The sequence below is a fragment of the Homarus americanus genome, unplaced genomic scaffold, assembly GCF_018991925.1.
Source record: "Homarus americanus isolate GMGI-L3 unplaced genomic scaffold, GMGI_Hamer_2.0 scaffold37032, whole genome shotgun sequence".
NCBI lineage: Eukaryota > Metazoa > Arthropoda > Malacostraca > Decapoda > Nephropidae > Homarus > Homarus americanus.
Window position 1 is genome coordinate 2,313,608 of NW_024731852.1, and position 72,089 is coordinate 2,385,696.

Sequence of the window (72,089 nt, forward strand, 5' to 3'; positions counted from 1 at the left end):
GAAGTGAGTCATCTCCCGAATAATTTCTTTGGTGGCCGCACACTTGGGTGGTTCAAATAAGTTAGCGGGCGACCACTTGACAATTTCCGAGTAGGTTTCTTTGACCCATACGCCTGCATTTTCCATCGACATGCCTTTCCACTGAGGCGGCAGTCTCTCATTCTCCTCCTGGACACCTACTACTGAGGGAGCAGCATTTATTAGTACTACATTTTCGGGTTGAGTAGACTCACTGCTATCATTTGGGATATCATCGGGTGGTTGGGTCCCGGCGATATCCACTGTGGCCGCCTGTGTCGGCTCCCTGCCACGTGGGTTCCGACACTGGTCCAGCTTCCTGCAATCGACACATGATCGATTGTTTCTCGCACAAAGACAATTTGTGCAGTTTTGGTTCGGGCTAGCACAGACGCAGCACAGACTGTTGCCAGGCATAGTGCCCAGCAACTCGGGCGACAGATATTTCCGCCTCCGACCTCTGCTATTGGGCCCATACGGACGAAGGAACTAGACCTTATGCGTATGAGGCACAGGGGTGACAGCCTGGCCTTCGATGTCCGGGTAGTAAGGGCTTACGCGCGCGTGTGGTTGTGTCGGGCACCCCCCATGTGGGCGATAATCCACCCATGAGAAATAATCCACTGGGAGCAAGAATTGTCACACCTAACACTTGATTATGTCACTTTGGTAGAGATAGCCACCGTTTCTATGGTCTCGCTGATGTAACATTAGTTATATATACTCACTGGGTCAGCCGACATTACATGGAATGGCCGTTAATTGAGGCACTTGGCCCCATAGGGGCGAGAGTCGCGATGCCACCCTTGCTAGGGTAGGCCTATCGACACTGACACTGGCACTGACATTTGGCAACTCCAGCCACCCACCATTCAAACACTCACCGGCTTACTTGAAGATCGCCGGTGAACACGAGCAATATTTGCGTTTAAAGTCGTAAGGAATGAGACGAGCCGTCGGCGATGATGCTCAAGGTGACATCCAACGTTCATCGACACACTGTGAAATTCTCGCTCCCATAAACTGAGTATATCCCCACCAATAACACTTTAAATCTGGGAAGGCACCCCAACACACCCACGCCGCCCGGGCCTACTACTACTACTACTACTACTACTACTACTACTACTACTACTACTACTACTACTAATAATAATAATAATAATAATAATAATAATAATAACAATAAATCAATGGCATATCACCTAGCAGAAAGTGGAGCTGTTTTCAACCTTAATGTGTCTAAAACATTATCCACCACACGACCGCTACAGCTTTAACATAACCTCACCAAGCATTATTAACACATCCACGATTCTATTTTAGGGAATCACGTTGTTCTGCTCCGAATTCCTTAGGAAATACGGCTCACAGGAGGCGTCAGAATCGAAATATGTGTCAGAGTAAGCAGACAACATACACACACCGCTAGCAAGGGGTTCTGGATGATCCTGGACCATATTTTACAGGATTATTTATGCCCGTCAACTGGATGCCAATATAGCTGAAGGCAGGGATCGCTGATAGGGTCGCCTTGTCGATAAATTCAAATGGATAGTCTACTGTACAATGATACGCTCGGGAAGGATAGCGGGAGTAGGTGATGGAATTTGTGGAATGAATTATGTGTGGTGTGTGTGTGTGTGTGTGTGTGTGTGTGTGTGTGTGTGTGTGTGTGTGTGTGTGTGTGTGTGTAATAAAAGTGAGTTGCATTAATATATGTACGATTGTTGCTTGTAAATTAGTTTGTGTCGGTGAGCATATCTCTGTGGGTTGGAGCATCTCTGGTATTATTATTATTATTTTTCTTCCTTCTCTAGCTTCCCCCCTCAACTCTTTCTCTCAGAGCAGCAGGTTCTTTGACTACACGCAGGCTTTAGAGAAGGCCTTTGACTTAGCTGTCCGTCAGAATTCTCGGCTGTAAAAAAAAAAAAAAGTTTTCTTATGTACCTGAACAATATTCTCTTTCTCGGAATATTGTTCAGCTTGTCTTCCTTTACTGTTCCAAATCACAATGAAAGTATAAATATGGTGTAGAAGTCATTATATAGACAGGTGATAGTTGTCCAGGTAATACACCAGTTATAAAACAGATAATATTTACAGATAGTCTTAATTATTTTCAGCGACATAACCTGAAGTAAATGCCTCAATGCTCGGGGAACTTAAGAAATATTAATATTATCATTAATAATACTAATCTAGCTACATCTAGGCCGCTCAGCGATAATCTAAATACTAAAATGCTGACAGTAGTGTGTGTGTCAGGGTCATGTTAATTAAACTTTCTACGTAAGAAATTGAAAAAAAAAATAAAACTTTTACATCAGTGAAATACGATGAAACACGTTTAAATGTCAAGTGAGAGGAAGTAATCATTGCTCAGTCTTTATGATGGTATTTACACCAAACTAAACATATTTCTTAACGCGAAAGAGGCAAGTAAGAACGTAAAATAAAGATTACTAAAAATTAGATTCCTGAATGATAAGGTAAAGAAAAGGTATTATTTTACTGATTAGAAAATTTACAACCTACAGAAATTATGCTTTTAAAATTGCTATACTCACTGTAGTCTCAAAACAGAAGATCATACAAGCATTTTGGGAAAGTCACCTTCTAATTCACATTGATACAGGCTGATGATATACTGTATATACTTATTTATAATCATATACATCATGTCACTAAAACAATAATCTGGATTTGTTTTTTTCATAGAGTTTTTAATTATCAAAGACAGACAGTCGTCCCTGGGGTGATGACCTGAGTTGAATTATTACTCCCAGGATCAAGTATGAAGGAAGCCCTGCATGCATACTGTACACGGCTGTATTACCAATGCATAATAACCATCCGACAGCATAGAAAAGTGATGGACAAGGGAAGAGTTCTCGCTAAGGGGGAGCAAAATATAATACAGTGGAAACTCTCAGATTCACTTTTTTTCCCGCCACAAAATATACAAAAAGTAAAAACCTTTCCTCAAAAATGAATATCTGAACAATAAAAACTTTTAAAAAAACTCAAAATAAAAACCAGCTACATTTTATTTTTCAGAATGTTTAATCGATTCGTTGTTTCAGTCCTTATATCCTTTGTATTTCATTGTGTGTGTGTGTGTGTGTGTGTGTGTGTGTGTGTGTGTGTGTGAAATTCTGTATATTTAAAGCCAGAGTATGGTCTAGTGTGTGTCTGTGTCTTTGTAAACATATTGTATAACTGTGTCCTACTGCCGTGTGTCAATGTTGCTCTACGTACGAACCCTAACAATACCCAGGCTCAAACCTCCAAGCCTTAACCTAACCTAACCTAATTTCCGCAAAGGGATCGGCAATTTCAGAGTCCAGGATTTAGGGTTAGCGGTTCAAGATTTGGGATTCGGGGTTCGGAGTTCATAGTTGATGGGTTCGGGTTTCGGAGTTTATGGGTTCGGGGTTCGGTTATAGTAGATTCGTTATCAAGTGATATAATGCGTGTGGGTAGACTTGCGTGAAGATGTGCGTGTTCCCACAGCTTAATCTCCCTGATCATTAACTTCGTAACACAATCTATAAATAATCTAGGACTCGCTAATCCCCACACACACATACAGACACGGACCTGGGACCCAATCTTTACTTAACCCTGTCTAATTTAGCCTAGTTTAAGCCAACTTAACCTAATCAAACATAACCTAACTCATCCTAAGTTATCCAAACCTAATCTTAACCAAAATTAACCTTAATTAACCTAGCCAAATTTAACCTAACCTTACTTAAACCAACCTGACTAAAACTAATCCACCTCTTTTTTCCCTCATTCCTTTTCGCATTTTCAGCAACATCCACCACCTGGTTCTCGCCTACGGTGTGTGTGTGTCTTGTCAATCTAATAATTCACTACCTTAAGATGATGATGTTGGCCCCACTCGTGAACTCTCTTGGTTATGTCTCCAGACAGTGTAGGTTTACCATCAAATTCTTCATACTGTTCGTGAAAAATTGAATCAAGGTCGATTTTTTAACTCTTTTTGGGAATTTTCTTTTTATCTTTAAGGTTTTTGGGGGATATGTTGTTTTGTTTTTCTTGTTGTATCATTTTATTGTCTTAAATATGTCGATTTTTTTTTGGGTGGGGGGGAGGTTGGGGGAGGTGGGTTGGGGGAGGTTGGTTGGGGGGAGGTTGGTTGGGGGAGGAGGTTGGGGAGGAGGTGGGGGTTGGGGAGGTTGGGAGGGGAGGGGGGAGGTTGGGTTGGGGGGAGGTTGAGGTTGGGGAGGTTGGGTGGGGAGGTTGGGTTGGGGTTGCTCTGCTCCATTTGTCAGTTGTTCAAGCCGTTCCTGCCATATTAGCCACCACAGTAGGGATATACCGAGGTATTGAGCTCTTTCACTAATCTTATTTCTTTAAATCTTAAGGTAGACGCTAGTAGGAGCCTCGAGAAGATGAATGTCTAAATAGGAATGGCAAACACTCGCGGGTGGGTACAGTATATAGCGCACTACATTAGAACAATCGGAATACTCACTCCAGCGTGTGTATTGTGCACTAAATTGTAACAGCTGCAATGGTCATAGGCATGGCGGCATGTACATCATGCACTAAATTACAACAATAGGAATGGTTATATGCATGGCGGCGTGTACCTAGTGCAATGCTAACTTATTTACACACCGATGGCAGCTGGCGTTCTCCGGGTCGTGTTGTGCTAAACGCTCACCAGGTGTCACCCTGGCAGTAATTATTATTTTTTACTGTTGTTTCGGAGAGTTTTTGGTTGTTGGAGTTTTACTTTCGAAAAAAAAAATAAAAAATGGTAAGACAGCCCACCGTGCATATAACTGAACATACAGGTATAACACCTCTGGCTTTCGAAAGAGAATATTATCTCAGTCAGATTTTGTAATGGATCTTAACACAGGTCATCACTCGGTCACGTTTGTTTTACTCTGTAAGACTTCAATTGGTAAAATATAACAGGTACTGTACGTCATCCCCGATTCTATTTTGCTCTGATCCTCACACGGCGAGGAGATACAAAGTTAATCTTGAGTCTTACACACGTCCGCTCCACAAAATTTTTTTTTTACATGGACAGCTGAGCCGTCTGTTGCTAATGGATATATATATATATATATATATATCATGTAGATCCACAATGAAAACGTGGATAAGATAAATCTTGATAAAATCACAACTCTGAAGATGTCTTGAATAAAGACGAAAGCTAAGGTGCTCCGTTGTTTCCCTTTTCCCGTGTGATTTTATCAATATATATATATATATATATATATATATATATATATATATATATATATATATATATATATATATATATATATATATATATATATATTACTAATTAAATAATGTATAAAGAAAAAAATATTCCTAAAGAGCACAACGGTCGTTTATAGAGAACACACTGCCTGGATGGTGTCCTTTAGCGCCCTCACGGTTAAGAGATCTTTCATAACTCTTAATTAATAGCGTCATAATAGGAGATAATAGGCAGTTAGGTGTAATACAGCGGGCAAGTGGTTCTCACTACACTCCCTGCTTACGCTAACAGCTGTCGCTAAGTGGCCACTCACGCCGCTGACAATTATTAATATTACTGAGGGACGCGGGTGTTGGTCGAGCTGCACCGAGGCCGACTATTATGCTCTGGAAGACATTACTGTAAATATCAATATTACTCGACGCTGAAACATTTTTTGTGCAGGGGACAAATTCCTAGCACACTGATATTGCGGTGTGAGGCAAAATTAGAAATAATGTTATTACGTCGAAATACATTGTTTAAAAATAATAAGATTGTTAAATACAGGAAATACTGACTATAATTTACCTTATATGAGTTGACTGCTGTGGAGACTATGAGAGTGAAATATGTTTAATCACCCCGGGCAGTTGGGACAGACTATGGCCGGTGGGAGACATTAAAACAAAGTGTATATAAATCATAAAATTATATTATCGGCTACTCGGTAAGCTACTTCGGACTGTGTGGAAGAACTATAATTATTGATGCTAAGACCCACAGCCTGTAAAAATAGCGAAATTATACGAAAATAAAAGAATAACTAATGTGTATGTTGGAGCGTCCTGGCCTTGTTGTTCTTTCCTCAGTCACTCACACACTATTTGCTCTTCTGTCCTGACCCCAACTCAAGCCTGGCATTCCAGATTCCTATTTTTTTCTATTTATTGATCGAGTATTGGTTCTTCCTCCTACCTAATACATACGTTTCTCCTGCTCCTACTCTCCCCGTGTGTGTGTGTTGACTGAAGCAACTCTCATCCTTTTTGGCCACTTTCATATTATGGCAGCAGGACGTGGTGACGACCTCACACGTGAGTCAACCAAGGTGAACCAACACAGCTTCCTCAGGAAAAATATCCAATGATGCTATTTGGGTTCCAACACCTGTAGGTGGGAGTTGTTTGTGTTTCAACACCTGAGCGTGGCGACATGTTTATGTTTCAATCATGGGAACCAACCAGGCACACCCAACCAAAACAGACTGAGATTGAGCGAGTTCTCCCTCCTCCCCTCCTCCGCTTACCTTCCACCAAAGAAGTATTGATTCTTGGATATTCAGAACTTGACATAACGGTAAGTTTGCGTGTAGGAGTGATGGATTTATTCCCATAAAAGATGAAAATTTAAGTACACTCCACGCCACATAAAAACTATGCAGACTGATAGCCTCGAAATTCCTAACCGGCAACTTGGCCAAGGTGTAAAGTCAACGCTTACCCCCGAAAACGTTAGATTAGGTTAGGTTAGGTTAGGTTTTAGAAACATAAAAAATACACCTTTAAAGTTATTTTCAGTTCTTCTCTTAAATTTTCAGTGCCATTCCCCTCCATTACCATTGTCCCTCCTTCATTACCACTGTCCCTCCTTCATTACCACTGCCCCTCCTTCATTACCACTGCCCCTCCTTCATTACCACTGCCCTTCCTTCATTACCACTGTCCCTCCTTCATTACCACTGCCCCTCCTTCATTACCACTGTCCCTCCTTCATTACCACTGCCCTTCCTTCATCACCACTGTCCCTCCTTCATTACCACTGGCCCTCCTTCATTACCACTGCCCCTCCTTCATTACCACTGCCCCTCCTTCATTACCACTGCCCCTCCTTCATTACCACTGTCCCTCCTTCATTACCACTGCCCCTCCTTCATTACCACTGCCCCTCCTTCATTACCACTGCCCCTCCTTCATTACCACTGCCCCTCCTTCATTACCACTGCCCCTCCTTCATTACCACTGCCCCTCCTCCATTACCACCCCTGCCCCTCCTCCATTACCACTGCTCCTCCATTACCCTCCCTCATTACCACTGCCCCTCCTTCATTACCACTGCCCTTCCTTCATTACCTGCCCCTCCTTCATTACCACTGCCCCTCCTTCATTACCACTGCCCCTCCTTCATTACCACTGTCCCTCCTTCATTACCACTGGCCCTCCTTCATTACCACTGCCCCTCCTTCATTACCACTGCCCCTCCTTCATTACCACTGCCCCTCCTTCATTACCACTGCCCCTCCTTCATTACCACTGCCCCTCCTTCATTACCACTGTCCCTCCTTCATTACCACTGCCCCTCCTTCATTACCACTGCCCCTCCTTCATTACCACTGTTACCACTGCCCCTCCCTTCATTACCACTGTGCCCTCCTTCATTACCCTGTCCCTCCTTTACCACTGGCCTCCTTCATTACCTGTCCCTCCTTCATTACGGCCTCCTTCCTTACCACTGCCCCTCCTCCATTACCACTGCCCCTCCTTCATGCCCACTGCCCCTCCTTCATTACCACTGTCCCTCCTTCATTACCACTGGCCCTCCTTCATTACCACTGCCCCTCCTTCATTACCACTGCCCCTCCTTCATTGCCAGTGGCCCCTACATCATCAGTTCGTCCCCAGACTTTTTCAGTGTTTCTCCTCCATTGAGAGAGTACATAAGAACATAAGAATGGAGGAAACTGCAGCGGGCCTATTGGTCCATACTGGGCAGTCCCATTTAAACCCAACCCCTATTGCTCATATAAACATCCAACCTATGTTTGAAGCTATCCAGCGTATTCGAGTTAATGATGATATTTGGTAACTTGTTCCATTCATGCACTACTCTGTTTCCAAACCAGTGTTTACCTATTTCGCGCCTAAATCTAAATCTGTCTAATTTAAAACCATTGTTACGAGTTCCCTCCTGGTTGGATAATTTAAGTACCTTTGTAATGTCCCCTTTGCTTAGCCCTGACTTCCATTTATACACCTCTGTCATGTCGCCCCTCGCTCTACGTCTCTCGAGGGAGTGCAAATTGAGATGCTTTAACCTGTCTCTGTACTCAAGGTTCCTAATGCCCGGGATTAGTCTTGCCATTCTCCTCTGAATTCTTTCCAAGGATTCTATATCCATTCTGTAATACGGTGACCAGAACTGAACTGCGTAATCCAGGTGAGGTCCCATAAGCGCAAGATATAATCTTAAGATGACTTCGCTAGTCTTGTAACTAACACTCCTTTGTATGAACCCAAGTACTTTATGAACCTTATTACGAGCAAAAACACGATATTTACTTGGTTTAAGATTCCTACTTATCATTACTCCTAAATCTCTCTCGCAGTCGGATTTCACAATGGCATCGTTGTTCATCGGGTAACTGGTTTCCCTGTTTACATCTCCAATAATGAGTACTTTACATTTGTCCACATTGAATTTCATCTGCCATTTTTCAGACCATTCGAAAAATTTGATTAGATCTTCCTGTAGTTTTGCGGAGTCCTCGTCAGATTTAATTACACGTCCTATTTTAGTGTCATCAGCAAATTTACTTATGTTGCTGTCTATGCCGATATCTATGTCGTTTATGTATATAATAAATAATAATGGTCCAAGTACCGAGCCTTGGGGAACTCCACTAGTGACGTTGCTCCAATGGAATTTAGTGCCATTAATGCTCACTCGCTGTTTCCTGTCCTGTAACCACGCCCTAATCCATTTTAGAATATTACCTTTAATGCCATGTGCTTCTACCTTTCTTATTAGTCTTTCGTGGGGGACTCTGTCGAAGGTTTTGCTAAAGTCGAGATATACCACATCATAATTGTGCCCCTCGTCCACCGATTCGAAAACTGATGAAAAGAATGTTAATAGATTAGTTAGACATGAACGCCCGCTTGTGAAGCCATGCTGGGAATCCTTGATCAATTTGTGCTTCTCCAGGTGGTTTCGAATAGAGTTTGAAATGATTGCTTCCAGTAATTTGCCTACAATTGATGTTAGACTGATTGGATGGTAGTTAGAGGATAGTGATCTATCCCCCTTCGTGAAAATCTGTATTACATTCGCTATCCTCCAGGATTCTGGTACTACATCTGTTTTTAAGGACATTTTAAACAACTTTGCTAAGGGCATACTAAGCTCTTCCTTACATTCCTTTAATACTCTGGCAAATATCTCATCGGGACCAGGTGACTTATTAGGCTTTAGTTTGTCTATTTGCTTACTAACATCGTTACTAGTCACTACTATCTCGCTTAATTTGTTTTCTTCACTATCTCTGAATAGAGTCGGTGCCCCGGTTATCATGTTTAAATTATCGGTGGTGAAAACTGTTGAAAAATATTTATTCAGATTATTGCTCATTTCTCCATCGTTATCAGTTAGCTCGCCGGTATCTGACTGTATTGGCCAACTCTTTTCTCGTGTTTTAGTTTGATACATTTGATAGAATCCCTTGGGGTTTGTCTTCGCCTCCTTTGCTATCCTCAGCTCATTATTCCTCTTTGCTTTCCTTATCTTGGTCTTAACCCTACCGGCCAATATCTTGTAATAATCCCGGAGGTAAATTTCGCCACGATTTATCCTCCTACCTATAGCCTTCCTTTGATCAATAATGTTCTTTAAGTAATTATTTATCCATTTAGCGTCATCGTTGTTTGATGTGAGTCTTTTGTATGGTATGTTCTGCCTTTGTACACTGTCCCTCTTTCATTACCACTGTCCCTCTTTCATTACCACTGTCCCTCCTCCATTACCACTGCCCTTCCTTCATTACCACTGGCCCCTACATCATCAGTTCGTCCCCAGACTTTTTCAGTGTTTCTCCTCCAGTGAGAGAGTAGAAACTATGCAAAATATTTGTTTATTTTCACACTATCTTGAGCTCTCCATTCCCTATGATTTCCCCAAGGAGGCGATACCCTTCTCTTGTAAGGGGGTGGACAGACCTGATTTAAATACCTGAGAATCCTTGAGGAAAGAAAGGTTTGTGTTTTAACAGTTGAGGTGCTGTGAGGTGCTGTGAGGTGCTGTGAGGTGAGTGTTTGTTTATATCTGTGGTGATAGATACCTTGAGTATGAGGAACTGAGGATACATCATCTTGATCTCAATGAAGGAACACACACACACACACACACACACACACACACACACACACACACACACACACACACACACACACACACACACACACACACACACACACACACACACACACACACACACACACACACACACACACACACACACACACACACACACACACACACACACACACACACACACACACACACACACACACACACACACACACACACACACACACACACACACACACACACACACACACACACACACACACACACACACACACACACACACACACACACACACACACACACACACACACACACACACACACACACACACACACACACACACACACACACACACACACACACACACACACACACACACACACACACACACACACACACACACACGCGCGCGCGCGAGACCAATGTAGTATACCTAACGTAGACAACAAACATAGCGCAGCGTCCTAACTTCACCAACTCTCTCCTTTCACACAATAACACGGAGACCCCTGAATGGCAACCTGCCATCTGCCACACGTTGCCACCGACACTTGGAGGGAGGGAAGGTTGAATGGATGGACCCGCATACTCCTGGTGAGAGAGAGAGAGAGAGAGAGAGAGAGCAGTTGGGTGGGTGAACTATACCAGTCACGTAACAAGCAGTAGTTTCGGTAAAAACGATGTTTGTACTTCCATTGTATACTCGTATATTTTTACACGTATATGTTGTGTATTATGTATGATGTCTGCTGTCTATTATGTATGATGCATGTTATGTATGGTGTATGATGTGTATGTTGTGTATGGTGTGTGATGTGTATAGTGTATGATGAGTATGGTGTACAGTATGTTGTGTATGAGGCTTGTTAATAATGACAGAATTTTTTCATAAGTCTGAACTGTATCTATTGTTTCTCGGTCACCTTGTGGGGTGTGTGTGCAGTGTGCTGTATCTGCACCGCCTGAACAAAGGGGCTCACTTAATCCAGGAGATATATTTCACCAGTTATAAATATTTCTTCGTGATTCACTATTATAATAGTCTTCAAAGCACAAACAGTTTAGAGATTGTGTCATGATTTGAAATATTTTGTTTACCCCGTCAACATAAAGTGACGCTTTTAAGTCGCGTTGAGAAGGTGGCTGGAGGCGCTCAGTGTTCAGAGGTGGAAGAGTCAGAGGCACAGTGTTGACAGCGCGGTGCAGGGGGTGAGTGACCGCCTCCAAAGCAATATATGTATAATATTTTCACGAGGATATTCACGCGTCAGAACACTCTCTTGGGGGGTACAAACGCCCTTGTTGACACGGCTGCCAATATCATACAATAAATTCCAGAAAATATTTGAAAATCCATTGAACAAATAAATTGCCGATTTCATTTTATATGTAAAAGACACAAACCTATTTATTACTGTTCGTATGAAAGCTTTTCCCTGACTGATTGACTGATCCTTTGAAGCCAATTTCCCTCCTCTCCTCTCCTCACCTACACGGTGCCACCAGACGTACGATCACACGCGATAAACACAACCGCGAACACCTCTACTGTACCTCTTGGTTGATCCTATATTAAATGTTTAAATATACCATCTCAACTCAACACCTCCAGGCATAAACTTCACACAGTTCCTTGCTATAGTTCCCAGCTAAGTTCAACACAAAAGAGGTGAACATCCCAAGAGAAATCTCCCTTTGAATTTAGTAGTCAATGTGGATATAAAAGCAGCAACACTTACTCCGTATGATACATAACCCGATAAGAAAGGTAAGAAAATAACAGTATGCGGCCATTGCCAACACCATATATCAAGTAGATTTATTTCCTTACTCAAACACAGACACAATTCTGGGTCATCAATATCAGTTAGATTTACTAAGATGTGTGTTTACACCTCCGGGTTGTTTATGGGTCACTCGGCCACCCCCATATATCTTCTCTCTCGAATTTGTTATTGAAATATTGGTCTTCACGCATATTAACTCAAGTAATACGTATTCTCGCCTGCGACTCCTCACGTGTTTTTATTATCCTTAGTGTAGATGTGTGCAGTTGGTAAATACTCGTTGATAGATATAATTAGTTTCTTTTAGATGAAATAAGATAGGGTCGCCGGATGATATAAATAAGAGTACCTGGATGACTTAAAGGTTAGGTAACTGGATGACATAGTTGCTGGATGACACATAAATTATCTTTCTAGGTCCGTTGATAGATGACTGGCTGTAACTCCTCACCAATGGGAAAAAAGGAAGCCTGTGATTGGGTGGTACCTATATACCACTCGTCCAATAGTCATGAAGAAGACCTCATTAATTACCAATTGAATGTTATTATCTAAAATATAATCTATTATGAAACTTCGTCGTCTATGGAGGTTTCAAACACTAATTAATGAAGTGCTATAAATAAAACAGGGTGACAGGTACATTAATATTCAGGTGACTCACTTAAATGATCAATTTTAATTCATCAGTAGAGGGAAATTTAATTATATATATAGGATGTAATGACGAATACTAATATAATTTCTCTACCTGTATACCTGTACCTGAATTTATACCTGTAGCTGTACCTGTAGCAGTATTAAGGTAACACTAAATGACTTAGATAAAAAGGCAGGTTTTTTCCAGAACTGTGAAAATCCAGATGCTCATCAATTTATTAATCAATTTTTACATCACAACATTTTACCTTTTATTATGACCATCATCAACAGCTTAATATACTTATCATAGATGTTTGTTTGTTTTGGTAAATGGTTGTAGTTGACAATGAAATGACTAAAATACGAGTATATGTTTGTGAAAATTATATGACATTATTTACTTGATTTTATTTGAAATAGGGTGAAATAATTAATGTAATGTATGCCTATTATTACACACACACACACACACACACACACACACACACACAAACGTATATGCTTTTCCCATGGATTCGTGAATTTATATATGCCTTATATATACTGGTATGGATTGAAATAGGGCAAACAATTAACAATATACCAATTAATAGACACATAACTACGAAAAAAATTATCTATGCGTGTAATAAATTGGATCCTTCTATTTATTTCCCCATTTTAATTCAAATAAGACTACCCATTAAACGGAGTATGTATCACTCAATGTTAACACGTAAAGAATATAGGCGTTATGTTATTTTTGTGGGTATTATTTTTGTCCTTGATATGACGCCTTTAGAACTGAGGTAGATTCAATATAAACTACTCATGACAGGAGAGAGAGAGAGAGAGAGAGAGAGAGAGAGAGAGAGAGAGAGAGAGAGAGAGAGAGAGAGAGAGAGACCTGCCATAGCATACTTATCTTAATATCAATCTACCATCTACCTAAAATAACACCTTTTTCACCCTCCCTCCCTTAATTATATTCTTCATAAGTCGTGGATTAATACTCCTGTCATGGCGTGTATTCCTCGCCGTGATTCGAGTAATAATTACAAGGTAATGAACCGTACCTTATAACATCCAGGTGTAATACATATTGTAATGTTATGGTGACACGCGTCTGGGCGGCTCATGACTGTACTCTCCTCACCTGACATAACCTGAATAATTATACCTTCATGGTTCACACATTATAAAGGTATGTACTGTTCGTTCCTTTCCTGGGGTCAGTACAACTTGGAACGGCACCTAACCTTTTGTGTCACCTAACCTAAACTAAACTAAACTAAACTAACCTAACCTAACCTAACCTAGCCTAGCCTAGCCTAGCCTAACCTAACCTAGCCTAGCCTAACCTAACCTAGCCTAACCTAACCTAGCCTAACCTAACCTAGCCTAACCTAACTTAGACCTAACATAAACTAACCTAAACTAACCAAAGATACAAATAATATCTAAGTAAATTTTGTTCATCTTTTCCTTGTAAATATGTTAATGCTAACCGCTATTCTCATCAAGTTAGATATGTTTATTCTCATTGTTTCGCTGTTGAGAAATTGTTGGCAAATTCTTAAAAAAAAATCAATTTTACCAACAATTTTCATATTTTTTTTGCACCAAATAATCACACGGGGCTGTCTTTTGCAATACTTCCTTCGTGGTTGCCTTCTGCAATACTTCCTTCGGGGTTGCCTTCTGCAATACTTCCTTCGGGGCTGCCTTCTGCAATACTTCCTTCGGGGCTGCCTTCTGCAATACTTCCTTTGGAGCTGTCTTTGCAATACTTCCTTCGTGGTTGCCTTCTGCAATACTTCCTTCGGAGCTGTCTTTGCAATACTTCCTTCGGAGCTGTCTTTGCAATACTTCCTTCGTGGTTGCCTTCTGCAATACTTCCTTCGGGGTTGCCTTCTGCAATACTTCCTTCGGGGTTGCCTTTTGCAATACTTCCTTCGGGGCTGCCTTCTGCAATACTTCCTTCGGGGCTGCCTTCTTCAATACTTCCTTCGGGGCTGCCTTCTGCAATACTTCCTTCGGGGCTGCCTTCTGCAATATTTCCTTCGGGGCTGCCTTCTGCAATACTTCCTTCGGGGCTGCCTTCTGCAATACTTCCTTCGGGGTTGCCTTCTGCAATACTTCCTTCGGGGCTGCCTTATGCAATACTTCCTTCGGGGTTGCCTTCTGCAATACTTCCTTCCTTCACTACCATTTAGAGACACGAAGGAGCCAGCGATACTGCTTTACTCGGAAGCTTTATAAACGGGGAAGAAATACCACACCACGCTATAAGATACTGTTGAAACCTTGTACAACATCAAAGGAATGTTAATGTGGTTATCCTCCCTTCTTCCATGCCTGCTCTCTCCTTTCTCTTCCTTCCTGTTTCTTCCTATCCACTCCTCCTCACCCTCCTCCCTCCTGTTCCTTCTCGCTGCTTCTTCTTTCTCTCCCCTGCTTCCTCCTCCTCCTCATCCCTGTTTCCTCTTCCTCAATCTTTCTTTCTCCTCCTGTTTCCTCTTCCTTCTCGCTTCTTCCTATTTCACCTCCCTACTTCCTCTTCCTCCTCGTCCTTGCCTCCTCCTCCTCCTCCCTGCAGCTTACTCTTAACCCTCGCTGCTTCCTCTTCCTCCTCCTCTTCACCTCCTCCTCTTCCTCCCTGCTTCTTCCTATCCACTCCTTCTCCTCCCTTTTGCTTCCTCCTCCTCCCTTCGGGTTTTCCTCTACTGCCACACTCAATACTTTATCATTGAAAATCCAACAAAATATTGGATTAACCGCGGGATTTATTACGTGCGAGGCCACCAGGATTATCTAAGTGATCAGTGACTGTTTCCGTCTCTAACTCACCTAATAATATTTGTTTCTATGTCTGTCTGGGCGGGTGTGTGGTGGTGGTGGTGGTGGGCGGGTGTGTGGTGGTGGGCGGATGTGTGGTGGTGGGGCGGATGTGTGGTGGTGGGCGGATGTGTGGTGGTGGGCGGGTGTGTGGTGGTGGTGGTAGGCAGGGTGTGTGGTGGTGGTAGGCAGGTGGTGTGGTGGTGGGCAGGTGTGTGGTGGTGTTGGTAGGCGGGTGTGGTGGTGGATGGTGCGGTGGTGGTGTGGTGGGTGTGTGTGTGGTGGTGGGCAGGTGTGTAGTGGTGGTGGTGGACGGGGTGTGGTGGTGGTGGTGGTGGTGTGTGGTGGTGTGGTGTGTGGTGGTAGGTGGTGTGTGTGGTAGGTGGTGGTGGTGGTGGGCGGGTGTGTGGTGGTGGTGGTAGGCGGGTGTGTGGTGGTGGTAGGCAGGTGTGTGGTGGTGGTAGGCGGGTGTGTGGTAGGTGGGTGGTGTGTGTGGTGGTGTGGTGGTGTGTGGTGGGTGGTGGGTGTGTGGGTGTGGTGTGGTGGGTGTGTGGTGGGTGTGGTGGTGGTGTGTGGTGGTGTGTGGTGTGGTGGGTGTGTGGGTGGTGTGGTGGGTGTGTGTGGTGGTGGGTGTGGTGTGTGTGGTGGTGTGTGGTGGTGGTGGTGGTGGTGTGTGGGTGGTGGTGGTGGTGGTGTGTGGTGGTGGGGGTGTGGTGGTGGTGGTGGAAGGCGGGGTGTGTGGTGGTGGTGTGGTAGGCGTGGTGGTAGGGGGTGTGTGGTGGTAGGCGGGTGTGGTGGTGGTGGTGGGTGTGTGGTGGTGGTGTGGTAGTGGGTGTGTGGTGTGGTGGTGGTAGGCGGTGTGGTGTGGTGTGGTGGTAGGGTGGTGGTGGTGGTAGTGTGTGGTGTGTGTGGTGGTGGGGTGGGTGTGTGGTGGTGGTGATAGGTGGGTGTGTGTGGTGGTGGTAGGCAGTGTGGTGGTAGGCGGGTGTGGTGGTGGTGAGTGTGTGTGATGGTAGGTGGTGGTGGGGGGGTGTGTGGTGGTGGTGATGGTGTGGTGTGGTGGTGGTGATGGTGGTGGTGGTGTGGTGGTGGTGGGGTGGTGGGTGTGGTGGGGTGTGGTGGTGGTGGTGGTGTGTGGTGGTGGTGGTGGGCGGGTGTGTGGTGGTGGTGGTGGTGGTGGTGGTGTGTGGTGGTGGTGGTGATAGGCGGGTGTGTGGTGGTGGTGGTAGGCGGGTGTGTGGTGGTGGGTAGGTGTGTGTGTGGTGGTGGTGGTGTGTGTGGTGGTGGTAGGCGGGTGTGTGTGGTGGTGGTGGTGTGGTGGTGGTGTGTGGTGGTGGTAGGCGGGTGTGTGGTGGTGGTGGGGCAGGTGTGTGGTGGTGGTGGTGGGCAGGGGCGAGGTTCTATAACTCTGAAGGACATGCCTTCTTCCTGTAGTGAGACAACTATAGGAGCTGCCTCACCCCGCCACCATCACCAGCACCACCATCACCACATCCATTACTATCACTCTTCATTCACCACCACTACCACTACCAACAGCACCACCATCACCACAACCATCACTATCACTCTTCATTCACCACCACTACCACTACCACCACCATCACCATCACCACATCCATCACTATCACTCTTCATTCACCACCACTACCACTACCAACAGCACCACCATCACCACAACCATCACTATCACTCTTCACCACCACTACCACCTGCCACCACTTTATCACTATCACTCTTCATTCACTCACCACTACTAATTACCACCACCATCACCATATCACCACATCCATCACTATCACTTCATTCACCACCACTACCACTACCAACAGCATCACCATCACCACAACCATCACTATCACTCTTCATTCACCACCACTACCACTACCAACAGCATTCACCACATCACCACAACCATCATTATCACTCTTCATTCACCACCACTAACACTACCACACCACCACCATCACCATCACTATCACTCTTCATTCACCACCACTACCATCACCACCACCACCACCATCACCATCACTATCACTCTTCATTCACCACCACTACCACCACCATCACTATCACTCTTCATTTACCACCACTACCACTACCACCACCATCACCACAACCATCACTATCACTCTTCATTCACCACCACTACCACGACCATCACCATCACCACCACCACACCATCACCACACCACACAATTTATTCGTCATCGATCAGTCATTTAAAAAAAAAATGTCCATCTTGTATAAAGTTTTCACAGTTAAATTATAACAGACTAAAGTCGTGATATGTATAACAAACACTACAAAGACAAGGGTACTAATAACTGCGTCAGGCGATGAAGCAACAGCAGGTGAGATAACGCAATATTGCTTCAGCAGGTGTGAGGCGTGACACTCTTATTACCTGTGTACTGTCCCTCCAGAAAGACAAAACAAATGACTTCGTTTAAGTTCCTTCGTTTTTTTTATATGTTACAATTTGAGTTTATAACGTAATTTGTATCGTAAGATTTCGCTACATAAATTCCTGGATGATGTAGAAGAGATGTAGCGTTCGTTATAATGTTGTCTTTCTGGTCGTTGGGGTGCGGTGGTAAAGCGGATATATCTCTCGTTTCTTGCCCTAATAGTTGCTGGTTCGCTACCTGAAGTCTACCCAGCCGTACAGTAAATAGGTGTCTAAGCAAGTGAAAGCGGTAGAGTGTAGGGCCGGTATTACTGTCTTCTTTTACACCAAGTTAGAGGGAAGTGACGCACATTAGAGCCTCATACAATGTTTAAGTTCAAAGTTGTGTCATTATGAAGTTTGTGTGTGTGTGTTTGTGTGTGTGTGTGTGTGTGTGTGTGTGTTTCGTGAGTGAGTGAACTTTTTGTTTTATAGTTTCTTTGTTAGTGTTGTAGATAGTGTTGTTGGACGCTATGTTTTATCAGCGACTCAGTAAAAGTTGCTGGTAATGTTTATGTTTATGTCTCAGCTATTATCAGACTCCTTTGTTTGAGTTTGTATTGTTGACCCGGAAGATGGTGTTGACCTAAGTGCTAATTACAACAAGACTGACTTTGTTTTTCTTACCAGTTTCCACCGACAAACTCATTACATGGAGACTTATTTATGCACTGTGGCGTAAACTTAAAGTTGCTTGACGAACAACACCAACATTCAGCGCTCCATCTCCTCCCACCTTCTACCCCCACGGCGAGGATGGTGTCTTGGACAACATGAACTTTCTTGAAGTAAGCACACACACACACTATGACAAAACATACAGCTATTCTCTCCAAATAGTTTTTTCTTCAGTTCTTGGAGTGATGTGAAATAGGGTGGTGGACGGCGACCTGATAAAACAGGATTTGTGTACGATCCCTTGAAGCGCTGATGGGTTTTGGGGCACAGGTGGATAAGGAATAAGGTGACAGTGAGGGGTGGTAGAGGTAGGAGAGGAGGGAGAGGGAGAGGGAGAAAAGAAGGTGGAGGAAGAAGAGAAAAAGGAGGAAGAGGAGGAGCAAGAGGAAGGATGTTATGTACCAAGATGGATAGAAATATGAAGATATATACACAGCAAGCGAATGAATCCGGAATATAAATGACCTATTCAAGAGTATCATTATAGGCTTAAGGGATTATTACGTACCTACGAGCTTTATGAATCTATTATGTACACATGAGGCTTCTGGGACTATTACGTTAGAGAAGATATATAACTTTCAAGCAATTACAGCGGTACATACATAGCTGCAGGGAGTAAACAAATTAGATAAACAATAATAGGCCTGTTGTCCTTGTTTGAAGTTAAGTGTTACTGGCTAGAGAGAGAGTTAGGACCAATCAGCCACTCTGTGATCACTTGGTAAATCCTGAATCATCTCTTTCACGTACAATAAATCGTACAATTAATCCACCTCTTCTTTTTTCATGGGATTTTTCGTAGGGGTGAGTTGAGTGTAGCAGAAGAGCTGAGTACCTGATGTTGTCTTGTCACCCAAAAGGTTTGAAAAGTGATAATCATTGTGTAGTTGGTTCTTACGTCTTTAAGTGGAAATCAGGTTCATGGTCGCTCAGGAACCAGTTATAGGAGAGAGAAGTGGCCACTCAGGAACCAGAAGGAGAATGGAGGTATGGCCACTCAGGTATCAGATGTAGGAGGGAGGTATGGCCACTCAGGTACCAGATGTAGGAGGGAGGTATGGCCACTAAGAGACCAGAAGGAGGAGGCAGATATGGCCACTCAGAGACTAGAAGGAGGAGGGAGATATGGCCACTGAGGAGCCAGGAGGGAGGTATGGCCACTCAGAGACCAGAAGGAGGAGGGAGATATGGCCACTGAGGAGCCAGGAGGGGGTATGGCAACTCAATTGACCAGGAAGAGGACTGGGCTGCCATATATCACCAAGTGCCATTGTATCTCGCATTCCACACACTCCTCCAGACTTATCATTTCCCTGCAGTTCTTAACCTCCTTCATCCACACTGTTCTCGGTCGTAGATTTTATGTCATTCTCTGTAATTTTCGCACAAAAAATCTTCGGCAGATGATCAACAGGAGGTCAAAACAGGAGTATTTTTAAAGTTGTTAAGCTGAAGTGAGAGGGAATTAGATCACCCTAGAGAGAGAGAGAGAGAGAGAGAGAGAGAGAGAGACCCCCTCGCCGGGAAAGGTAGAAACGAACAGTACATAACTTTATAATGTGTGAATCATGACGGTATAATTATTCAGGTTATGTCAGGTGAGGAGAGTACAGTCATGAGCCGGCCAGACGCGTGTCACCATAACATTACAATATGTATTACACCTGGATGTTATAAGGTACGGTTCATTACCTTGTTATTATTACTCGAGTCACGCCGAGGAATACACGCCATGACAGGAGTATTAATCCACGACTTATGAAGAATATAGAAACGAAAGATACGCCATATTCCGGGAATTTTCAGGATACTACATATGGAAATGTCAAAATCTGGCTCCATAATTCGAGAAGTTCCGTGAATTTTCGGGAAATATGATGATGAATGGTGTAGCTTGAGTTACCGAGGTGTGATCAGCGCTGACGAACGAAAGAAAATTAAGGGTAATCAATGCCACAGTGATATAGCAATCGCCACCGTCCGCATCTGTTTGTCTGTCTCTTAGTGCTGTAAAGGAAGAACTAATAGGACCTTGGACTTTCATCACAGATAACACATTACTGCTTAATCCTGCTTGAGTACGATAGTTTGGTCCTGACACGATGCCTTGGAGAGTCAGTGGCCTCTAGATTACTGCTGCATTGGCTGACGTACGATATAACGTTATAACTGTATCTTCGTCCTGTTAATTCTTCTCCTAGTTTTGTCAATAGTGAAGAGTTGATACAAAGATAAAAAAAAACCCAGAACTTCATCACCTTTTATATACAGTGATTGATGGATTATTGTCAGAACTCCGCTAAAACCAAAATTGGATTAACCATATGCTCGCCTCCCCAAACATATTTCACCTGATAAATAAGCAACTTAACATTACCTGAGGGGTTAAGTTAGGTTAGGTTATATTAGGGTGTGTATTCATCAGGTGAAATAAGCTTGGTGGGCTAATCTTCCGAGGATCTAAACAAATGAATAAGATAAATGAACAGTGGTTATGCGGGAGTGGAGTTATTATTATCACCAGCTGAGACACTCTATGGTATATTCATCAGCCTCAGGGAAACAAATGTCTCACTCGTTATCACTATTTGCTGGGAATTCTCAAGTGAAAGTTAAAGAAAATGGCAAAGTTAGAATGAATTATTAAGTTTGTGAATGTCTAGGGTCTCCAGCCTCTGAGGGGTGAGGGTGGGAGTAGGAGGGCCTTACTGTTGCTGGAAGGAAGGAAGGAAGGAAGGAAGGAAGGAAGGAAGGAAAGAAAGAAGGAAGGAAGGAGGGAACCCCCCTCTTCCCTTGTTTACTTTAATTACGCTTTTAATTTAATTTGATTTAATTAGTTTTGTGACAGTGGCATTAGTTATATGAGGTGTGTGTGTGTGTGTAAGGAGGACCTCCCCAGGTGTGTGTGTGTGTGTTGTGAGGACCTCCCTGGTGTGTGTGTGTGTGTGTGTTGTGAGGACCTCCCAGGTGTGTGTGTGTGTGTGTGAGGACCTCCTAGGTGTGGGGTGGGTGTGTGTGCTGGGGAGGACCTCCCAGGTGTGTGTGTGTGTGTGTGTTGGGGAGGACCTCCCCAGGTGTGGTGGGTGTGTGTGTTGTGGAGGACCTCCCCAGGTGTGTGTGTGTGTGTGTGCTAGGAGGACCTCCCCAGGTTGTGTGTGTGTGTGGCATTGTGAGGACCTCCCCCAGGTGTGTGTGTGTGTGTGTTGTGAGGACCTCCCAGGTGTGTGTGTGTGCTAGAGGACCCCCAGGTGTGTGAGGTTGTGAGGACCTCCCCAGGTGTGTGTGTGTGTTGTGAGGACCTCCCCCAGGTGTGTGTGTGTGTGTGTGTGCTAGGAGGACCTCCCCCAGGTGTGTGTGTGTGTGTGTGTTGTGAGGGACTCCCCAGGTGTGTGTGTGTGTGTTGTGAGAACCTCCCCAGGTGTGTGTGTGTGTGTGTGTGTGTGTGTGTGTGTGTGTGTGTGTGTGTGTGTGTGTGTGTGTGGTCTCGTCCTTACCTTGACCTCGCGACCAACTTAAGGCTCTACTCCCCTCCTCGATAATAACAAAGGTAAATTACAGAAGGTAAAATCAAAAGCTTTCCTTGAGGTATTCTGAAGAACTTTACAAGGTTGGTTTTGTTTATACTGTGTGTAGTTTCTTGACATTTATTGCTTGTGTCTTGTGTGTTGTTTGTTTGCTTTATGTATTGTTTGTGTACTTTGTGTCTTGTGTTTGTTTACTTCAAGTCATCTTTTACTTATGTTTATACTAAGTTACGTTTGTTTACAATGACCTTGTGCTTGTTTGTCAATTGTATATTTTTTAACTATAATTTGTGTTTGCTCCATAAGTTAGTTGTCCTTACAATTAGTAACCAGAAAACCTAACCTAACTTAATTTGATCGTGACTAAAATCTCAATATTTTTAACGCATTTTTTGGTCGGAACTTGAGGTGAGGTGGGGTGGGGTGGGTGGGGTGGGGTGGTGGGGTGGGGGTGGGGGTGGGGTGGGGTGTGTGGTGGGGGTGTGTGGGTGGGGTGGGGTGTGGGGTGTGATGGGTGGTGGAAGGTGGGGGCAGGTATAATTAATCCAAAGTTTATCGTTGTGATAATCCCTCCCCTCTCCCCCCCCCCAAAAAAAAATGGAAGACTTTATGATTTAATTTGCAGATAAAACCTAATTGGATTACCTGATGATTAAACACCCAACTTATTTTACCTTAAGATTAACCGCCCTAACTCTCAGTACACCCAGGTAGTGTTGAGGTGTTTAATCCTCAGGTGAAAAAATATGGGAGGCTTAATCTTCAGGTGATCAGACTAATGTGTCAATATGAACAACTGAAATTTCTCGTATTTTTTTTAGCATATCGTAATTTTTGTCTCCTGATAATCCCCCTAGAGTCATGTTCGAATAAGGTTAGGTTAGGTTAAGGTCAAGGTCAGGTGTGAAAGGTCATTATAGGCAGGTCAGCATCAAAGGTTAATTAGGTCAGGTGTAAACTCCTCTACAGTATATAAAAGTTTCCACAAGAGGTTTATTTTAGTTACCCCAAGAACGTGACGTAACTCAGTACACATAACACGTTTTCTCTATTGATCCAGACATGAAGTAAATTTATTCTGACTGGAAAGACATTTTACTGAAAAAGATCGAACAGTTGATTATGTCGAAATTTCATATCTTTATAACCTAATCAACTAACTATTGAAGAAGTCTAATCAACAGGTTTGTCTATTGTTCCACTGTCATTCTATAAACCGTAAAACAAAGAAAAACAAATGTACAAAGTCGAACCAACAAAAGAATTCGAAGAAAATGTAAAATTGGATCTTACATCATTATTTAATTACCTTACGTTCTTGAACTTGAAAACTATTGACTATTGTGCAGTATATTATAACACTGACGTTTCCTCTCACCTGCTCTGGTATTTCGCCCAACACTAAAACACTTGAATGATGGGGAATATGAGGCCCCGTGCGTTTGATTTGGTTACCGTTGGAGACATCAAACAAATATAGCAGCGTTTTTAATCGAATATCCGGATGTAACTATTAATTCCTTGAGATGATTTTATTCTGTCTAGTCTTTATTTTTCTCTCTATTCTTCTCTTTTCTCACTTTCCTATTCTTGTTCCTCGTCCCATTTATCCATCCATATCTTTCCCTGCCTCCATCATTGCCTCTTTCCCTCTTCACTTCCGTGCCTCTTAACTCTCTCTCTCTCTCTCTCTCTCTTCTCCACACCCCAGCCTCACCTCTCTGGAACAGTGAACGCCTGGTTGATCAAAGACTGGAAGGAACATGTTATCGTAGTCACAGTGTAGTTCTTCTGTGGCCAAATTTACAGTTTTTAATTTCCTGCTGGTGAAATGTGTCTCGTGGGTGTCTGGCACAACTGAAGGCCGGGACACGAGTCTTTGAACTTTTTCTCTCTATATTTACTAAAACTTAATTCCAATAACTATGTATATGTTTAGTTTATGGTGATTTGATTTTTATATTTATTTTTTTATTGGGAAAAGCTGAGACGTAACCATCTGAATATGATCCCTTTTCTCCTGTTTATATACGTGTATATATAATTTTGTTTAAGCCACATTTCAGGGTAAATTTTTCATACTGTTCGCTATAATTTTCAGCGATGGATCTTCCAGTATAAGGAACGTGATAAGGAGCATTAGAGGAACAATCTATCAGGGTTGACGAGTGAGCGAGGGTGACTGACAACAACATAAACAACGAAAAGAACCACACCCACACACACCCACCCACACACACCCACACACACACACACAAACACACACACACACACACACACACACTTGAACGTATTACACATGAAATATTTTCCTTCCCGGAGTAAGTCACCACACGTTCAGTTAAGTAACAACACTGAGTCTGACAGTCAACGTGTACTAGGAGTCTGACAGTACTAGGAGGCTCCACCCTAACCTAACCCTTAAAATCGGGATCCTTTAGAACTGCAACAATTTAGGATTGGAACCCGTTAGAACTGGAACCCTTTAGGACTGGAACACATTAGGACTGATTTCCAATATATGGGAACCAACAATTGTACAGAGTAACATTTGTTTAGTGTGTTAGACTCGGCTGAGTGTTACAGTGTCCACTTTCCATTAGTTAATTTGCAATCACGGGAGGACACTTAGCAGTCAGCATCATGTACAGTATGGTAAGTGAGGTTATCAGAGTTGGTCTGAGCACACGGTCAACACAAACACGCAGTTGTAGCCAGACTTTTGTTCGACTCACCGAGCTGAAGACTAAATGGTTCATATACAGGTACTTTAAACATTGGTGTCTTGAAAGTATGATAAAACTCCTCTGTGTCTATTGAGATTCGTTTAAGAGTTTAATAATAATGATTAATAATACAATTTACGGTTTATTGAAAGAGCATGGCAGCCGGAAGGCTGAAAATATACAGTAACATAAGTGGGGAATGGGTCTCTTGATTGACAAATAATATACAAGTAACGTATGTGATACAAATATGATATATAATAACTAGGTGGAGAGAAGGCCATACCACATGGCATTTCAACATAGTGACAGTGCGAAAAGGAAAGAGTGACTGGGAGTGAATACACGGTTAATTCCAAGTTATTGATAATTTTTACAATGGTTGGGACTGGGCTGTTCTTATAGCAATCAGTACGAGCTCGTATGGGCTGGATGCGGTTGTGATGTCGAACAGCAATTCGCGGACGAGGGATCTCGGGTGGTAGTAGGAGCCGGTGTCGAGGATGGTGCAGAAGCTTCTCACCAAATTTGCAGATGAGGTCGTGGTGATGGTCAGAGAGAGTCGAGAGGGTCAGTGTGTTGATCGCTTCTCGATATGTGGAGTAGGAAGGGGAGAGAATAATCTTGCATGCCCTCTTTTGCACTTTTTCTAGGTGTTGTTGTGTGGCATTTAAAGAGGAAGACCAGGCATGGGAGGCATAGGTAAGCTTGGGAAGTATGAATGTTGAGTAAACACTGAGGAGCTCGGGCGAAGGAGGTGGAGACGGAAACTGGAGGATTTAAAACTTCACTGACTTGTGCTTTCCAATTTAGTTTATCTATGGTGACGCCGAGGAGCTTAGTGGAGTCTACAACCTGGAGTGTGTTGGGGCCTAGAGTAATGGAAGGGGGCGGGACAACGTCGGAGGAGAGGTTGATGTGCATAACCATGGTCTTGGTATGGTTGATGGTGACGTGGTTGTTGGTGGCCCAATTTTGGAGACTGTTCAATAAAACCTGAAGGGCGGTATAGTCGGGAGCCGAGTTGTTGACAGTGATCCCAATGGTGGAGTCTTCGACATATTTCCTACGGGCAGGGGTTTCTCTTAGGGCATCATTGATAAGCATAAGGAAGCAGAGCGGTCCCATCTTGGTGCCTTGGGGGACGCCACAGGTGAGTAACTGAAAAGTGGAGACAGTCCTCGGATGCGTACGGTTTGGCGTCGGTCCCTGAGGAAGTCTTTAAGCCATGGTATACGACTTCTTCGAAACCTGAGGTCGATAACTTTGTTGATGATTAAATTGTGATCGACTAGGTCAAATTTTTTGGTGAAGTCAATGAAGGCGACAGCCACAGAGGTTTTTCGTTTTTTCCAGATGGCGGTATATGTAGTCGAGAAAGCTGACAAGACAGTGATTAGTGGAGGAGGTTTTCATATTGCCAAATTGCTGAGGATCTATGGCGCCTGCAATATCAGCATAAGCCCAGTCAAACACAAAACTTTCACAGATTAAGCTGGGTATTGGGGTGATTGCAATGGGTCGTAGCTTATTTAAGGATTGTGGGCTGGTTGACTTGGGCACTAGTGTGTGTGTGTGTGATCCGCGCCACACAGGGTGGTGTAATACGTCTAGTGTGGCAGCACTATGTTAGTGTTAAGGTACAAGCACTGCTTACTCCCCCCCTTTCAGCTGCCGCCGCTGGCTAGTCCTCGTGGCGAACAGGGAAGCAACTTGCATAAGTCTTCCCCTGCCAGTACACAGCCTCCTCACCATCAAGACTCCTGCTGTGCCTCCTCGTGGCAACACACGGTAACTGGGTGCCTCATGGGCTCAGGGTAGACCAGCAGGGGATCTCGGAGTAGCAGTGGGCCCCAGAGGGATTAACCTCGGTTGGTATAAGGCTACAGGAGTAAACCCCGAACGAAAAATTTGCGATGGAGCTCCGCATCAGGCAGACATGCTTACAGAGCTCCAACAAGAACCCCAACGGCGGTATAGGCAGAAGAGGTGACCATCGTGGAAACCCAACGACTACACCGGCGTACGAAGGCAATGCCTGATGGACAGGCTACTAAGGCGAAACCCAAAAAACTGGGCTATCAGCAGTCCATTGTAACTTTCCCTCTTACCAGTCGTTGCAACACTTGCATCACTGGACCAGGAAAATGGAGAGCCAAGATGTGTGGTTGTAGCCTGTGCTCCTGCCTCACCACATAAATCAACTCATGCACAGCCATCATCCAGTTCATCACACCTCTCATCATCATCAAAACCCCTATACCTCCAAAAGTCCTATGGCGACGGACGAGTGGCGACGGGGACAGGCAGAGATGACTGCCGGGAGTCTCTAGTCACAACTCTGCAAATGGGCGGCACAGATAAGATGGTCGTTTATGCACTGGGATTTTGGCAGCAATCCGGTCCTGTCTGTGCGACTGAGCAGCCCTTTCGAGGAGCCACTCTGCTCACTCCACAGGGGAAAGGGGCTAGAAAAGGTGCGCTAAACATAGCCTGTCTAAACACCCAACCTGACTGGGCAAGCACACCCAGTAAGGTCATCCTTATGCAGTGGAAAACACAGTCAAAATCACAGATCCAAACAAAAACAAACCATACAACCTCTTACGGTCGCTGCATGAAATGTCAGGACCCTTCTGGATACTGGTACAAATTAGTGTCCCGAAAGAAGAACTTCCCTTGTGGCAAAAGAGCCACAAGAGGGAGGACCTCTGCTTACCAGCCGCCACCACTCTCTCCTGGAGAATAAATGGGAAAAGGAGGAAATCCTCCAAATTTTTAAAGACGCTTCCACTGTCAATATTTATAAGGACAAGGGAGACCGGTCAGACTGTGAAAACTACCATGGGATCTCGCTGCTCTCCGGAGCTGGTACGATTATCGCCAGAGTCCTCCGAAACAGACTTCTTCCTGGGGCGGAAAACTTCCTCCGAGAATCTCATTGTTGTTATAGACCATCACGTGGCACCACTGACATGATCTTTACTGCCCGCCAGATACAGGAAAAGTGCATAGAACAGCATTGTGACCTGTACATGGCTTTCATCGACCTAACCAAGGCCTTCGACTCGGTCAACAGGGAAGCTCTCTGGTGGATCGTCAGCCGTTTTGGCTGCCCACCAAAATTCATCGCCATTGTGAGGCAACTTCACGATGGCATTAACGGCAGTGTCCTGCACAACGTCACCCAATCTGAGTTCTTCCCCATCCATACAGGGGTTAAACAAGGGTGTGTACTGGCACCAACTCTCTTTTCAATTTTCTTGGCTGCCTTCTTACTCGTGTCAGTGAACATCGAGTACCAGGTGAAGGGGGTCTTTTCAATATAAGACGCCTCCAGGCGAGAACAAAGGTGTCGGCAGCTTCCATTACTGAACTTCAGTATGCAGACGACCTCACCCTCGTTGCTCACACTGAACACGACCTACAGGAGATCCTGACCACCTACACAGATGCGTATGCACACGTCGGCCTTGAGGTGAATGTACGTAAGACTCAGACTCTCTTTCAGCCTGCCCCTGGTTCAGACACACCTCCACCATCCATCCAGCCTCACGGTACTACCCTCTGTTCACCACCGCAGACATCGATGAAGAAATTCAGCACAGGATCAAATGTGCATCTCAAGCCTTCGGCGGACTCCGAAACCGTGTCTTCAACTGTAGGGAGCTGAAATTATTTTCAAAGCTGCATGTATATCGAGCAGTGGTAGCAAGACATGGGTTACATGCAGGAAGCACCTCAAGGCACTTGAAAACTTTCTCCAACTTAGTCTACGTTCCATCCTCCGAGTTCGCTGGGAAATCAAGAGAACAAATGTCAGTATTCTTGCTGACACCAACTGTAGGAGCATCGAGGCTACCTTTATCCATGATTAGCTACCTTGGACTGGCCATGTTACCCGCATGGACGACAGTAGACTGCCAAGGCAGCTACTTTACAGTCACCGAACGAAGAGTAAACGTAACGCCGGCGGGCAATTGAAAAGGTATAAGGATAGTCTTAAAACAAACCTGAAAAACTGCCAAATCGACCCCTTCACCTGGGAGACGATTACTCCACATCATAACGCTTGGAGGAGCACCACACGAGAGGGTGTCAATATTTTGGAGTTAGCCAGACTGCATACCGAGGCAGATAAGCGCCAACGCCGTAAAGACGCTGCCGTCGCCCCTCCCGCACTAGATGTAGCCCTCCCCATGTGCCACGAATGTGGACAACGTTGCAGGTCCCGTATCGGCCTCTTTAGTCACCTCAACACTAACTAACCTAGGTGACATCCCTAAGAACTCATATAATTGTATCTTAGCTGGATGATCATTATACTCGATTCCGAGTGACAGCAAAGTAGTAGTAGTAGTAGTAGTAGTAGTAGTAGTAGTATGTGTGTGTGTGTGTGTGTGTGTGTGTGTGTGTGTGTGTGTGTGTATGAGAAACATTCCACCTGAAGAGTAACTTGTGCTTGGATAATCTAACACAGTGTTGTCCAGAGGGTCATATATTACAGCTTTAGCCACTGAGGAAGAGACGACTGGGGCAGGATTAATTCTCATTCCTAAACATAATCAGTTAATGGCACAAGGGGGAGGGTAGGGGTTGGGGAAGGGGGAGGGGGGGGGTGTGGGGGTATGGGGGTGGAGGTGAGGGTAGGGGGTGGGGATGGTGGTTGTGGTTGAGGGGGTAGTGGTAGAGGGGATGGGGTGGTGGTAGCGCCTACACAAACACACACAATTATCCATATTTATTAACGCCTACCCATGTAAACGTGCACAAAGGAGAGTGTACAAATAAATAGTTTCTTTATTGAGACACATTACTTCACAAACATTTATGACAGCCCAGGAAGCAAACCTCCAATTTTGCGCCTAAGGTAAAGCGCACAAGATTTAGAATATCAAGAGCCAGGCTAGTTATTGATTCCCCTGCCCTTACCTTCGCTTGGGTACATTCTATGTGCTCGTGCTTGGGGTTTGTCGGTGCGTAAAGCGAACAGGCTATTGCAGGAGATGATGGAGGGCCGTGATCAGGAGGCTGGTGAGGGTGTATACCACAGGGGCAATGTCTTGAATCACAGGAGGAGAAGGTATCATATATTCACCGATATTTCCATGATGCTGCGGTACATGAACACCATTTATATCTCTTTATTTATCTTACCATTTTATATATTTCATTTCATATAGACCGGTAGCCAACCAACAGTCCGTTCCAGTTCGAAAACTTTGACCAGAGGAGATGGGAGAAAGTTTACCGCGTGGACAAAGAAGTTTACTGGAATCTGTGGTTTACCAGATGCGTAATGGGTTTACTCTGGAATGTCTGTTCGTTATAATGGACCACTGTTGTGCACGCAGGATGCAAACATTATTTAAAACCGGCAAATGGGGAAAATAATAATGGAACCTTTATGTTTTGTTCGTCTAAACTGTTTACGTCGTTCAATTTACAGAAAACAGCTTAAATCATATTTTATTTTCTCTCAAGAACATATTCCAACATTGGCGGTACATCTAAGACAACACGAGCTTAAAATAAATTCCGTGTGTGTGTGTTCTAGAGAATAAATTGTCCTTGTGTATGAGTGTTATTATCCTCGCCTCATGATCATCACTCACAAAACAGCTCATAAATACCCCCAAAAGAAGCACACATCATATTTGCAATTAATTACCTAAGAAAATGTTGTGAGAATGTTGAATTAGTTCGAAATACCTAACACTTCATTAATATTTCTACCTCATAACGAATTCACAAGACCAACCTGTTCAATATCCCTCCCCACGGTAATTTATAGATTGGAGTACAAGTATTATCGACAACAACTGCGTAATGAGGTCGCTTGTTGTTGTGCCTTTGATCAGGTTGTGACTGAAGGTGACGTCATGAGGGTAAGGCCGTAGAAGGACGCTCAGGACGTAGAGTACATAATGGACGCTGAGGGCTGAGTGGATGAAGGGGAGGGTAACTGGATGAAGGGGAGTGGTGGATGGAGGGGAGGGTGGTGAATAAAGTGGAGGTGGTGGATGAAGGTGGAGGCAGTGGACGCATTGGGGGAAAGAGGACGAATTGGACGAAGTTGACGCACTAGACGAAGTGAACGTATTGGACGCAAAAGGGGACGCAAATGGGCATCCTCATGTCCCCTTCTAACCAATTACTCGACCCGGAGATTGGCATTGGCTCCCGCTAATATGTTAAAGGGATCACTCTCTGTGAAGGCCCCGAGGCGCTCTCCTCATTTAGGGTGTGGTAGGGGCGACCTTAAAGGGGGGAGATATTGCGACAAGGGGAGAATATAGGGGGTTAGAAAGGGCGATTTTATAAAGGAGGAAATGTCCTGCTAAGGGTAAATTAGGGATGGTAAAGGGAAGGCAGAAAATGAAGGGAGGTTAAAGGGAATTTAGTGGGTGGCAAGGGGTGATCTTAAAGGGATAAAGGTTGGGATGGGGGTAAATTAGGGGTTGACAGGCATGGTTACAAAGGGTTATGTCACGGAGGGTTTAACTAAGGGGTGATATATACTGTAGGGTTTTAAAGGGTAATAGGCAGTGTCTGAGAAGAGAATCTGCAAACCAGACGGATATGGGGGTGAAAGAACAGAGAAAGGGGGAAGAGTAGGGATGGGGGGTGAAGAGTAGGGGAAGGGGGGAAAAGTAGGGGGAGGAGGAAAAGTAGGGGAAAGGGGGGGAGAGGGAGGGGGATGACCTTAAAGAGAAAAAAGGATTCACTATACCCAAGGAAATTAAGAGGATGTCAAGTATGGCTTCAAATGGAGGAAAGGGTGATTCAGGGGTGGCGTGGAGGTTCAGGGGTTGGCAGACTTGAACTTAAAGGGGAAGAATCCTATTTAAATGGAGTTTTTTAAGGGGTATCCAATTTAACATCAAAGGGGGAGGCAGGGGTATGCTGTAACAAGTTAAATGGGAGAAGATTGGTCGCTACAGAGGTACCAAAGAGAGGTTTAAGGGGTATCCAATGTAACCTCAAAGGGGGAATTCGCCTCCCCCATTCCCTCTTGTTTTAATATCAATAGCCTCCAAGGTACACCCTGTAATATTCGGGGCATGTAATTAAGTTTTCATTACGGGGACCAAAAGCTGAGGCGCAGGTGTATTGGTGATATTAGAGATGAGCTTTATAATACACACGCACACGCACACACGCACACACACACACACGCACGCACACACGCACACACACGCACACTGGTGTTTATGGATATCAAGTATCATATCAACTTTGGGATTAGGTTAGTTTTACGATTGTGAAATGTTGTATTAACTTCATCCTCCTCTTCCTCTTCCTCCTCCTCCTCCTCCTCCTCCTCCTTTTCTCCTCCCTCTCACTCACACTCCCCTCCCCCCCTCTCCCTCCGTCTCTATCTGTCTGTATGTGTCTCTGTCTCTTCATTTCTCTGTCTCCTTCTCTCTCTCAGCTTCAGTAAAAGAAAACACGGTGTCAGCGCCGGTATTGGAAATTCCTGCACTTTTCATTCACACATTTTTCAGGCGCTCTGGCACAATCACATTGTATATTGCATAATACATCTGAGATCAGCGGATGTATGAAGGCAATACATCGTGCATAATTGAACTATGCTTGCGCTTGATGCACTCGTTTTCCGATTACGTTCAAAATGTTCAATCGTGAATCACAGAACGGCGTCATACGGAATTTCTGGTTTAAATTTCAATTTGGCTTCAATTTTGGTGGAGGTTGTATTTATGAGTGGGTGTGTGCTGAGTCTAAAACTGATTGTCGGAGCTGTGTGTGTTGGCCTGAAATTAGAATTCTTTTCACTCGTTCATGACAAAGTGTCCGTGAGGGGGGTGGCAGAGGGAGGAGGAGGGCAGGGACAGAAGAGTGGAGGGCAAGGGGTGAAGGGAGGAGGAAGGAGGGCAGAGGAGGAGGGAGGGCAGGGGACAGATAGAGTGGAGGGCAAGGGGTGAGGAGGAGGAAGGGGAAGGACGGCAGAGGAGAGGCGAGGGGAGGGCATGGTAGGGGGGATCTGGGAAAGGCGAGAGGACAAGACTGAGAGGAAGACACAGGTGGGTACGGGAGGAAAGGACAGGGGGGGGCAGATCCTAACCTAACCTAACCTAAACCTAACCCTCGTTCATGTCTTCCCCTTCCTATAGTCTTACACACTCTGACATCATGAGAGAGTTGACTAGAAGCATTTAAATAGGACTCTTGTCCTCAATCCACACAGCACTTTAACATGGTTTCCTTTACTGGCAACATTATTCAATATCCCTCGTGTGGAAATCTTGATCTCCTTATCAAGAACCATAAGACCTTTCCTTCGTTCGACCTATCCGAATAACAAAGTGTGGTATCAGGTTTAACTTTCCCAAATCCCTTCTTTTGTTTTCCTAGATTTGATATCATTTTAATATCCTTGATTTCTTCCTTTACCATCAGCTACGACGTTACTGCAGTAGATTGTTTATATTCTGATTACTGTCCTATCCACATATACTGCACACACACACAGTCACATAATGCCACCTGAACGAAACACAAAACTGTTCTCCACACACACACACACACACACAGTCACATCATCCCACCTGAACGAAACACAAAACTGTTCTCCACACTCATTGCTTCTTCCCCCCACACAAAATATTTATACATTCATAAAGGCAGAAAAACCAAAACAAACATAGCCACCTTCTCTTAAATTCACAGGGAGGCAGGAGCTAGGAGGGGGAGGTGGAGGGCTTGTTTTTCCCCCTCTTCCCTCTCAGCGACATGACATACAGACCCCTGCCCTGTGAACTACTCCAAGATAAGTCTCACATTTCCTGTTCAACACTTCTTCCCTCGAGAGCTTAACTGGGTAGCTACAGTATGTCATTTAATTTGAAGTGTTGATCATCTACGACCTTACCTGACCTAACATTGACTCTCTTAATACACGCTCTTCACACTACATCACAACCCCCCCTTTCCTCTACAACCCATAACAACCTCCTCCTTCAGAAACCACCCTCCTACACCCCTACCCCCTCTCCTCCATCTTACCCTTCTTCTACACCCACAACCCCCTCCTACACCCCCACCCTACACCTACACCCCCTACCCCTCTCCCCATCTTACCCTTCTTCTACCACCCACTACCCCTCCACACCCCCACCCACACCTTCTACCCCACAACCCTCCCTACCCCACACCCTACACCTTCTACACCCCTACCCCTCTCTTCCATCTTACCCTTCTTCTACACCCACAACCCCTCCCTACACCCCCACCCCTACACCTTCCACACCTCCCCACAACCCTCCTACACCCCTACCCCTCTCCCCCATCTTACCCCTTCTTCCTACACCCCCACCCTACACCTTCTACACCCCCGTACTCCATAACAATACACATATCAGACATCTTTCAATACAGTACACTTCAACAAGAGTAAAGAGGATACAGTGGTCACTCCCTATACCAATTACAAGGTCAATATTTAATCACCCTGTTAGAAGAGAGAACTACACTGAAGGCATTTAACTTGAGGGATTGGATAGATGAGTGGGGATTGGGTGGATATTGAGGGATTGGATAGATGAGTGGGGATTGGGTGGATATTGAGGAAAAAAAAATACCCGAAAGATTAGACAATGGATTAAGACCACTAGAAGAGATTGGTTTATTTCAAGACAACAACAACTAGATAAATAAATTAATCTAAATACTATAAACTAGATTAGAGATTGGAAACTGTGTCCCCCCCCCAAAAAAAACCCCAGGAAATATAGGATTAATGGTATTTACGGGGGGATTAGGGCTTGATTGGAAATGCTAGCTATATGAATGGTATAGTGGAAATTAGAGCTTAGAGGGATTAGAATGGCACTGAAAAAAAAAAGAAAAAAAAAGTTAATGGCCAAACTTTAGTGAATTTACCTGATAAATTATTTATTTTTGTTTTTATACCTCCGCTGTGTTTGTGTTTTATTTTTTTTTGGGGGGGGTGGGTTTATTAATTAGCTCTTGTATCTGATATATCTAATACTATTCAAATTAATTATTAGTAATTAAGTGCTAAAGGTGCCTAATTTAGAGCACATAAGCGACACGTGTTTGAAATATTAAAAAATAAAAGTGATAATTTATGTACATATAAATAATTCAATGTATTGTATAATTTGGCCTGTGTAGAAAATAAAAATATATGGCATATATATAAATAATCTCTGTGTATAAAATCATATGTGGTATAATTTTCGTGTATATATGGAATGAAGATTTTTTTTTCCAATATAATTTTCGAAACGATACGTTAATAATTGACGTGATAATTCAAGAGATAGAGAAGAGAAAGACTAAAATTACGGAGAATAATAATAACACGAAGAAGACGAAGAAGAAGACAGGAAGAGGGTGGGTGAAGTAATGGTAGGGAGTAATTAAGAAACAGGGGTCGTTTCTTCATTCTGCTCGGCTCAATGGCCAGCCAATACCAACCAATCCAAATACCCATTGAGGACGCACCTGGGATTCCAATTGGCTAAACTACGACCAGACACGACAGGAGGGATATGATGAGCACTCCTGGGTATACGTCTGACCCCCCCCCCCCCACACACACACATGACTACACAGATATACACAAGCATACATGACTACATACACATTTGAATACACACACACACACACAATATTTACCTTTCTAGAATAAAAAACAAAAAAACAATCTTTTTCATCTGATTCTCTTATTTCTGTCGTCTCTCGTTTTCTCGTTCTTGTAGTTCTCTTACCCTCTCCTCCCTGACGCAGCTCCTGACACCAACACCTTAATATCTTAGAGTGACTCCAGCCTGGGTCGAGACGTACACAGACTTGACAACAAAGAAAATAATCACAGAGATTATTTAAGAACACACATAAGATTTCGATCAGTATGTATGTATGTATGTATGTATGTATGTATAGTCATGTGTGTATGTGTGTATATATTTGAGTGCTCACGTAAGTTATGAGTGCGTGAGAGTATTTGCACGCTAGTGTGTTCCATGTGGGAGTGTATGTGTACGTGCGTGTATGTCCGGTATGTGTGTGTGTGTATGCTGGTCGTGGTGTTGTGTACAAATTGAAGCATCTTCCCTCTTGACTATACAACACATATTCAGGGTGTGGATATTTCCTCAGAACAAATATCACGGATAACAATTTTCTATAGTAATTTCTCGAAGGATCAATATTTCCTAAAGTTATTCGAGATTGAAGCAAAATGTCGCGTGTAAGGACAGGTTATTACCTGAAGGCTAAGTACAGTAATTGATAGGCAAATACTAACACCTCTCACAGTGCTAAGTCGACAAACCGTGGGAATTAATAGTTGCCTAAAATAAATAAGAAATGCAAATAAGAAAACCAAACTCAATGTCATTTAGATTGAAGGAAGGAGCAGTGCCGGATTTAGACCTGTGGAGGCCCATGGGCAGCCTCTTTGTGGAGTCCCCCTCATTATAACTACCCAAGAGGGTGGGGTGACGAGTGAAGCGAGCCTAAACATCTGGGAGTTCCGGGGGGCGCTGTAAGCCCCCCGGGAAAATTTTGAAATTTGAACACTTCTTTGGAGAATTTTGAAGGCATATGCAGTTATATTGAGGAAATTAGAACACAGTGCCCTGATGGCATTCGTAATGGAAGTGATAATGAAAAAAAAATATTATTATTTTTTTAATCTCAATTTCGTTATTCCATGTAGTTCATTTTTAATCAATATATGTTTGTGGAATTCTAAATATATTATTTGCAACACAAACAATAGCATTCATTAAAAATATACGGTTCATAGGAAAACTAGGTATTCATGAATTTCAAGGAGTAGCTAGCCTAATTTCTATCACGCTCCTTACTGAACATAGTTTTACGTGATGGAATAGATAAACATGACATTTAAAGAATGAAAATAAAAATAATCCAAATGAATAAACAAATAAATAAAATATTGTAATATGTGGAGGCCCCTGGACAGCTGCCCACTTTGCCCACTCCTGAATCTGGCCCTGGGAAGGAGGTGAATGATAGAAGAAGAATAAAGAAGAAGGGAGAAAAAGAGAAGAAAAAATAAAATAAGAACAGGAAGCAGCAATACCTGATGGACAAAACAATAACAAATTATGCTGAACAGTTGTATAATGTGTAGTCATCAGCGTCTTGTTCATACCATCTTTCACTCCATCTCGGGAATCATTTCTTCGTCACACGTTAATATCTCACCAAGTACGGCTGAAACTCGCTTATTTTAGCCCAGGTACCTCCATCCCCCCCCTCCCCTCTCCTCCCCCTCAAACCATCAGCCACACCACTCCATCTAGCCAATCACCGTCCGAGCCCCGTCTAACCTATTAACACCCGAGTTGATCAGCGCCTGAGTCTTCCACGCCAATCAACAGGCGAGTCTATCTAGTCCAATCAACGCCCCCAAAGTCCGCCTAGACCATCAGCTTGTGAGTCCATCTAGCCAATCACGACACGAGTTTTTTTTTTATTTATTTTTCAACAGCAAAAGCAGACAGATCTTGGCCTTTGTGAAGTCACTTATCCACGCATAAATTATCTCTCGCTCCAGGAATGTGTTATGGCCCCTGCACCTGGCCTTCCTCTCTCGGCGGTGCTTTCATTTCTGTTTATTCACATTACCTCGTGTTCAGCGCCCATCATGCTGCCGTGTTAGATGAGTCTAGTAAGCCACGCCTGCCACCAACACTTACCTCCTTACCCTCCCTCATCTTGCTTCTTATATTTTCCTCTTCCTCCTCCTCCTCCTCCTTCCTTTACTCCTTATTTTCTTCTTTTCTTCCTTCTACTCCCTCTTCTCCATCTCTTCTTTCTTCTCTCCCCCTCCTTCATCTCCCTTTTCCTCTTTCCTTGCCCATACACTCTCACAGACATCATTTCTAAAAATCATCATCATCATCATCATTATTCTCTCTCTTCGCTGGCCTAATAACCCTCTAAGGCGCAGGACGTGACTTAATTCCCCCCCCATCACCACTCACTCACACTGACCTTAATAACGAGGAATTAAATCATTAAAAATAATAATACCTTAATGAGGACATGAAGCCTTCCTAAATGCTATTATTAATGACATAAGATTGAGTAAATAACTTTGGCTTCTAATGAGGTCATAATGAAGAGTTGGCACGAGGTGGTTGGTCAAATGGGCCCTTAGTTCTATTAGGTTAGGTTAGGTGAGGTTAGATCTCTTGGTGGTACAGAGACTTTCCCTTGTACACTTCCGGTATTACCTGGCTATAGGAAGCTAGACACACCTTAATCCTATTAGTGTTTTCTACCTGGGAGTTACCTGAACAATATAATTACTGTATATATATTTTCATTACGTTCGCCATTACTTCTCTAATTATAATTATATCTGTACTGTTGTGTCTAAATATTGTAGATAACATACATTTAATTTTATGTGTTTATGCAAGAAAATCTCTGAGTAATGTAAAAATTGTCTATCTTTTGTTTTCGGAGTTAAGTGATGAATGTCAACCTAAAGTGTTTATATATGAAAGTCTTCCATACAAGTAGATTCTCAATAAACATTTCAATCTGATTTTGAGTCTTGAGTATTGTGTTTATTTCAGACTTTACATATAGGAAACATATTGGAAACCATGTACAAGTGTTATGACCCAAAGGAAAAAACGTTACCAGGCTTAAAACATAATTTAAGTCAAGTATCTGAGGAAATCAACCCCGCGTCTCTCTCACTCGGACGGGAAAGGTTATCGGCCGCCCCCGGAGATGCCAGTAATTGATGTTCTGGTGTATCCAATATCGAAAAATGCCCCGAGTAAACTTATTTCCCCTTCTGTTAATCGAAGCAGCCAATACCATTAAGAAATTCACGATAATCCCGGTGACAAAGACCATTAGTGATTTTTACCTTCACCTGTCTGGCAAAACTCATGTAAAGATTTTAATTTCGTGTTGGGTTATAATGATTACCTGGAGCAGTTTTAATCTGAGAATTTTTCCCGATAAGCTGAAGTTGACCCCCAGGTGAATTATTGGGGAAAAGATGTATGCGTTTTTATTTTCGGCGTGATCATTGTACCCCAGTCTTATTAAAGGTATTAGTCTTGAAATTGTTTACAGAGACCAAATACAACTTTCATACATAAGGTCTTAGTGGTCTTTGTGTAATAAATTGAAGGATAAAGTGTGTATAGCAGGAGTCAGTAAGTCTTTACGGCTGAATTCTCTTAAATATTAGCCAAAAATATACACATGAGGGTACACACACGGCAAACAGTTATGATCAATCGTGCACACACACACACACACACACACACACACACACACACACACACACACACACACACACACACACACACACACACACACACACACCCTGTATGTGCTATCAGCTAACCTATCTAGGGCAAAGAGATAAGAAGAAATAAAAAACTCCAACATTAACATTTGAATGAATAAAACTCTCCGGTTCCATTATGACAACATCAACCAACGTGAAAAATTACACCAGCTTCTGTAAATATCTAGTCTATCTTTATTAAATCCAGTTCATATCATTTTCATCATTTTTTTTTATTAATTTTTTTCACCGCGTAACATTTCGTGTCATCGTGAATGATTAATAATTTTGCTGGAGTTTTTCAATGGTTTTCTAAATATTATTAAGATTTTTTTTTTTTATAACGCGGGAATATATGTCATATTTAGTTATATTATGTTAACCACTGGATGTCCTTTCCAAAGAGTTAAATTAAAAAATAAAAATTACTTCAATGAGAATTTTTTTTTAACTCAAGGGGAGGAAATAAATGATTCGAAATATATCCCATGTTAAAAGTATATACTGTATGATGTTATAAATTGTAGGAGTTTTTGTTTATGGTCAGGGAGGTATTCTGAGTGACTTTTTACCCAGGTTATATAACGGAGTGTGGAGTATATAACGGAGTGTGGAGTATATAACGGAGTGTGGAGTATATACCGGAGTGTGGAGTATATAACGGAGTGTGGTGTATATAACGGAGTGTGGAGTATATAACGGAGTGTGGAGTATATAACGGAGTGTGGAGTATATAACGGAGTGTGGTGTATATAACGGAGTGTGGAGTATATAACGGAGGAGTATATTCAATTCCTGGTTATATATGGCAAAAATGCGCTAAAACACAAAAGTTTGGAAAGGTAAAATTTGAGGATAACTTAGAAATAAGACTTCAAATCATATATCTTTTTTTTATCCTGAAGCGACACAATTTACCACAAATGGACAATAGCGTTGATAGGGGGCACTTGTTTCACGTAGGGGCCAGGGGGTGGGTTGGCTGTGTAAGGGGGCCGGTAAGGGGGGCCAGGTAGGGGGGGGGTAGGGGCCAGTGGGGCGGGTAGGGGGGCCAGGTAGGGGGCAGGTAGGGGGGCCAGACAGGTAGGGGGGGCTGGTGGGGGGCCAGGTAGGGGGGGTAGGGGGGCCAGGTAGGGGGGGCAGGTAGGGGGCCAGTAGGGGGGGGTCAGGTAGGGGGTTGTGTAGAAATTAAAGAAAATTGGTAAGAAATTAAAAGAAAATTAAAGAGGAAATTATGAGGTAAAATTACAAGAAATTACAAGAAATTAAGTAAAATTGTAAAATTGCAGAAATTATAAAATTACAAGAAAAGTTATAAAACAGGTTTAAATATAAGAGGGTAAAGAAATTACAAGAGAAATTATAACAAAAATTAAAGAGGAACTATGTTATAAAATTACAAGAGAAATTAGAGAAATTACAAGAAAATTTATAAGAAATCAGAGAAAATTAAGAAAACTAGAAACTATGATAAAATAGAATATAAAATAAGAGGAATTAAGAGGGAAATTGTATAAAATTACAAGAGAAATTGCAAGAAATTAAAGAGAAAACAAGAGAAATACAGAGTTAAGAAATTAAGAGAAATTAAAAGATAAAAATATGAGAAATTAAGAGGGGAAAATTGCAAGAGTAAAATTCAAGAAACAGAAATTAAAAGAGAAATTATAAGAGGTTACAGAAATACAAGAGAAATTAAAAGAGAAATTACAGAGAAATTATAAGAGAAATTAAAAGAGAAACTAAAGAAAAAGAAAAGGAAGTTATAAGAGTAAAATATAGAGGAAATTACAGAAAATTATGTGAGAAAAATTAAAAGAAATAAGAAATACAAGAGAAATCAGAGAAATTAAGAGAACAGAAATGAAAAGTTACAGAGAACAGAAATTAAGAGGAAAATTATAGAAACAGAAAACGAGAACAGAAACAAGAGTAAATAGTAAGAGGCAGAAATAAGAAAATAAGAAAAGTAAATGGTGTAGGCAAACAGAAAGAAAATTGAAAATAAAAATTAAATAAAGAGAAAGGCAGTATGCTGGATAGGAAGGCAGGGAATTGCAAAGAGTAAAAATTGTAGGAAAAATTTATTAGGTAAACAGAGCAACAAGAGAAATTGGTGCAGGAGTTCAGTGAGACTGCAGAGATTCAGGATAAACAGCAGAGATAACAAGGAAACAAAAGAAATTGCAGAAAACAAAGAGAAATTAAAAGAACAAAGAGGGGAAATTATAAGATAAAATTAAAAGAGGAAATTATAAGAGAAATTACAAAATTGCAGAGGTAAACGCAAAATTGCAGAGAAACAGCATGGATGAAATTGCAAGACAAACAGAGGATACATAAGAGGATACTGATAGAGGTGCAGGGGAATGAAAGAGTAAAAGAGAACATGCATGTATTCAGAGGATATACGAGAATCAAGAGGGGGGGCCAGGTAGGGGGAGCCAGGTAGGGGGAGCCAGTAGGGGGAGCCAGGTAGGGGAGCCAGGTAGGGGGAGCCAGGTAGGGGAGCCAGGTAGGTAGGGGGACCAGGGGGGCCAGGTAGGAGGCCAGGTAGGGGGGTCAGGGGGGCCAGGTAGGGGGCTAGGCAGGGGGCCAGGTAGGGCCAGGTAGGGCCAGGTAGGGGGTAGGGGGCCAGGTAGGGGGGCAGGTAGGGGGCCAGGTAGGGGGGGCCAGGTTGGGGCGGCCATATAGGCGTAAGGAAAGAGGAAATAGTGTAGGGGAATATCTTGACCCACGGCCGGCCCTACAATGTGGACTGAATATACAATAAATCTTTCAATCGCTGGACGGTAAAATGTGCTGGAACAAGTGGGCAGAGAGAGAGAGAGAGAGAGAGAGAGAGAGAGAGAGAGAGAGAGAGAGAGAGAGAGAGAGAGAGAGAGAGAGAGAGAGAGAGAGAGAGAGAGAGAGAGGAGAGAGAGAGAGAGAGAGAGAGAGAGAGAGAGAGAGAGAGAGAGAGAGAGAGAGAGAGAGAGAGTAAAAATAATACAATAACGATAAAAATAAATAACGCAAGAAATGAGAGATAGAGAAAATTAAATAACAATATAATAATCTAATAAAAGCATAAGCCTTCAATCTATGACTATCAAAAGCTCACGAAAACAAAACTCAAATTTTAGTAGATTTTTCCTATGATTTTGGTAAACTGTTGATCCTACACGGGTTATATGTACAGTGTGTTTTGTAAGTAAAGTTTTGTTAGGTCTTGTCTCTATAAGGAAGTTTGAGATAAGAGCTAAGAGTTAATATAATCTTGATTTAGATTTTTGTTTTCAATATATTTCTGATTGTATGGAAGAAGTATTCAAGTATGGTTAGGTTAGGTTAGGTTAGGTTAGGTTAGGTTAGGTTAGGTCAGGTTAGGTTAGGTTGTGGTATTGGAGCAGGTAAATACACTTTTGCTTACCTTTGACTCAACGCCGTCAGGCATGAAAGACCTTACATTGAGACTCACACATCCTCTCCAGTGGGATATACCAGCTTGGGCATTAGTCTAGTTTGGCTCAGAAGCATCTCGGTATCCTTGCCGTAATTTCAGCAGGATGAGCTTAACTCTTTCACAGGAAGTGTCTGTCTCTAGCAGCAGCAGCAGCAAGACGTAACAGGACTTTGAGTTCGTTTCAAGGTACAATTACGCTACGTGACTCAATTATTAGAATAAATGGTTGGCCCTTGTGTAACGAGGATGGCCGACCCTATGGCCACCTAGGCGTGAATTTGTTTAAGGTGTAGAAGCTGTCGCCAACACAACAACCACACCCTGAGTTAACGAGTTGCATGACTCAGTGTCAAGGAATAGTCCGAGAAGACCGGACAACTCACCAACTGCACTGGCTAACCATTACCCCGGAATACGATCCGCAAATCGATTAACATCCAGAATACAATACAATACAATATAATACAATAATGCCAGAGTGTATATATATAAGCATTCATGTTTATGGACTATACTGTATAAGCGGATCACTTTACGCCTTCCTGCTAACATTGGAAATTATAAAATGTTTAGCTAATTCTTTACATAATTTTGGTTATTTCAGGAATATTATAAAACTTTTGACCCAGTATGAAAGTATTAATACTTCTTAACTTTCATTTATGAATAACTAAACAAATGATAAAGGAAAACGTCTAGATTTCGCGTAAGAAACAAAGAGAGAGAGAGAGAGAGAGAGAGAGAGAGAGAGAGAGAGAGAGAGAGAGAACAACGGCGGCCGCGTGACTTTCTGTTAAAAAAAAAACTCTGGAGGAGAAAGTCTCTCTGTATCGAGGGGAAAAAATTCTCTAGGTTTTTCCCAGCTACTTTTTGCTTTCCTTTTTAGCTGCAGGTGGCAGGTGGCGGGAGTCACAGCTGGTAGTTAGTGGCGCTGGCGTCGGCTGTTCGGGGTTTAGGGGAGCCGTAAAAACTTAATTAGCGGTGAACAGGGGCAAGTTGGGTCATCCAGCCTGTAGTATGACCATGTGGGGAGGAGACCAAGTGTGCAAGATGGATTCTGACCACAAAAGACCCAAGATGAAGAAATAAAGTGGGAGGTAGGGAGAGAGAGAGAGACAGACACACAGATAAAGTAGGTAAGATAACGAGATGAGTCTGTCGTCTTTATGCCACTCCGGGTGGGTGACTGCCTGTGGGGAGACGAGGTCCGCCCGGCTAAGACTATTAAGAGGTTTTTGCAGAACAACCAACACACCCTCTTATTTTACTTAACTAAGACTGTTTCAGGCCAGCCATATTGTATTGCTCTGCTGGTAGGTAAACTTGGCTCCAATCCACACAAAACCGAGTATAATAAACAACTAAAGGACAATACCGCTGTTGTTAATCACTCGTTAGCTTTTAGAAGACATTAATATCCCAGATGACGAAATTTTCAGGCAAAAAGTGACAACTGAACGAGAGAGAGTTTGGCTTAAAGAAATGATCGTTATGCCGAACCACTGAACTTTGTGGTACCAGGAACCTGAGAACCTGAAGAGCAGATTCTTATAGTGTATACTCTTGTCTCCGATAATACTGTAAGAAGACGTATTAAGTTAACCAATACATCAACCATCGTACACAGCGGCGTCATTATCGTATCAGCATTACTCTTGGCATGAACGAACCTGAAAAGTTTTAACTTAGTACACAAATTACACACATCACTGATATGAAGCGTGTAATCATTGTGAGTTATAAAAAAAAATAACTTTGTCTTTTTTGCAAGTTGAGGATTATGATGAAGTGTATGTGGGGGTGGGTCATGTTGTTGGTTCAGTCTCTACCGCCGCTCGCTCCAACATACTCTCTCCCCTAGCCATTCCTACTGATGTTTTATTTTATTTTAATCTATTCCACGCGTAGGAGAGGTAATACATAGACACCTTAAACTGACTATCATGGCATTTGTCTTATAATGTGATAATCTGAGATGAATTTACGATAGAGATTAATTATGAAAACAAGCAGCAGTAGTAGTAGTTATTTAAAGGATTTTCAGTTTTCTATATATAATTTTGGTAAAGATAAATTAAATTGATATTGATATTGGAACACCTGATCATCAGGGCCGGTGCAAGATGATTTGGCGCCCTAGGCAAGCCTTTAGATGTGCGCCCCCTTGAAAGTTTTGATAAGCTAATGTAGGTACAGTAACCCATTACTACATTGTTTTCATCTTGTGGCTTTATTACTTCACCCATGCAAATAACCAATTATTGTTATTACATTAAGTCAATAAATCCTTGACGTAAACTTCAGAGGTCAGGTAACCTTGCCTCATCCCGACAAAGACAGGGAAGGGGCGGCTCAGCCGCCCTGGCAGTAAGGGAGGGGAGGGGATGGTGGGGTTGGGAGAAGGGTTCCTCAGATGTCAGCCTTCAGGTCACTGCTCGACAGTTCTCCAGGCCGCCAAAGATAAGGACCCGGGTTAGTCCCTCCGGGGGGTTAACGAATAATATTAAAAAAGAAAACACAGTCGGCTACCGTCTACCTACCCTCGCCTCCCTCCGACCCCCCCCCCTTCTAACATCCTGCTCCGACCCTCCACGGCTCCACCACAGTGTTCACCACAGTTTTCCCTTCATTTTTAATTTTATCCAAGTTTGCCCTGAATTTGTGGCGCCCCCAGATGTTGGCGCCCTAGGCGATCGCCTAGTTCGCCTAGTGGGTAGCGCCGGCCCTGCTGATCATTAGTACCTGAAGAAGTTAGGAATTATATACTCAGGTGTATAGGCTGTCAGGCCCCTCAGTGTGTGCGTTCCTCCTATATCAACGTTAATAATTGTTTAAACCATTACAAATATTTTTGTCTTTATATCAGTAAGGCGATAAATAGTGCTTTACATTTTTATTTAATATTTTTTATATATTTTTTATTTTTTATTTTTACGGGGATTAGCCTACCCGGGCACAGGTCACTGACCCACATCAGGGCCTGGGAGGCGAAAATGTAATAATAATAATAATAATAATAATAATAAGGAAATAAAAAATAAAAAAAAAGGTCAAAAGTGAGAAACAATATATGTATGTTGTGTTGTCAAAGTAAGAGAAACAATTGAGACCCTGCAATTGTGTGCAAATGAGGCAAAAAGTCAGATCAGCAACCTGGGACTTGGTCAGAATCTTTGTGATGCCATATGGCAGCAGGGTCTACCCTTAGACAACACATTATGCTTCCAATATCTTCCCAGGCGGCAGTACCTCCCTGTTTGGTAACTGCCTACTACTACCCAAATTCATTGATAATTTAAAAACACAAAAGCATTTACACCATATTGTTTTTATATTTATTGCTGGTACTGTCAATATAATGGATATGATTTAAAGAACAAAATTTGGATTAGTGTAAAAAATTGCTCCAGTAAATAAGAACTTGGCAAACTCTGTCAATCTCTCGGTGGTGGAGTGACGTCAGCAGCGAGAGGCTTTCACAGTTTGTACTCTAGTCAACAGTAATGAACAAACTAGGTAAATATGTTCCAGTACAATTATAGATCAAAGGATTTTTTTTTTATATCAACAATTTTTTATGGTGTAAGTTTATATAGAAATTAAACTATAAGAACTCGTAATGAATTAAACACTGTAATATGGTATGAACCTCGACTTAAACATTACGATAAAATACTAAAAAAAAACATTCATATTTACCCCAATATCGCGATTTACACTATAAAATGGCTAGTGATTACCTACTTTAGCTTATAATAGTAAAATAAATCATAAAATATAGCTCCGTGTTTCATGATATTTGGGCGTTACATTAACACCTACGGAACTCACTAATGAATGTTACTTACTTATAAAATCGTTCCTTAATCCAGTAACATTAAATGAATCTGAGAATACACCATGAAACTCGCTCATCGCGGCTCAATAAGCTCTGATAACCTAACTGACAAACCTTGTATTTTTACCATTTAGATTACTCCCTTATTAAACCAGCGAGTAGGGAGAGAGAGAGAGACACAGGAGAGACTATGAGAGATAAAAGGGAGACTATGGGAGACTATGGGAGACTATGAGAGACTGTGGGAGACTATGAGTGACTACGGGAGACTCTGAGTGACTATGAGAGACTATGGGACACTATGAGAGACTATGGGACACTATGAGAGACTATGAGAGACTATGGGAGACTATGAGAGACTATGGGACACTATGAGAGACTATGGGACACTATGAGAGACTATGGGACACTATGAGAGAATATGAGAGACTATGGGAGACTATGAGAGACTATGAGAGACTATGGGAGACTATGAGAGACTATGGGACACTATGAGAGACTATGGGACACTATGAGAGACTATGGGACACTATGAGAGACTATGAGAGACTATGGGAGACTATGAGAGACTATGGGACACTATGAGAGACTATGAGAGACTATGGGACACTATGAGAGACTATGGGTAAAAGACACTATGAGAGACTATGAGAGACTAGGACACTATGAGAGACTATTACTATGAGAGACACTATGAGAGACTATGACTATGTATGGGAGAGAGACTATGAGGACTATGGGACACTATGAGAGACTATGGGACACTATGAGAGACTATGTGACACTATGAGAGACTATGAGAGACTATGGGAGACTATGAGAGACTATGGGAGACTATGAGAGACTATGGGACACTATGAGAGACTATGGGAGACTATGGGAGACTAAAAGACAATATGAGAGACTAGGAGACATTACAAGAGACACTATATATGAATGTATCTGTGAGGACAACCTTTATATGAGGCGTGTCTAGTGCGTGTCAGCCACAACACAAAGATAATAACTCTTACCATTATGTCATGTTCCTCTACATAAGTGACGACATTTGATAGCTTACACTACCGACGAAGGAGTGACTTAAGAACCTCTCTAGCAGTAACTGGGTGAACCACTTGACGAAGGTGTCGTATCTCAGGTGGTTTATCTTAGCTTTATATGATTATTGTCAGAATAGGAAATCTTTCACACCTGTTAATTTTGTAGGTAGTGATTTCTGAGATAATGTGGCAACTTACTGAACTGTTAAGGAGATAATCTGGGGAGTTAATGGGACCTGACATAACGTAACGTAACGTAACGTAACGTAAAGTAACGTAACGTAACGTAACCTAACCTTACCTAACCTACCACCAGTCGTCTCCTTTACTCAGGAAAAAGACTCCTGCCATAGGGTATATGTGTGTGTGTGTGTGTGTGTGTGTGTGTGTGTGAAGATGCAACAGCTGTACCTCCTCTGAGTCTCACAATATGCCTGAGGAAGTGTTGGTGGTGAGAAGGTGCAGGTGGTGGGCCAGCTGGCAGGTGGGAGGTGTATAGCCGGCAGATGGTATTGGCATAAAGGTCAAGTGTTTATCTTCATGCGTCACGCGCCTCGCCCACACCCCACTGGACGTGATGGAGGTCGGGTTTATGGGCGTCTCTCTCTCTCTCTCTCTCTCTCTGTTCACGTTATACTACACTCCTCTGTATGGTAACCGTGTGTGTCTGTGTTCACCATCAACCCAGCTGAAGTAATCCCACTGTGACACCTCATATACATAATGGTTGATGAATTAGATTTCTGGGTTATTTATTCAGTAATTAAATAATTAATGCTGACAACCTTTCAAAACTAATTAATAAAATGACATATTCATTTGAGAGTGATTGAAATAAACGATCTATTTATATATACATACAGTTACCCAGAGACTCTTATCAAGATGAAAATAGGTCTTAGATTATTGAGGTAATGTTTGTGACGCCCCTTGGGTATCACCTTTCCATAACATCTATACCTGTACATTATGTATCTATTAATCACAGACACAGGAATCACTACGTAATGGTTCGGTTGGGTTAGGAATTTGTTAGAAATAACCTGTATTTATGTATCTATGTACCCTACAGCTTACACAGGACGAAATAATACAGCTACAGTTAATTGAAGCAAGTTACTGTACCTTTGACACATCATCGATTAACTAAAATATCAATGTTGGGTATTGTTCAGTCTAAAAAGAGATATCTAATTGAACTTCATATTCTCTGTGTTCACCTGTAATGTAAAATGCGTAAGTAACACCTGAGCTAAGCAATTGATTGGGAAATTTACTCAAAATCTTACCATTCGTATAGATTATAATACCAGCATTACATTTAAGACAGAAAGACAATTTAAAAAAAAAAGACAGAGACTTTCTAAACGGGAAACATTCAGAGACAGATAACATGAACATCTACACCAATTATAAACACACACAGGTCTACCTCACGTATAGACAGACTACATACGGGTTGCTATGTATCCCTGTGTCACTAACTCACTTCAATACATATGTGGGTAAATACACATCATACAGGTTGGGTGGGTTATTGGCTGTGCGTTACTCAGCCAAGTGTGTGTGTGTGTGTGTGTGTGTGTGGCAGGTACAAGCAGGCGCCCTCCTCCCCACGAAATATGGACACTGCATCAACCAATAAGAGCCTTGTATATCATCCAATAACACTGCAGAGGCGATATAACACACTGAACAATAACCCCAGCGTGCTAATGTCCTCCTTATTGTGCTCTGATTTACGTACGTGTTTGTGTGTGTGTGTTAATACGAGCCTTATTACAGTCTCCTATACCCTGGTTTTATATAAGTGGTCCTTATCATATATCTGTTTCTTTGCTATATCTAGTTATCTCTTTAACTATGTATCGTGGGGTGGGTTATATTTTACGTGGTTATGTGATTATTATTATACTGGTCTTAGTGTATCGTTATATATGTTACTATATGTAAGATTATACGTTATACTGTTTTTTTTTTGTTATCGCAGGCACACGCACTCACACACCCAAATCCACACAAGACCGTAATCCTTGGTAGCTTCACCATTACCCAGGAAGAAGGCGTCTATGAGGTCCTGAGAACCACATCATGACCCTCAGCACCACAACACAAATCTCAGCGCCTCAGCATCAATCTCAGCGCCTCAGCATCAATCTCAGCGCCTCAGCATCAATCTCAGCGCCTCAGCATCAATCTCAGCGCCGCAGCATCACCCTCACTACCAGAGCATAACTCTCACATCATCAGCGGTGTCCAGGGAAATGACTGTCGCAAGTACAACTACAAGTCTGTCTCTCTCTCTCTCTCTCTCTCTCTCTCTCATGTTCGATGTCTCTTTGTCTTTCTATCTATGTCTCTCTGTTTCCTTTTATCTATCATCCCATTCCTCATCATCCGAATCATTCTTTCCTCTCTCTCTCTCTATTCCCATTTATCTTTATCTTCCCTTTCTCCCTCTCTTTATTATCTCATCTCTCTCCCTTTTGTGTATTTGTTGTTCCCCCTCTTCCCTAATTCTCTGTGTTCTTTCATTTATCGTTTTTCCTTTTGTTCTCTTTATTTATCAGGTATTTCCATCATCTATATTTGTATTATCCCCTTCCCCGTTTCTTTGTTTTATTCCCATTCTCTTATTTACTGGTTTATATCCATCTTCTTATCCACTTCTTTTACTTCACGAAGGAATATAAGGAAATTGCGTTAGGTCTCACTTCTTCTCGTCATCTTTCTATCCCACTCTTTATTATGCTATTTATCTTCCTCTTGTCATCTGTTCACTCTGTTATTCTCTCTCTCTCTCTCTCTCTTCCTTATCTTTATTATCCTCGTTTATCTCCTATTTATACTACCTGACAGACTGGACGAAACTGACTGTATGTATGGAATCCTTTGAGAGAGTACAGGATACTTTCAGTGGAATACGAACCTACCATAAGGCTATGACGTAACGACAGGGAGTTCGGATCCCACTGAATGTTGTAATTTGCTTTGTTTATATAAATTTTTCATCGAGTTATTGATGGTTATGAGTCATTACCCTTTTATCTAATCATCACTCTCTTAAGTTACTCCCACTCTATTCTGTATTCCATCTCTTCTCCCCTTCCTATTACGTTTTCTCCTCATTCCTTTCCCTCTCTTACCACCTCCTTCCATTTCTGTCACGCAACTTTACTCTTTTGTTCCATATCTCTCTCTCTCTCTCTCTCTCTCTCTCTCTCTCTCTCTCTCTCTCTCTCTCTCCCCTCCCACACATTCACCCTTTCTTAACGCATCTGTCTCTTCCCTCTCTTTCTCTCTTATAATCTTTCTTCTTTTTTCAATCTTCCTTTCCCCTTTCTACGTGACAACTGGCTCGTGTCTTTTGGTATTAGGAGAAAACAATGCAATATATTTTTATCTAAATTAATTCATCTGTCTGTCTGTCTGTCTGTCTGTCTGTTAAAAATTTTGATGTTAGTGAAATAAATGTTGTTTCTTGTTGACATCAGATATTAACGTAACCCTGAGATACGTCTTTGAAATTGACATAGATAAAAATAATGGAATTAATTTAAACATGATTAAAAGGAGGTTTGGCTAGGTTCGGTTATCCCATTTTCCACCTTTTTTGACTTGACTGATTGTATTTTTTTTTTTCTTATGGTTATTTCAAACTTTTTCTTTAGGTGTTAAGTGATATTATGGTTCAGAAGAGTTGTATTACCACTCACTCACTCACTCACTCACTCACTCAATTACGGAGAGAAATTCAGTTGTACGCTATAAATTATACATGATTTATTATTCTACACATTAATAATAGATCACTGTATTAATAATGACAATTTATTGAAGTGAAAAATGAACAAACTCGTTTAATTGTACAGGTTATTTACCACTGTTTATTATTCATTATTGTTTTGAGTAATAAATGTCAATGAAAATATATATACTGTGTTTTTTGTAATATGCATAATTGTTACCGTCATAACACATAATTATGCTTATAGAAAATTTCAGAAGGACTGTACCATTGGGTAGCTTCACCACTATCACAAACCACCACTATCTTCACCACCATCACCATTAACCACCATCACCAAATACGATCATCACCACCACCATCACCCATCATCACCATCATCACCACCACCATCTCCACCACCACCATCACCACCACAGTTTACCTCATGGGGACGCGGCCTACTTAATCTCTTGCTTGAATTCAGATGAGAAAATTAAATATTTATTCATATAATTAGAGTGTGTGTGTGTGTGTGTGTGTGTGTGTGTGTGTGTGTGTGTGTGTGTGTGTGTGTGTGTGTGTGTGTGTGTGTGTGTTTGTGTGTGCGTGTGCGTGTGCCGGCCATTACTGTAGTCTAAAGTTCACCATTATTTACAGCATAATTTATATGAAGGAAAGACTCATTATACGTCTGGTAAATCAAGCTAAGTATAATCAAAGACTCAATATTCGATTTGTTCTATAATGAGAAACTGGAAGGATATTATAATGAACCTCACCTCATTACCTACACACCTGGGAAGCACAGGTGGTCAAGGTAAGGCTCACCTGGCCGAGGTTCTGACTACCTTCGTGACGGATTCCATTTCGTAGGGACATGACCCCTCCCCCCTCCCCTCTACCCCACGAAATAGCAATAAATTAATCAATTATCGGAGCCACTTGATGGTATACGTCAATTATTATAAAATTAATGAGTTACATCCATAAAAAAATTATATAAGTGAAACAAATAACAATATTTAATTGAAATGTAATTGAATTGATTATATTTTACTATTTATTGGTTATTGATATAGTATTATATGTCCGTTCTAGATGACCTGGGAAAGTCAGTGACCTTTGGTGTAAGACGGAGACAGGGAGACGTGAGGAAGTGTGGCGGTGAAGGTGTTAAGGCAGGCCATCCTTTGATCTGGTTCGTGTCACCAACTCTCTCACTCGCCAGTATATCACTCTACCCTATAAACAAGAGACAACACACACACACACACACACACACACACACACACACACACACACACACACACACACACACACACACACACACACACACAGGGCCGTAAATAAACATACCTAGTCCTTTATTCACCGCAGGTACTAAGGTGGAGGTCCTGAATTACTTTGGTTAGGTTAGGCTTGTCAAACAACATATAGCGCCCCTGAGCCTTGAAGACACCATGCTACCACACCTTCACCACACTTCTACCACACTAACGCTGCCACACCCTAACCACAGAAACTCTACCATACCCTCACCACACAAACTCTACCACACCCTCACCACACACCACACTATGGTTGCCACACCCTCACCACACACCACACTATGGCTGCCACACCTTCACCACACACCACACTATGGTTGCCACACCCTCACCACACACCACACAATGGCAGCCACGCACCCTCTACACCACACTATGGCTGTCACACACCCTCACCACACACCACACTATGGTTGCCACACCCTCACCACACACCACACTATGGCTGCCACACCTTCACCACACACCACACTATGGCTGCCACACCTCACCACACACCACACTATGGCAGCCACACCTTCACCACACACCACACTATGGCTGACACCCTCACCACACTATGGCAGCCACACCTTCACACACCACACTATGGTTGCCACACCCTCACCATACACCACACTATGGCTGCCACCTCTCCACACCACACTATGGTTGCCACACCTCACCACACCACACTATGGCAGCCACACCATCACCACACACCACACTATGGCTGTCACACCTCACCACACACCACACTATGGCTGCCCACCATCACCACACACCACACTATGGCAGCCACACCATCACCACACCACACTATGGCTGTCACACCCTCACCACACACCACACTATGGCTGTCACACCCTCACACACCACACTATGGCTGCCACCATCACCACACACCACACTATAGCTACACCATCACCACACACCACACTATGTGTCACACCTCACCACACACCACACTATGGCTGCACACCTCACCACACACCCACACTATGGCTGTCACACCATCACCACACACCACACTTATTGGCTGCCACACCTCACCACACACCACACTATGGCTGCTACACCTCACCACACACCCCACTATGGCTGTCACACCATCACCACACACCACACTATGGCTGCCTCACCTCACCACACACCACACCATGGCTGTCACACCATCACCACACACCACACTATGGCTGCCACACCCTCACCACACACCACACTATGGCTGCCACACCCTCACCACACACCACACCTATATTGCCACACTCTTCCACACACCACACTATGGTTGCCACACCCTCACCACACACCCACACTATGGCTGTCACACCCCTACCACACACCACACTATGGGGTCACACCCATCACCACACACCACACTATGGCTGCCACACCCTCAACACACACCACACTATGGCTGCCACACCCTCACCACACACCACACTATGGCTGTCACACCTCACCACACACCACACTATGGCTGTCACACCCTCACCACACACCACACTATGGCAGCCACACCTTCACCACACACCACACTATGGCTGTCACACCCTCACCACACACCACACTATGGCTGTCACACCCTCACCACACACCACACTATGGCAGCCACACCTTCACCACACACCACACTATGGCTGTCACACCATCAACACACACCACACTATGCTGTCACACCCTCACCACACACCCCACACGGCTGCCACACCATCACCACACACCACACCTTCTCATACTGGGAAAAGTAGCCTTATGTAAACAGCCATGTTTCACTATCCCATTTCACTGTTCTGCTTCACTATAACGCTTCATGGTGTCGCTTCACCACTACTCTGTCATATGATTACCGCTTCACCAACTCAACATGGCCACCACCACCACCACCACCTTTACTACCGCCACTACTTCACCATAACCATTTCATCACCACCACCACTACCACCACAACCATCTCATCACCACCACCACTTCACCACAACCATCTCATCACCACCACCACTACCACCACAACCACCATCACTACCACCACTTCACCACAACCATCTCATCACCACCACCACCACCACAACCATCTCATCACCACCACCACTTCACCACAACCATTTCATCACCACCACCACTTCACCACAACCATCTCATCACCACCACTTTATTCTCTCCCTTGGTACTAATCCCACACATATACGCGAGTCTGACACACACCCATTACCCCTCCATCCCTACGTCCCTCCCTCCCTCCCTATCCCTGTCCTACCATAGCTATCCTCATCCCACATAGTCAGACCCAGCCCTCACCAGTGCGCCGCCGCCTCTCCCACAGCAAAATAGAGACCAACTCATCAAACTTTTCTCCTCACTCCCGCTAGGATGGTGGCGGGCGAGGTAACCCGTCATTGGCGCGGCCATGCATAATAAAGCATAAGGCTTCAAGGGCTCGTATCCTCGGGGCTCGTGGCTCGTTTGTGAGGCCATAGATCGTTTAAGAGAGCAGTAGTGGTGTTGGTGGTGGTGCCGTGCCTTCCTCGCCCCCGCCCTCCTGAAGCAGTAGTAGTAATAATAGAAGGAGGAGGAGAGAGATTCATGAGGCCATACAGTGTTATGTTCTCTTCTAGGTCGTTTAAGGTTGTTTTCGTGGGCCATTTGGGAGATGGGGGGAGAGAGGGATGGGAAGAGGGAGAGAGGGAGAGGAAGAGAGGGGAGAGGGAAGAGAGGGGAGAGGGAAAGAGGGAAAGGGTGGGGGATAGGCCGATTTCGGGAGCTGTTTTGCAGGTGAGGTGCTTTAGGGGTTATTTTAAGGGGGCTGTTGAAGGGGAGGTACTCAGTAGGTCTGTCTGAGGGAGGGGCTTGTATTTTGTGTTCTTACAGATGCAGGTAGTTTAAGTTAGTCCATGTTTGGGTTGTTTGACGGCTGGTTAGGGAACTGTTTCTTGTCAGAGCTGTTACTTTAGAAGACTATTTTTATATTTATCTTGTAGGAGCTTTTTGGGACTGTCTTTGGGCACACACACCCACCCATACACAGAGCTACCCCCCACCCATACACAGAGCTACCCCCTTAACCACCCACACCATACACAGAGCTACCCCCTAACCACCACCCATACACAGAGCTACCTAACCACCCACCCATACACAGAGCTACCCCTAACCACCACCCATCAGAGCTACCCAACACCCACACCATACACAGAGCTACCCCTTAACCACCCACCCATACACAGAGCTACCCCTTAACCACCCACCCATACACAGAGCTACCCCTTAACCACCCACACCACACAGAGCTACCCCCTTAACCACCCACACCATACACAGAGCTACCCCTAACCACCCACCCATACACAGAGCTACCCCTTAACCACCCACCCATACACAGAGCTACCCCTTAACCACCCACCACACAAGGCTCCCTTAACCACCCACACCACACACAGAGCTACCCCCTTAACCACCCACCCATACACAGAGCTACCCCTAACCACCCACCCATACAGAGCTACCCCTAACCACCCACCCATACACAGAGCTACCCCTTAACCACCCACACCATACACAGAGCTACCCCCTAACCACCCACCCATACACACAGAGCTACCCCTTAACCACCCACCCATACACAGAGCTACCCCCTTAACCACCCACACCATACACAGAGCTACCCCTTAACCACCCACCCATACACAGAGCTACCCCTTAACCACCCACCCATACACAGAGCTACCCCTTAACCACCCACCCATACACAGAGCTACCCTTAACCACCCACACCATACACAGAGCTACCCCTTAACCACCCACCCATACACAGAGCCCCTTAACCACCCACCCATACACAGAGCTACCCCTAACCACCCACACCATACACAGAGCTACCCCTAACCACCCACCCATACACAGAGCTACCCCTTAACCACCCACACCATACACAGAGCTACCCCTTAACCACCACCACACAGGCTCCAACACCGAGCTACCCCTTAACCACCCACCCACACAGAGCTACCCCTTAACCACCCACCCATACACAGAGCTACCCCTAACCACCCACCCATACACAGAGCTACCCCTACCACCCACCCATACACAGAGCTACCCCTTAACCACCCACCCACACACAGAGCTAACCCCAACCACCACCCACACACAGAGCTACCCCAACCACCCACCCACACACAGAGCTACCCCTTAACCACCCACCCACACACAGAGCTACCCCTAACCACCCACCCATACATAGAGCTACCCCTTAACCACCCACCCATACACAGAGCTACCCCTAACCACCCACCCATACACAGAGCTACCCCTAACCACCCACCCATACACAGAGCTACCCCCTTAACCACCCACCCACACACAGAGCTACCCCCTTAACCACCCACAATACTCTGCCTATACTGAAAACTGATACGAATTCGACTCTCTATTGAATGCTCGTCCCGTATCAGAAGAGGTTCAAACTCCCTACATCCCCTTGATCTTATTAACTCTCTCCTTACCTTCAACTTACCTTCACTTTCATAGGACGATCCGTTTTACCTTTTCATCCTATTGTCAGTTCAAACTCCTTATTCTATTGATATTACTTCAGTGTCTGGTCTTTAAGGGCTTGTGGCTGCATCTGTCTGTCTCTCCTCACGATACTGCGTAGGAATAATCGAGAAGCCAAAACAACTATGGCTCTTAGGTAACTGAATATAGATCACTGATGAATTTCCTCTTTCTCTCTACGGATAAACTTTTACAATTTCTTTTCTTTTTTCTCGTCTCTCAAGAAAAAAAATTTAATTCTATTTTTTATATATTCGTCTTCTAATAAAGTCTGGTTAGGTTAGGTTAGGTTAGTAAGAATATTTATACCATGATTGTAGATAATTTATTAAGGAAAGACAAATTATAAATAAGTCAGAGGTTGAAATGCCACTTATTTTTTTAGGACCCAAATATAAAACAGTGTTAAGGTGAATGTATTTAAGATGACGGGAGGATAAATTAAATTACTGCCTGTGGATGAGAACAAGTTAGTGGTGTAATGAGTGTGGAGAGAGAGAGGGGTGATAAAGGAGGGGTTAAGGAGAGATAAAGTAAAGTGAGAGAGTGAGGGAGGGGTGATAAAGAGAGAGAGAGAGAGAACATAAGAACATAAGAAATAAGAAAATAAGGAGTCTGCACAGGCCGGTTGGCCTGTGCATGGCAGCCCTGTCGAGAGTTACTACCACTCTATCATCCATGAATCTATCTAGCCTCCTTGAAACTTTCCAGAGTTCCGCACTTACTACAAAGTTGCTGCTTGTTCCACCTGTCCACCACCCTATTTGTGAACCAGTTTCTTCCTATCTCCTCCTAAACCTAAACTTATCCAACTTGAATCCGTTGTTCGAGTCCATCCTGCTCGGATATTATAAGAACTTTATCTATATCCCTTATTGATTCCTTTCACCCACTTAAATACTTCTATCATATCTCCCCGCACTTTCGTCTTTCTAGGAATGCGTTGTTTCTTTAACCTATCCTGATATGGAAGGTTTCTAAGTCCCTGAATCATTTTGTCATTCTTCGCTGCACCGACTCTAGTGAATTTATATCCATTCTATAATAGGGGCACCAGAACTGAACCGCATAATCGAGGTGCGGCCTAACTAGCGCAAGATATAGTTGCAAAAGACCCTGCACTCTTGTACTTACACTTCTAGATATAAAACCCAATACCTGTTTGCCTTATTTCGAACATTAATGCACTGTTTTCAGGCCGTAGGTCCGGCCATAAGTACCCCTAGGTCTCTTTCACAAGTCGACTCTAGGTTGATGTTGTTCAGGCTGTATACATTATCAGTATTTGTTCTTCCAATATTAAGTACGCTGCACTTGCTGGTGTTGAATTTCATTTGCCATTTTTCAGACCACCCTGCAGTTTATTTAGATCCTCCTGTAATATTTGCATCCTGCCCTGAATTAATTTGGTGCCCTATTTTGGTGTCATCCGCAAACTTGCTTATGTCACTGCTGATCCCAGTATCTAAATCGTTTATGTAGATTATGAACAAGTGTGGGCCTAGTACTCACCCTGGGGAACCCCATGATTACACGGCCCACTCAGATTTAACACCATCTACGCTGACCTCTGCGTTCTATCGGTGAGCCATGATTTTATCCAATTTAAAACTTTCTCGATACCATGAGCCTTAATTTTCTCGAAGCTCTGATGCGGTACTCTGTCAAATGCTTTGTAAAGTCTAAGTAAATAACATCGTAATTTCGTCATTATCTACTACCTCGAAGACTTTCCTAAAACGTTAGCAGATTTGTTAGACAAGATTTTCCTTTGTAAACCCATGTTGAGAGTCGTAGATTAATTTGCTTTTCTAGATGCGATCGATGCTATTCATAATTGATTCAAGAAATTCCCCACTGCTGACGTCAAACTGATCGGCCGGTAATTTGACGCTGATGCTCTGTCTAACGCTGAGAGAGAGAGAGAAAGAGAGAGACTATCTTCAGAATATAAATGAAGCAACTCATTAACATTTCAAGATCCCACACAACTAATACAACTTTCCGTCAAAAAAAAAAAAGGTAACGAAAGATAAGAAAACAATAACAATAAAAGCCTCACCATAAACAATACCAAACAATATCATCATCTCTTAAAAGTAGAATATTGAAGAGTATTATCCCACATCTCATCACGACAAGACATAAACAAACAGATCCATCACTTGGCCACATTATTCTCACCGAAAATCCCGGGTTACGTTAGTTCACTGATAAAACTAATCCCTTCATGTTTCCGGTAGACCTATTATATAACACAGTGGGTTGGGATACTTACTGGTGGGTCGGAAAATTGAGGAATGAACCCGGAATTAAAAACAGAAAAGAAAAAAGAACATTAGTGCTCTGGTAATAATACGTATATATTAACTCATTGATATTAAAAGCATTATAGTGTTCATCCGACTTTCCTATCAGTTTGGCCGAGGTAATGCAGCTCTCATGCACCACCTGTTATCATGACAGTACACTCGTGATGGTAATGCGTTGTAATATTAGAGGATTTTTGATAGAAAACTCCAATGCTGTGTAAGAGGATTAACTTCTCTTTTAATTCAAATAGATTTCTGAATTAGTCGGCTTACCTGTGTGTCTGGGTGAAAAAAATGAAGCTTTTGCATTACACATCGGCGTAAATCTGGATAGTAGAGTCATGTATATGTTTTAATGTTCACTTTGACAAATACGAATACAAAAAAAATATTGTTTATGAATTTATGTGAGATTTTTTGCTGTTATAGATTTTTATATGATTGGGTATATTTTTTTGTTTTTTTGGTTTAGATAAATATGTCAGTGTCTATTAATGCTCATTAGCTCTTCGTCTGTGTAGAGTTGAAATGTTTCGGGACCAGTATTTCATTAATTTTTTCTAGTGTCACAGTACAATACACCGAAAATCGTTAAGGCGTCTGCATTTCCCTTCAATTTCTCCACAGACAGACAGACAGACAGACAGACAGACACAGTAAAATATATTAAACCCGATAAAATATAGTGACCAAAATCTCTGGTATTGACACTAAAAGAGCTGAACTATAGTCCGTACACACAATAAGCATCATGTCAACAGCATCAAAAACACGGCTTAAATTGAGACGGATGAAAAATATTAACACGTAAATTGTTCAAAATGTACAAATATTGACATGAAATTTGAACAACAGACGATAACTCATTGTTTAATTTGATTTGGTTGTTTCGCGTTCTCTATACAAGCGATGTGTTTTTGTTTTTTAACTCCGAAACGTTTGTTGTGGGAAAAGAAAACGTTTACTGTTAATGTCCACGAGGGAAAGAAGTGTGTGTGTGTGTGTGTGTGTGTGTGTGTGTGTGTGTGTGTGTGTGTGTGTGTGTGTGTGTCGAAGATAACAATATGATAACAGGAAATAAAAACAATAATTGACTCGATAACACGAATACCTAAAGACCGCCTGATAGGTTACGTTAGGTTAGGTTAGATATCGACAATGTTCTGATTTCGTAAATTTATCCTCGTTAAGTTTCCAATATTTTGAGATTGTGTTTAAATATACAACATTGTTTTTCACCGTTACACAGAAGTCAACCCTGAAAACCTATAGACCATTAGCCAGTCACAGTCACTCTCACGACAGTTATCAGTGGATAAAAACAAGTGGCAACGATTAGCTGCTCAAAGTCGTATTAGGCAACAGTGAATGAAAACAGCGCTGGCAATTAGTCGATCAAAGTAGTTCTGGAGATCAACCAATCATACACATGTCAGCTCTCAGCTAATCAAAGGCGTGTTGATAGACTCGGAGGCAGCAACTGGCCAATCAAGGCCCTGGTAGAGCCTGCCCAATCAAAGCCGTACCAGTGATTGGCCAATCAAGGCAGTGACAGAATATCAACTCGACCACCCAAAAAAATACTTTTTCCGGTAAAGCGAGTGAACTGTGCCTACATTTTTAACAGTACTTGATTAATATGTTGGAAAATGCCCTCAATGGCGCACGGTTCAGTAATTGATAGATGAGCCGCTGCAAAACTCTGCCATTGTGTGTGTTTTGGTAATTACATATTGTGTTATCTGGTGATTTTTAAAGAGGCTTATTGTGTGAGCTGTGTGTCACCTGTGTAACAGTTATTTATCTGCCCATCTACAACTACAAATTAATACAACACGTCCGTAAAAATGGAAAATATGTAAATATATACACCATAGAAATGATTAAATATATATATATTCTATTGTCACACACACACACACACACACACACACATACACACACACACACACACAAAATAAATAAATAATAATAAATAAATATACATAATCAAACACCCGCCAACGTCAAGAGACACATGACAAAATAATAAACAAAACTAAAAGGTTCATATAACAGTGATTATGTAGGTCAGTGATCTTCATACCCGACCCCGACCTTGACCTTGACCTTGACCTTGACCTTCATAAGACAGACGCTCCTGCCAAGTGTGAAGATCTTGGTTAGGTTAGGTTTTTTTTTCCTGTAGATCGAGGAAAGACAGACACACAGACAGAGAACGATAATAAGGTAGTACGTAAATTAGGAACTGACGAGGAGCTACTTGAGTTTTCAGGCTAGCTCCCCTAGACTCGAGCAAGAGGCCAGGAACAATTAATTTTAATGATTTACCTGAAGGAGGAAGAAGATGAAAGAGAAGTGCCCTGTGTTCTGGTGGCCAACTAACATGGTCTACTACAGAAAAAATCGTTTAATTAAAAAAAAATTAGTTTGGTTGAATGGAATAAATTTATAGAAAAAAAAATACAGTGAAAGAGAAATAATTAAAATTAATAGAAAATCGAATGTTATATTAGATTATTATTTGATATTTATTCTACATCTATAAAAAATTATATATTGATAAACGTCGATGCAAATTACTATGTCAGTGATTGATGTCTGGATATAAATTATAGTATCTATGATAAAAAAAAATCTAAAATAACTATAGTGAGTGTAGTGAATCATCGAAGGGAGGAGAGTTTGAGGCAAGAGCGTAGAGCAGATGCTGGTTCACCCAAGATAAAGAATGGAGGTTTATAGCGTTCAGGGGGAATGGACGATGCTGTGATTACGAGACAGACACAGACAGACAGACAGACAGACAGACAGACAGACAGACAGACAGACAATAAAGATAATATTGACATAAACCACCACAAAGGCTAAAAAAAAAATACTAATAAAAATCTACCATTGTTGCCGCTTTCCCCTGGGGTCACATTTTCTCTAATAAGCCCAGAGGAGCCTCGAGGTAAGACTCTGGGACAACCTCCTCAAGCTGCTGGGATAAAAAAGGTTCCATAAACAGATAAGACTCCTTGTACCACTTACCCTATTTCCCTTGTACTCTATAAACCTGTCTTAAGGATGCGGGAAGTGGGATTATTTATTTCTTCATAGACACGAGTAGAATTTTGGTAAACAAATTGAACATCCATTTAACGGCATTGGATTTAATGGCAAAATATAGAGACGGAGAATTTGAAAGACTCGTCCGTAATTACCACACTAGTTCCCCCACCTGTTGTAATGTATATATGACGGTCTTAAGAGTTGAACAGGGAGATGTTGTACTAAAGGGAGTTTTTTTTTTAAAGTAAGGTAAGGGGTTTGGAGTTTGCCTATAGGGGATTTAAGATAGTGTAAAGGGTTTGGGATTGCCGAAAGGGTATTTAAGGTTGCCTATAGGGGATTTAAGGCAGGATAAGGGGTTTGGGGTTGCCTATAGAGGATTTAAGGCAGGATAAGGGGTTTGGGATTGCCTATAGAGGATTTAAGGTAGGATTTGGGATTTGTGGTTTATCTATAGAGGTTTTATGGTAGGAAAGGGAGTTTGGGGTTTACCTATAGAGGATTTAAGGTAGGATAAGGAGTTTGGGGTTACCTATAGAGGATTTAAGGTAGGATAAGGAGTAAGGGGTTACCTATAGGGGATTTACGGTAGGATAAGGGGTTTGGGGATGCCTATAGGGGATTTAAAGTAGGATAAGGGATTTGGGGCTTGCCTATAGTGTATTTAAGGTTGCCTACAGGGATTTAAGGTTGGGTAAGGGGTTTGGGGTTTACCTATAGGGGATTTATGGTAGTGTAAAGATTTTGGGGTTGCCTATAGGGTATTTAAGGTAGGATAAGGGTTTTAGGGCGTATCTATAGGGGATTTAAGGTAGGATAAAGGTTTTAGGGCGTATCTATAGGGGATTTAAGGTAGGATAAGGGGTTTGAGGTGTAACTATAGGGGATTTAAAGTTGGATAAGGGATTTGGGGTTCACCTAAAGGGGATTTAAGGTTGAATAAGAAGGATTTATCGTACTAACGTCAAAGGATTTATATCATTAGAGACGAGGTTTTGTCCCGTCCTAATCCTCCAAAAATCTCCTCAAAGTACAAAACGTGTTGGGCCTGACGAGTTCAAACAATGTTCACTATGGTCAAATGAACATCATAAATAACAATAACAAGTTCATGAACAGGTTTTGTCCATAATAAAATAAAATAAAATAAAATAAATAAATAAATAAATAAATAAACTCAATGAAATAAACAAAGATATGGACAGGTGTAATAAGAACCTTGAAGAGTTACCTTGACTGAACTATATTTCCCGCATCTATACCTTTAGGCCATATAACCAATTTACGTTTCACATCATTTTTATTATCGAAATTACAAATCAAAGTATTGGGAGAGAGAAGGGGATAACTCGATCAGCTGTCTGTGTATGTATGTATGTATGCGTGTATGTATGTATGTATGTATGTATGTATGTATGTATGTATGTATGGATGTATGTATGTATGTTTGTATAACGGTACACTCTCTCTCTCTCTCTCTCTCTCTCTCTCTCTCTCTCTCTCTCTCTCTCTCTCTCTCTCTCTCTCCCTTTCGTCACCCACTTCACAATTAATTCACGTGAGACCAAAGGATTTCCTCGCCCGCCTAATGAGAGAGAGAGAGATCCCCCTAAGAAGATTTTCCCCATAAAATTATACTATTTTCTTTAATACTTTTCGCCATTTTTTCTCATATTTTTTTCGAGTATGATTAAATTAATTTTTTATTTCTTATTGTGTGTGTATGACTTCTCTAAGGGTCCTTGAAAAATGCTGGGAATTTTAATCTTATAGATATATGGTTTTTAGTAATAAATTCTCCCGTGTTTGATGGTTAATAAATTACCCAACAGTTATATGGGATTTATCTTTAAATTTTTACGTGGGTATTTTTTTTTTTATCTTGTGTTAGATTCAATCAATAAAATTTTTGATCCCATGGTTAAATTCTTTCGTAAATGTGTTGATTTTGTGATGAATTCTCCCAGCTTGAGTACGATGCCAACCTCTGCATACAATGATTTACTCCAGTGAATAAAATATCTTAACCTTTTGAGACCAATGGCTTAATCCCTTGAGTACAATGACTTAAACCCTGGAGTACAATGACTTAACCTCTTGAGTACAATGACTTAACCCCTTGAGTAGTGACTTATAACCCCTTGAGTACAGTGACTTAACCCCTTGAGTAGTGACTTGTAACCCCTTGAGTAGTGACTTGTAACCCCTTGAGTACAATGACTTGACCCCTTGAGTACAATAACTTAAACCCTTGAGTATAACGACTTCATCCCTTGGGTACACTGTCTTAATCCCTTGAGTACGATTCCCTATTCCCATGAGTAAGGTGACAGTGGACTCAGGAATGTAAGTTATCGTACTCATAAATTCTCTTGCTCTCACTGGTCTTATAATTAACTTCTTTCACTGTCGATCAGAATTTTTCCCAAACTCTGTCTTGCGTTATTGGAACCTTGGTATTTAATTCTCACGTGAACACTTTAGTCTTGTAAAAAAAAATATTATGAATCATCTGAACTGAAATTTTCATCCTGTCATTAAATTTTCTCACGGGTCCTCTGCTGTTGTCATAAATTCTCACATTATTAGTTTCAAATTCTCACATAAATATCCTAGCTTTGTTAGTAAAATTCTCCCCCCAAACAATATTGATTCTTTGTATTAAATTCTCCTATAAACGTTTTAAGGATTAGGTTAGGTTAGGGTAGGGTAGGGTAGGGTAGGGTAGGGTAGGTTAGGTTAGGGTAGGTTAGGTTAGGTTAGGTGCGGGCAACTTCTCCAACGAAAATTCTCTGACCTTTCCTTGTACTGTTATAGAATTCACATATAACCATCTCCTTGTACTTGAATTCTCTCTCTAAATGAAGTTAGATTCTCCTACGGGAACTTACATCGTGTTTTAGTGTTCCTCCAGAGACATTTAAAATCTTGTCTTGGAAATTCCCGACAGTCAGTTGGATCTTGTTAACCAATTCTCTAAAAGGTGACTCGATCATTTCGCCAAAACATTCTACTGGAGTTTACGTCCTGTTGTAAACCGAACGCAATGTAGAACTCCCGAAGCGTTACCCGATAAAGAAATCGTCCTTTCCTTTTCCATCTTTCTTTCAAAATATAATTCATGTTCCATTGCCGTCATCTATTGCAGAATGACTATAACTGTAAATTATGTATAATTTACGCAATAATGTTCTCGTATTATAGATCTTCATCATTCATTCCAATATTCAAATTACACGTTTTGCATTTACGAAATATATCACGGTGCTTATGTTACTCCCACCTGTACGTCAATTTTAACTTGCAATTTCGTCATTTATATTACACACATTATGTCCTTCGTGCCGTCAATATAAATTTCTCTCACAAAATTATATTTCCAACACGTCTGTATTGTCAAACTTCCCAGTATTTTTTTTTCTAGTTTCATTCACAAACTTTTATTGTTCCCCTCAAAAAATATATATATGTATATGCAAGTATTTTTTCCATCGGTCTGTTATTTTCAATTTCACACACATTCACTCACACACCAAAAAAAAAAAAACATCAAAAACAAAAATAAAAAATCCCGATACGAATACATATAATCTAGCTTATACCAAATCGTTGTTTCGTTTCTAATTTCAGTATAGACTTTCTCCATAAAAACTATACATTCAGGCCACAAAAAAATCATCCTCATGTTTTATGTGTGGTAAGAGACGATTAGAAGGTGTGGACTACCTCGAATGAAATCTTTAATTATCTGTGACAACTAATGCTAGCTTGTCGAATGGTGATCATATTCCTTTCCTGTTTAATTCAGAGGTAAAACACGAAACAGAAAAGCAAGGATAGAGGTAGATTCAGTACAGATGAGACAGAAAAACAGGCGCAAAGGTTTTCCACATACATCGCGAACCTAACCTAACCTAACCAAAGCTAACCAAGTGTGTGTGTAGGAGTCTTAGAACATCAAGTGGATTATGGTGAAGCCGTCGTCAAGTTAGTCTTTCCTCCTCCCTCACCAGCTAGATACATCCGGGTTACAGATACATCGCCAGCTAGATAAATCCGGGTTACAGATGCATCCCCAGCTGACGTATGAAGACCATCACAGCCCGACCTGCTTCCAGGCTTATTTCCGTGGCTCGTAGTGGATAATGGAAGGGCAGATTACGCTCCATTATGTTCATTGCTCAAATTCACAATATAGTAAAAATAGGTCACGAAATTTTGTCCAACATCACCTTAATGTTGGAGTCAAAAAATTCGAATAGTGTTATTGAATGTTAAATGTATTGGTAGAATGAAGATTAATTAGGTATATATGTTAAGTTTATTGATCTATATCTAATCATCTAATCTATAAAATACATTTGGTGTTTTAAGGGTAAGAGGACTAAAGCTAATTTACTTTATGATGTGTATAATTCGTATACTTATTTCATCAAGCAGTATAGGGTGAGCATAAAGTCTTTCCCTGAGTATGAAAAATCATATCTCGAAGACCATTCTAGATAGAAACATGAATGTTGTAGCATTGTGTAGACGAATTCATAGATTTTTTTTTCATGCATATTTTAAGCTGCAAAAAACTGTATGTTTGCACCTAGGATATGTTTTGTGTAATAAATTTTTGTAATCAGGGAAAGACTTTATGTTCACCCTGTAGATTAATAATTCTTAGGGGGAATATTTCTGCATTATTTACATACAAGTTACAGATCGTTCCTACTTGTTCAAAATGTGTTAGGTAATTTATTTTTTTATTGAACATAGAAGAAAATTATAGCAATTTTTCTCATGAATTTTATTCAGTTTTGCCATTTTATTTCTGGTATTGACTATTATTATTATTATTATTATTATTATTATTATTATTATTATTATTATTATTATTAAAAATTCTCTCCAAGAAAATAATAAGAAAATATTCCATCCAAGATTTACACGAGCACCATACGACCGTCATGCAACCACCATTAAGTAGTTGTGCAATCGTCATGCAACAAATAATTACCATGGGACAGTTAGGCAACACTCGTGTGACGAATATATTACTGTTGTTTAAGCGCTGGACAACCAGTGGGAGGCCAAAACATGTTTCATCCCCAGGCAACACAACAAGTACTGGTTCAAGTCAGCTCTATGAATGCTGCTCCTGACTGTTTGTCTGACTGAATGAATGACTGATTGAATGGCTTGAATCTTTTTCTTACACACTCTGTTATTCATATTTTACTCAGGGGGCTTATAAACTCCGTATTCATTTATAAAATTTAAAAACTTTCCACGTACGTATGATAAACTATATATAAACTTTCTTGTACCTCTACGTAATTAACTCTATACAGTTTTAACTACCTACCTATCTCTCATAAGTTAATCAAACATTCAGCGACCTATTAACTTAACAATACATAATTTTTAACTTCCTCTAATTCACAATAAAGAAAAAATTATATCATGCTTGAAGATGTACGAGCGTCACCCCACCCCACCCAACCCCACCCCACCTCATCCCGCCCCACCCCACCGCACCCCGCCCCGCCCCACCTCACCCAACCCCACCCCACCGCACCCTCCTCCTCCTCTTGACGATTCTCTCCTTAGTCAAGACAACGCTTCTAGGACCTGCATAATGATGTGGATCTTGGAATAATTGTTTTACAGCCTTTGAGGTGATTAACGAGGATATTAATGGCCTAAATATATATATATATGGCCTCAGCAGAAACAAAAATATGGGGTACGGTCGCATTATGCTTCCATTAACGATGCCTGTAGTTGTATTTTATGAAGAGTTTATATGAGAGAGAGCATGTTTACCCACACAGGTTCAATGGAGGTTTACAGCTCGAAAGGAAAACCAAAGTAAAGGTAAAACTCGTAGAGGTGGGTAGTGTGGGAGGCAGCCAGCTCGCTAATGGTTGTTGTTGTGAATTTACCGCCAGTTTGGTGACGTCACTAGACCTTGTGACGTCTTGACAGTCATCTTAAACTTTCTGGTTCAAACTTGTATTTTCGTCTCAGGAACACATGCAGATATTTGCCCTCGGGTGAAATTTTGTATCTGATTTTGAAATATTTGTTTTTCAGTGGAATGTTAATATAGATCAATGAACAGATATACGTAGAACAATGTGACGAAAGATAGATGATACATCCTTAGTGTCGCAGATTAAGAAGCTTATTATACAGAGAGAGAGAGAGAGAGAGAGAGAGAGAGAGATTTCCCGCCACTTAAAACGTGACATAACAAAGCTTAAAGTTCGAGCCAACGAGAAAACTTGCAGAGTGAAGCCTATGATTCACTCCAGTCTGAAATTTAGCAGACGAGCAGTGAAGAGGAGGGAATTTCCTTAAGGGCAGAGTCATTAGCTGTGTGTACGCTCAGAGTTCCTTCATGTAAACATTGACCCTTGTGTTTATCCAAACCGAACCTAACCTAACCAAACCTAACTTAACCTAATCTAACCTAACCTAACCTAACCTAACCTAACCAAACCTAACCTAACCAAACCTAACCTAACCAAACCTAACCTAACCTAACCTAACCTAACCAAACCTAACTCCGTAACAGAGCTCATTAATAAATCGTCTGGAGGTGTCTAGATGTATGTTGTGTTTTATTTGTATTGTGAATTTATGTTAAAGTACCGTGTTTAATGTTCATATTAGTGCGTGTGCGTGTGTGTGTGTGTGTGTGTGCGTGTGCGTGTGCGTGTGTGTGTGTGTGCGTGTGTGTGTGTGCGTGTGTGTGTGTGTGTGCGTGTGTGAGTGTATGTGTGTGTTTTGATTATTCTATGAGTCAGATAAGTGAATATTTATAATTCTCTATAATTATATGGCTTTTGTTTGGTGAAATAACTAAAAATAGATGAAACTTTAGTGTCAGGATGGCCCAGGCACCAGCGAACCATTCTATTTTGTCTTTTGTTTTCGGTCCAAGCTGCCAGAGTTATTAAACACTGTTCACTAAGTCTTAGGTTTTACAACACACAGCACACGGCTTTTATAAAACTAAGAGACATATTCTACACAATATATTCTTTTTATTTTGTGGACGGTGGCAAGGTATCGGGAGAGACCCACCAGCAGGCACAGTTACCTACCCGGGTGGAGATCACTCATAGCGAGGGTTATGTTGTATGACTTTATATTCCATGATAACTTTTCCTATTCTGTTATTTGATTATTTATTCGTTTGGTGCTATTGGCGAGTGTTGTGGTGGTAGTAATATCACCTGCGTGTGTCTGACGGTGCAATTTATTTTTGTTAATTCCCAGAGTGTTGTTGGTTGTTACAACATACAACCAATTCCGCGTCTCTTCTGTATAGTGACCGTCACCCGAACAGGTGATATGTGGCCGTAATATCACTCTGTCCACCAACAAATCACCGTTTAATTGATAATTTTGTAAATTTTGTTTCACTTATTTCGTTAGTGGCAGTGTGGACACATACGGCACATATATATATATATATATATATATATATATATATATATATATATATATATATATATATATATATATATATATATATATATATATATATATATATACTCGCTAAATATCCAATTACAAATCACAGGTCAAAAATTGACCCTCAATTTTAATATATTTTAGCACGACATAGAAAACAAATCTTAGTGATTTTCAGTTGGAAGATATTTGCACCAAATTCCATTAAATTCTGTATTTTTATATCCCTTAACAAACATTGTGCCACAAAGGTGATTGGATTGTATTTCTCGTCTGGATTTTATCTAAAAATCTACGATGACCAGGAAGTGAAAGTATTAACCAGAGATGTACTTATTGTATCACGGTAAATATATGTCAGCAACCCATTAGGAAAGATCTCCGGTCATCTCTTTCAAAGGTCTCGATGAATCCCATATGAAAATTTTAATTAATTTGGAAACGTTTATATATTTACCAGAGATACATTTCACTGCCCCTGCGCCAGATACCAGCAAAATCTCAGTTTTTTACACAATAAAATCTGGCTGACTTATGTACAGAGATAAATTTAGCCGGAGTGTATGGCTGGGATTGAGCCAACAGTCTACTATGACCGTCATTATTTTGATAGTTTACTTCACGGGATAACTTGACTTTTTTTTAATTGGTATTAATGAGTTCATTTCTATGCACCCCGGGCAGGTTATCCCCTTCATGAGCCAGATAAGAGGATTGTCTAGTAATCTAAATGGGCCAAGTTTGTGAGAGATTCACCCAACAAAGCACTGACAAATGGATATGGTGCAGGGGACCAGCTCACACGCTCCCTCAACCTCTAAAGCTTAAAATAACGGTTAAAATAACTACCCAGATAGGAGAGTGTGGCTTTAAGTTTTGTTCAGACTTTCAGTGAAGCTAAAACATCAAGGTGTTAAGATAAGTTTATAGTAAATAAGTTTTCAGCGAAAGTTCTGTTTTACTTGCATATATATATATATATATATATATATATATATATATATATATATATATATATATATATATATATATATATATATATATATATATATATATATATATATATATATATATATAAACAACCACTTAAATCTGCAGAGGCAGTTTCAAAGTTTGGTTTAGTAAGAATAAAACGGAAAAAAAGCTGAACGTGTGAATGCGTTCCACTGTAAATCCTCACTGACAGGTTGTACAATCAAGTTTATGTGTCGTTGAGCATATATCCAGGTACGTGTGCAGGTGGAAGAGGTGGGGCAGTGGGCATGTTTACTGCTACGCTTAAGTGTGATAAATACAATTGTTATTACTGTTTATATATATATATATATATATATATATATATATATATATATATATATATATATATATATATATATATATATATATATATATATATATATATATATATATATATATATATATATATATAGTTTGTGTGTGTGTGTATGTGTGTGTGTGTGTATGTGTGTGTGTGCGTGTGTGTGTATGTGTATGTGTGTGTGTGTGTGTGTGTATGTGTATATGTGTGTGTGTGTGTGTGGAGGATAAGAGAGGGAAGCGTGTGTGTGAGACTACTACAGTTCTGTGTGTTTACATGTGTTATAGAATGCACGCGAGTGTGTTGTTCATGCACTCGTGTGGGAGTGTGTTAACATGGAGGCCCTCAACTCGACTAATGAGCATTTACTATCAGCCAGAACAAAGCAGAACAAAGGATTCTCTCAGTGTTTATTCAGAAGCTTCTGAATTGACAGTGCCACTATTACTGCACACAGAGAAACACCGATATAGAATAATATTTAATCAAGTCTCAGATACACAGCCATTGAGATGTGGTCTATGGGTATTCAGATGAAACACTGAATGCCGCTATTGAATTCATAAGAAAAGTCTTATAACTTTTGAAAAGAAAGAATAACAGTACTTACAAAGCAGAATTCTTTCAACTCTGTGTTTATTTG

The 72,089-nt window shown here is 41.9% G+C and overlaps 1 protein-coding gene across 1 annotated transcript; it reads right to left on the minus strand.

Moving 5' to 3' along the window:
• Positions 1-14,437: 14,437 nt before the first annotated feature.
• On the minus strand, positions 14,438-42,888 carry LOC121867852 (acidic proline-rich protein PRP33-like). The gene is made up of 2 exons (XM_042367976.1): positions 42,830-42,888; positions 14,438-14,957 (listed from the first exon to the last, which is right to left on the minus strand). Exons 1-2 carry the CDS (start codon positions 42,886-42,888, stop codon positions 14,438-14,440), a joined length of 579 nt encoding a protein of 192 aa, XP_042223910.1.
• Between the last annotated feature and the right edge of the window lie 29,201 nt (positions 42,889-72,089).

What these genes read in the sequence shown, in the direction of transcription:
- LOC121867852 (XM_042367976.1), bottom strand. Translation starts at nt 42,888, where the DNA reads ATGCTTCTGAGCCAAACTAGACTAATGCCCAAGCTGGTATATCCCACT. An exon ending in TATCCCACTGGAGAGGATGT is followed by an intron (nt 14,958 to 42,829) that starts GTGAGTCTCAAT and finishes TGCATAAGGCAG; the next exon opens with CCCCGAAGGAAGTATTGCAG.